At 41.4% G+C, this 72,089-nt stretch overlaps 3 protein-coding genes across 3 annotated transcripts; all 3 read right to left on the bottom strand.

The window, feature by feature from the left end:
- Positions 1 to 13,523: 13,523 nt before the first annotated feature.
- On the bottom strand, positions 13,524 to 15,145 carry LOC147898434 (protein EXORDIUM-like 2). The gene is made up of 2 exons (XM_087379164.1): positions 15,098 to 15,145; positions 13,524 to 14,600 (listed from the first exon to the last, which is right to left on the bottom strand). The coding sequence occupies exons 1-2, from the start codon at positions 15,143 to 15,145 to the stop codon at positions 13,524 to 13,526; spliced, it is 1,125 nt and encodes a 374-aa protein (XP_087235290.1).
- Positions 15,146 to 20,467: 5,322 nt separating this feature from the next.
- LOC147898433 (protein EXORDIUM-like 2) lies at positions 20,468 to 50,217 on the bottom strand. The gene is made up of 4 exons (XM_087379163.1): positions 50,170 to 50,217; positions 49,076 to 49,672; positions 24,160 to 24,163; positions 20,468 to 21,070 (listed from the first exon to the last, which is right to left on the bottom strand). Exons 1-4 carry the CDS (start codon positions 50,215 to 50,217, stop codon positions 20,763 to 20,765), a joined length of 957 nt encoding a protein of 318 aa, XP_087235289.1. The 3' UTR covers positions 20,468 to 20,762.
- A 5,331-nt stretch (positions 50,218 to 55,548) lies between these two features.
- Positions 55,549 to 56,773, bottom strand: LOC147898432 (protein EXORDIUM-like 2). The gene has a single exon (XM_087379843.1). The coding sequence runs from the start codon at positions 56,726 to 56,728 to the stop codon at positions 55,844 to 55,846; it is 885 nt and encodes a 294-aa protein (XP_087235969.1). The 5' UTR covers positions 56,729 to 56,773; the 3' UTR covers positions 55,549 to 55,843.
- Between the last annotated feature and the right edge of the window lie 15,316 nt (positions 56,774 to 72,089).

The raw sequence follows: 72,089 nt of genomic DNA, 5'->3' as shown, positions 1-72,089 counted from the left end.
AAATAGATCAATGAGCTGATTAATTAGGAGTTGTGGTTTTTGATAAGGATTTATTATCTCCCCATTCTTATCCATGGTCACATGCCTGAGCTTCTTCGTCACAGTTGGAATAATGAAATGATCTTCAAGAGTAAATGGAGCAGATGGGGGAAAATTGATGTGACCAATATTTTTTTTTCCATCCATAGGCCAATACCCAACTGAAATGTTTTATGTAGCAGATGTGAATCGATGTCCTTTCATTTGTCTCACATTGGGTTTCATCCTAACATGCAACAAAAATAAGTTTTAAATTTATAATCAAAAGAATCCACAATTATAACAATAATAATTGACCCCAAAAAAAAAAATTCATTTCACTGTTGCACTCACCAATAAAGGTGATCACGTCCAGCACATTTATCATTGATGATACTCATCATGTCTACCTCAAACTGTAAGTCTAAATGAAAAATTATGACACGCCAAAGCGTTGCCGATGTAAGTGAAATGAACTGGTCAAGAAGACTCATAAGTTCCTTTTCTTTGTAAGGGACCTCATCAAAGGTGGATCCAGCGGGAACATTAAGTACATATGGTATGTCTACAATGACCAATGTGTACTCATTCTTTGGAAGTCTTTTCGGCAATTCATTGCGATCTCTATTGAGCACACAATAAAAGTTTGGTAGATGGTTTTCCCCCCTGTCAAACTCTAACATGTCATCACTAAGAGTGATAGATTGTTGTCGAGTTCTTGGGGTGGTCACTCATCATATGTAACCCTATCACGTGAGTTCAACAGAAGGATTTTTTTTATTTCTAAAATTTACAGAAATAAATATACATAAGGGACTATTTAAAATAGTTTTGGAAAAAATTTACAGATTTGTATAGAAAAGGGACTTTAAATATAGGCCTTGAACGCATGTGATATAGAGGGTTCTCCCATATGTTCCATAACTAGAGTTTACTCAATTCTCCCATATGTGTCATCTACCTCATCTTCGTCCCCCTCCCCAGTCTAGGTTTCCTGTATGGGTTTCTCAATCACTTTCTCTTTCACAACTCCTTCTCCCATGTATTAGCTAGCTCGCCTGCCTCCGTAAAACTGGTTTTCAATATCTCAGGAGGTTGGGGTTTGTGTGACGAGGCTACCACTAAATCTGCATCGAACTTCCCACCTTTCAAACCAGGCTCCTGATGCTCATTAAGCAAGTGATGAATAGCAGTCACTCTCTTCTTTATGTAATCACATTAAATAGGATCTTTTTCAACTGCAATTACATTTCGACCCTTTTTTAAGGGACATGTTGTGACTTTGCCTGAACCAGCAAATAGATCGAGTACCCACTCATCCTCATTTCAAAATAGATCAATGAGCTGATTTATTAGGAGTTGTGGTTTTTGATAAGGATTTATTATCTCCCCATTCTTATCCATGGTCACATGCCTGAGCTTCTTCGTCACAGTTGGAATAATGAAATGATCTTCAAGAGTAAATGGAGCAGATGGGGGAAAATTGATGTGACCAATATTTTTTTTTCCATCCATAGGCCAATACCCAACTGAAATGTTTTATGTAGCAGATGTGAATCGATGTCCTTTCATTTGTCTCACATTGGGTTTCATCCTAACATGCAACAAAAATAAGTTTTAAATTTATAATCAAAAGAATCCACAATTATAACAATAATAATTGACCCCAAAAAAAAAAATTCATTTCACTGTTGCACTCACCAATAAAGGTGATCACGTCCAGCACATTTATCATTGATGATACTCATCATGTCTACCTCAAACTGTAAGTCTAAATGAAAAATTATGACACGCCAAAGCGTTGCCGATGTAAGTGAAATGAACTGGTCAAGAAGACTCATAAGTTCCTTTTCTTTGTAAGGGACCTCATCAAAGGTGGATCCAGCGGGAACATTAAGTACATATGGTATGTCTACAATGACCAATGTGTACTCATTCTTTGGAAGTCTTTTCGGCAATTCATTGCGATCTCTATTGAGCACACAATAAAAGTTTGGTAGATGGTTTTCCCCCCTGTCAAACTCTAACATGTCATCACTAAGAGTGATAGATTGTTGTCGAGTTCTTGGGGTGGTCACTCATCATATGTAACCCTATCACGTGAGTTCAACAGAAGGATTTTTTTTATTTCTAAAATTTACAGAAATAAATATACATAAGGGACTATTTAAAATAGTTTTGGAAAAAATTTACAGATTTGTACAGAAAAGGGGTACATTTTATTCATGAAATTTTGTACACATAAGGGACTTTAAATATAGGCTTGAACGGATGTGATATAGAGGGTTTATACATAGTGACCCCCCTGAGGTCGAGTTCGACGCTCTTTTTCTTTTGCAGCCCAGTCAATCAATTGCTTAAAGCTTGTAGGCATCATACTACTCTTAGATCCCTTCTTGCCTCTTTTCTGAAGGTTGTCAAAATGATAGTTCCATATTTTAAACATTCAAATCTACAATTCAAAAGAAAAATTCCATTAGAATATGTATACCAAATTTGTAAGAAAACAATACAACGCCTGTGCTCAACAGATAACAGGATCTCGTATGCAAGAGAGAAAACAGATACTATGGAGAATCAAAAAATTGATTACTGTAGAACTGACACAATAGATGGTGCTCCCTCCCAACCGTGCACTCCCATGAAAGAAGCTTCGATGGCAAGCTGGAAACAGTAGAGGACGGAGGCTGGATGCTAAGGAATCAGGGTCGTTGCAGCCAGTGATGATGAAATGGGATTTACGGGCTTGCTCTTATAGAGCCACTAGTCATAGTCGGTTAGACCCAATTCGGTGACCGACCCAGTCTGCCCAAAACGGTCGACTAGGGGTTAGTCTCGAAATAGGCCACCGACCAGATGATAGAACCATGGCATAAAATAGAGCAACCAACCTACAATTACTGTTTGGCCGACAGCCACCCGGGATCATCTGGGCTCCAAACAAGCCCCGCAACTCGAGGGCTGCCTTGGGAAAAGCTCCATCTACCCTTAGTGTGGTCAGTCATGGGATGCCTTCTCGCACTTGCATGTAGCCTAGTTGGCAGTGTGCCAACTCCGTCCAGCCATCAGGCCACACATGGCCCCCATCTAGTGTCCAAACCAAGACCTACCGGATAACCGAGCTACTCAAATGCCTTCTCCTCATATGGGGGGCTTACAAGTAGAGTTAGCTGGTTCCCGCGTAGTTACACGAGAGTGGAGCATTTACATCTAACACCCCCCCTCAATGTCCACTTGCAAGTGAACTTACTTTTTTGGACCAATGCCAAGTCGATGAAGATGCCTCTCCAGCAAGTCTCTTCCAAGAGCCTTCATGAAGATGTTCGTAGCATTCTCTGTAGTTGGATAGTACACCAAGTTGACCACTTCATCCATGATGAGCTCACGTACAAAGTGATATTGAATCTCAATGTGTTTTGTGCGAGCATGGAACATAGGGTTCTTTGCAATCGCCATGCAACTCTGATTGTCACATGATAATTGCGTAGGCTTATTTTGTACTACACCCATGTCCTCCAAAATCCTCCTCAACCACACTGCCTCGCAAGAAGCAAAGCATGCTAATTTTTTGTACTCAACCTCGGTAGAAGAAAGAGCAATTGTGGGTTGCTTCTTGCTGACCCATGACACAGCTCCAAATCCAAGTGAGAAATAGTAACCTGTCATTGACCTCCTGTTGTCCACGTCTCCTACGCAATCTGAGTCATAGAATCTGGTCAAGATGTTGCCCTTAGTATAGGTGATTCCATAATCAAGTGTGCCTTTAATGTATTTCAGCACCCGCATCCCTGCCCTCCAATGATTCTCCCGGGGCTTATTGGAAAACCTACTCGGTACACCAGTCACAAAGCTGATGTTTGCCCACGTGTTGCACAAGTAAATCAAGCTGCCCACAAGCCTTTTGTACTTTGCTTCATCCACTAGTGGTGAGGAATCCTCATTTGAGAGCTTCGCGTCAACCTCCATAGGGGTACCAACTATCTTGCACTCAGCCATGCGAAATGCCTTCAGTATCTCTCTAGCATATTTCAGCTGTGAAATGAAGATATGACGCACATCTTGCCTTCTGCAACTCCATTTTGCTGTGATGTATGTGGCGGGGGTTTCTCCCTCTTGATCCCGTGACTTTTGCAATAACTTTCGAATTCAGTTGATGTGAACTCTCCACCTCTATCTGATCTCAACTTCTTCACCTTCCACCCTGATTCTTTCTCGACCATTACATGCCATTCCTTGAACCTACTAAAAGCCTCATCTTTAGTCTTTAGGAAGTATATCCATATTCTTCTACTATAGTAATCAATCAGCGTCATGAAGTAGTAGGAACCACCCAAAGCTTTTGTCTCCATCTTTCCGCAGAGGTCCATGTGAGCGAGCTCTAGAGGAGCCTTTGCCCTGCTGGCCTCTTTAGCAAAGGGCTGCCGATGTTGCTTGCCCATCATGCAAGCTTCACATACATTGGGCAGATCTATAATTTTTGGTAGGTCTGCAATCATTTCACTTTTATGCATCTCCTTCAAATAACTAAGGTTTAGATGACCAATCCTCTCATGCCACAGCTTAGTGTTCTTCACATCGGCTCGAGCACTGAAAGTTGAGAGTTCGTAGATGTTGCACCGTGTACCTTTACCAACGACCTTCCCTTGAAGATCCACAATCTATGCACCATTCTTATTGAAGTGAACTTTGAGGTCCCGATCCATGATCGCAGAAATGGACAACAAGTTCCTCTTGATGTGTGGCACATAAAGAACATCGGACAACTGTTTTACAACTCCATATAACTTGAGAGCAATCGTACCCTTTCCTTTTGCTGGACATTTTGCATCATTGCCGACTACTACCAGGATGTCATTCCCCACTGGCTGTAGAGAGGTATACCAAACCTTCCGACTGGTCATGTGGTGCAATGCACCACTGTCAATAATCCAAGGTTCATCCACAAGTACATGAACTGCCTCCGTGCAAATCTCCTCAATTGCTATGGAGAATTGTACTGGTACTGCCTGAGCACTGTTGCTGGGCTCTTTCTTTACTCCGTTCTTCTCATTTGCAATCTTCTTTTGGCACTCATTCTGCTTGTGCCCTACCTTGTTGCAATAGAAGCACTTGATGAACTTCTCTGCCGCTTCAAATTTCGACAGTTTCTTGTTCGCGAATTGAGTCTCTAGATTCTGAATCCGCGTCTATCTGATTCGTGGTCTTGTACTGATTTTTCAAGACCATCCATGCCTCCTCCGCTATGGTGACATGTTGAATTAACGCCATGACGGAATCACTTACACTGTAGACAATAGAACATAGCACATCTGCATTTCTTCTTGTCCACGTGAGAATCTCATCCGTAGTTGGTACTATCTGTTGTCCTGCATTGGCTGGATCCGGTCTCGCAACCGGCCTCATGTCCACCCCAGTACTAGTGTCCCAAAGCTCATATGCGCTTAGAATGGTCTTCATCTTGAACTTACAAAGAGGATAGTTAAAGCCGTCCAACTTTCCGCTTTCATCGAACGGCGGGATTCACAGTCTTGCGGGCTGGGCCATCTCTCACAATCTGCTCGCAAACAGAAACACACTACCAAATCTTCTTGCTAGAGTCTAGGCTCTGATACCATGTAAGAAAACAATACAACGTCTGTGCTCAATAGATAACAGGATCTCGTACGCAAGAGAGAAAACAGATAGTAAAGAGAATAAAAAATTTGATTACTATAGAACCGATACAATAGATGGCGCTGCCTCCCAACCATGTGCTCCTGTGTAAGAAGTTTCGATGGCAAGCTGGAAACAGTAAAGGACAGAGGTTGGATGCTAAGGAATTAGGGTTGTTGTAGCTAGTGATGATGAAATGAACTTCATGGGCTTGCTCTTATATAGCCACTAGTCGTAGTCGGTTAGACCCAATTTGGTGACCGACCCAGTCTGCCCAAAATGGTCGACTGGGGGTCGGTCTCGAAATAGGCCACCGAGCACACGATAGAACCATGGCATAAAATAGAGCAACTGACCTACGGTCATCGTTCAGCCCACAACCATCTAGGATCATCTGGGCTCCAAACAGGCCCTACAACCCGAGAGTGGGCTACCCCAAGAAAAGCTCCATCTACCCTCAGTGCGGTCAGTCATGGGATTCCTTCCCGCACTTGCATGTAACCTAGTTGGTAGTGTGCCAACTCTGTCTAGCCATCAGGCCACACATGGCCCCCATCTGGTGTCCAAACCAGGACCTACTGGACAACCGCGCTACTCAAATGCCTTCTCCTCATATGGAGGGCTTACGAGTAGAGTTAGTTGGTTCCCGCGTAGTTACATGAGAGTGGAGCATTGATATCTAACAAAATTTGAGATACCATGCTTTTGAATACATTGAAATATAGAGCCAAGCTCTCCATCCTGCTACTCTCTGGATACTCCTCCCAAATAGCATCCCAATCCGACATGTTCAATTGCTGAATCATTGCTTCTTGCATTCTCATGTATATTTTATGCCTGCATTGAAAACACATGTAAAATTCTTCTCACTTTTACAGGTGAAACAAAGTCTATTGAAACATTATTTATAAAGAGATTAATGTAAAATCAAGGAGAGACATGATGCAAAGGATAGAAGTTTACTTTCTCATCAAATTCATTGCCCATTTCATCCAAAGAGAGATCCCCAGACACCACTCTACCAAGCACAGACTTAATTAGAATCTCATCTTTAATTCCGTGCATACTCTTCCATGCTGTGGCTTGAATTGCTTCAGGTAATTCCTTCAAGGTCTGGGTTTCTTTCTTGACTTCTTTAGGTATGAGTTTTTTCTGCCCTTTGATTTCAAAATTCTCCCACTTTGAAAAAATTGCATTTACCAAATCCCAAACTTCTCCACTAGGAAATGCAATTTGAAACATCCATTCCCATGATCTAAAGCTATCACTTGGCCTTAACAGATCTTTAATTGTTACGGAAATCCCAGTCTCATTCAACAAAGACAAGCGAAACTCTAGAGTGATCAAAGAACGATCCTCATTGAGTTTCGTAAAACGAACTCATTGTGATAGAAATGAACCCGTTCTATTTAAGACATGGACTTCCTATACTCATCGTCATTATTGTCATCAAAAGCCAGTAAGTTTGCCTCCGAATCAATCAAACCAGCATAAAGTGTACAATTACATGTCTTGTAATGAGAGTTGCATGGAAACTCAATATTCAGCTGCCTTTTTGCCTCTGCTAAATGGGAGCCTCCAAGAACAAAGTAGTTATCATCATTTGCTTTCCAACGATCAAAAGATGCCTTGTCAGGACAATCTTTTGGATCCACAAGCACAATATAGTTTACAACTTGTGCATGCAGATTGTCCTTCATTCATTCCTTTGATCCCGGTTTACTCTATTTTTTCCCTTGTGCAATAGATGGAGTCTTCTCGACAACATCCTTATAAGACTCAAGAGGAAACGCACTTGCAGCCAATAGAGGTCATTTTTTCGAGAGCAGTGCGCTCAAACCATGCCCACTTGGGGGTGCACTCAATCCATGATGGCCTAAAAGAGAAGGTGCTCTCAATCCATGTGAACCCATGGGAGTTCTTAATCCTTGTGTATTAGTGCTAAATTTTTCAGCTTCAACAAAAGAAGATCCCTTTCCTTTTGACCTTTTGACCCACCATAAGGAGAGACATCAGAACAAATATGATTTGCCTCGATGCGTATGGGCATCTTGTTGTTGAGAAGCATATGCTTGAGTACATTCACGATTATAATGCCTCTTGTAACACCGAAAGGATGGATGATTTCTGCCACAATATTCGCAAGCTGGAGAATTATTGGATAAGCAGGGTTGCTTAGTGATAACACCATGTTCCTCATCATATTTCCAAGCCCAACAATCAGAGATAACATGACCATGCTTATCACAGTAAGGACAATGTTTCTCAGGATATTTGAGCCGAGAAGAATTGCCACCTCTATATGAATGAACACCACGTCCATAACCACCACGTCCATATTTGGAGAAAGGATGCTTGCGAGCAACACAAGCTGTCTCTAAATCTGCATCATCCATTGTTATCTCATGATAGACTCATGAGGGTCTTTACGATGCTCGAGTCGTTGAGCATACTCAATCAAAGAAATACATGTTTGATCAAAATCAATCTCGTTTTTGTTGGAAAGGATGGTAACAATATTATCTTATAATGGATCCTGGACTGTGTCGAGAAGATAGTTCACCAATTGATTTCATGGAACAGGTGCACCAACAATAGCAAGTTGATTGACGATATTCTTGAATGAGTCAATATGAGTTGTCATAGGAGCTCCAACTTTGTATGGAGTGCTCAAAAGATTTGGAAGATAAAGAATCTCTATGATAGATTTCTTCTCAAAAGTAGCAATGAGATATTCCCATATTGCATGAGAAGAAGGAAGGGCAAATACATCCAGCATAAGAGAATCATGTAGGCAGATGAAATATACTGACGAGCTGCTTTATCACAAGAATGCCAATCAGCAGAGTCAAATCTCCATTGCTCAAAGAGAGGGCCTTGAGTCACAAGAGCATGATTCAAAGTTGCATCAACAGGTTGGGATGGACAAACGAGATCACCAAGAACAAGATTTAAAAGGTTATCACCTTTGAGTATCAATAGCATATTCACTTTCCAACCAAGAAAACCTTGTCCTTGAAACAAAGGAATACATCATTGGCAAACTGAAGAAGGCACTTTATGGGCTGAAACAGGCCCCACGAGCATGGTACTAGCGAATTGATGCCTAATTTCTACAAAATGGGTTCAGGAGAAGCCCATCTGATGCAAATTTGTATATCTTCAAAGAAGGAGGCAAGTGTATGATTGTGGTCCTTTATGTGGACGACCTTGTCATAATAGGGAACCATGAAGAGAAGATCTCACAGACAAAGCATTTCCTAGGAAGAGAGTTTGAAATGACAGACCTCAAACTGATGCATTTCTATTTGGGGATTGAAGTTTGGCAAGAGTCGAAACAGAACTTCATTTCACAGCTAAAGTAGCTGGAGAGATACCGAAGGCATTTGGGATGGCTGTGTGCAAGATAGTTGGTACCCCTATGGAGGTTGACGCGAAGCTCTCAAACGAGGATTCCTTACCATTGGTGGATGAAGCGAATTACAGAAGCTTGTGGGTAGCTTGATTTACTTGTGCAACACGCGGCTAGACATCAGCTTTGCGACTAGTGTACTAAGCAGGTTTTCCAATAAGCCCCGAGAGAACCATTGGAGGGCAGGGATGCAGGTGCTAAAATACATTTGATTATGGCATCACCTATACCAAGGGCAACATCTTGACCGGATTCTGTGACTCAGATTGGGCAGGAGACGTGGACAGCAGGAGGTGATCAGTGATAGGTTACTATTTCACTTGGATTTGGAGCTGTGTCATGGGTCAGCAAGAAGCAACCCACAGTTGCTCTTTCTTTTACCGAGGTTGAGTACAAATCAGCATGCTTTGCTTCTTGTGAGGTAGTGTGGTTGAGCAGGATTTAGGGGGACATGGGTACAGTACAGAACAAGCCTACGCAGTTATCATGTGACAATCAGAGTTGCATGGCAATTATAAAGAACCCTATGCTCCACGCTCGCACAAAACACATTGAGATTCAATATCACTTTGTACGTGAGCTCATCATGGATGGAGAGGTTGACTTAGTGTACTATCCAACTACAGAGAATGCTGCGGACATCTTCACAAAGGCTCTTGGAAGAGACTTGCTGGAGAGGCATTTTCATCAACTTGGCATTGGTCTGAAAAAGTAAGTTCACTTGCGGCGGGTGGACATTGAGGGGGGGTGTTAGATATCAATGCTCCACTCTCGTGTAACTACGCAGGAATCAACTAACTCTACTTGTAAGCCCTCGATATGAGGAGAAGGCATTCGATAGCTCAGTTATCTGGTAGGTCCTGGTTTGGACACAAGATGGGGGCCATGTGTGGCCTAATGGCTGGACAGAGTTGGCACACTGCCAACTAGGCTACATGCAAGTGCAGGAAGTCATCCCATGACTGACCGCACTGAGGGTAGATGGAGCTTTTCCTAGGGCAGCCCACTCTCGAGTTGCAGGGCCCCCGTTTGGAGCCCCAAATGATCCCGGATGGCTGTGGGCCGAATGGTAACCGTAGGTTGGTTGCTCTATTTTACGCCACGGTTCTATCGTGTAGTTGGTGGCCTATTTTGGGACTGACCCCCAGTCGATCGTTTTGGGTAGATTGGGTCGGTCACCAAATTGGGTCTAACCGACTACGACTAGTGGCTATATAAGAGCAAGCCTATGAAGCCCATTTCATCATCACTGGCTACAGCAACTCTGATTCCTTAGCATCCAATGTCCGTCCTCTACTGTTTCTAGCTTGCCATCGAAGCTTCTTTCACAAGAGCGTATGGTTGGGAGGCAACACCATCTATTGTATCAGTTCTACAGTAATCAAATTTTTGATTCTCCATACTATCTATTTTCTCTCTTGCATACTAGATCCTGTTATCTATTATTGTTATAATTGTGTTTTCTTTTGATTATAAATTTAAAACTTATTTTTGTTGCATGTCATAGGATGAAACCCAATGTGAGACAAATGAAAGGACATCGATTCACATCTGCTACATAAAACATTTCAGCTGGGTATTGGTCTGTGGATGGAAAAAAAAATATTGGTCACATCAATTTTCCCCCATCTGCTCCATTTACTCCTGAAGATCATTTCATTATTCCAATTGTGACGAAGAAGCTCAGGCATGTGACCATGGATAAGAATGGGGAGATAGTAAATCCTTATAATCAAAAACCCCAACTCCTAATTAATCAGCTCATAGATCTATTTTTAAATGAGCATGATTGGGTACTCGATCTATTTGCTGGTTCAGGCAAAGTCACAACATGTGCCTTAAAAAAGGGTCGAAATGTAATTGTAGTTGAAAAAGATCCTATTTAAGGTGATTACATAAAGAAGAGAGTGAAAGCTATTCATCACTTGCCTAATGAGCATCAGGAGCTTAGTTTGAAAGGTGGGAAGTTTGATGCAAATTCAGTGGTAGCCTCATCACGGGAACCCCAACCTTCTGAGATATTGAAAACCAATTTTACGGAGGCAGGCGAGCCTGAAGTGAGCTAGCTGATACATGGGAGAAGGAGGTTGTGAAAGAGAAAGTGATTGAGAAACCCATACAGGAAACCCAGACTGGGGAGGGTGATGAAGATGAGGTAGATGACACATATGGGAGAATTGAGTAAACTCTAGTTATGGAATTGTATTGCCAATTTTTTGTATTTGAATGGTTTCAATAGACAAGTGTTCTTAAGACATTTTAGATTGTTGGGGATGGTTATGAAGATGATATAGATGACACATATGGGAGAATTGAGTAGACTCCAATTATGGAATTATATTGACAATTTTGTGATTTTGAATTGTTTCAATAGACAAGTGTTCTTAAGACATTTGAGAATCCATATGCGTTGAATGTTTTGAAGAAGGAGGCATTCACTTTTTTCCATTAATTTAATGATATTTTTTTATCTTTTCGTACTTTATGTGATACTACAAAGTTTAACTTAAGAATTTTGATAAGGTTATGTTAGTACACGCAAGATTGAAAGTTGTATCAATATGTAGTTTTTCTATTGAAAATAAAAGGTCAAAGGAAGGAAAAAAATTACAGACTTCTTGATTTTTCTAAATACATTGATATTGTCCTCTGTAGTCAAGGTCCTTCATAATTTGTGGGCATTATGTACCAAAATTGATAGGATTTTAAAAGTTTTGAAAAATTCACTACGCAAAATATGAGTTTTTTTTTAAAAGTTATAATTTTAATGAAATTTTAAGGGAATCTTAAAACGGGCCAGGTACCAATGTTACATACTTGAATTAGATGTTACATTGTTTTATGCTCTTTTGAGGACTACAACTGATTTAGAAGAGTTTCATTTGTTTATACATTGTGACTCCCTCAAGTGGCTAGCCATTCCATGAAGGACCTCAATCCCTAAGATGTGCATGAGGATATGAGGCCTCCTTACAGTTAGGCATCTTATGCCTTCCATCTTGGCCTACACACTTCTATGTGGGATTAAGCCCTTTGTGGCCACATGTCCTCCAAGGGTGAGGGAATTGTAGGCTCAATCAATTTTTAAAAAGAAATAAGAGCCTTGTCCCTTGAGTCTATATGAGCCTCTGCTCCGGACACCCTTTCTCTATTTGCAGTTGTAGCTTTTCCTACAATAGAGTCACATTTCTATTGCAATTATCAAAGAGCATTCTTTGTATCTATGTATTGTTATTTAGCCCCTAGTACTAATCCATGACTGATTCCATTGTTTCGTTTGCAACTTCAACCTCTGGTTCTTGTTTCCTTGTTCGTAAATTTTAATTATCAATTGTTACTGCTTTACTATCAGTTGTTGTAGTGCTATCTTTTCTTTCTCTTGTTCTTCTGATTCATTCATGACTTCCCTTTATTATTCTCTTGCCTAATCTTTCTATGCATGATACTAGTCTTTCTCCAAGTTAAAGTACTATCTTGGAATCCATGTGCTTAGTATCTAGCATTCAAGTTTGATTGCCAAGTTTCTCATTTTCACAAATGTCACTTCCTAGTGTATATTGACTTGCTACTACAATATGGGTTTTTTCTAAAAGTGGGATGAAGCTTTGGCAATGCATCTACTGGTCATGTACTCTAGTTGTGAACTTTGAGGAGATTTCATCCCTGCTCATCCTCTTGAGCAAGGCAACGTTGTGAGAACAAGGTCTTATATGTAAGATTAACATATATGAATCTTAGAAGAGGTAAAGACATTTGACAATTTTATTTATAAAACATATATGAATTTTTAGAAGATGTAGTCCATTAAATGTAACCTAGAAACAATTAGCAGATCGCAGAGTTTGAGTAAAACATCATGGCCCTTCCTTCCTGGAGCCCTTTTAGTTTTTTTTGGCCACCTAGGTTGGCCTTCCTTCATGAGTTCTAAAGTATTCTTCTTTACATATTTACATGGTCGCTGTGTATGCATGCATTGCTCTTCTAATTTTTGAAGAGCAGAGGAATGGTGGTGCATCTTCTTCAGGAGGAACTTCAAAAGAAACTATCTTCTACTCAAATGTTGGAAAAGGTAGAGGCACAGGTAGAGCAAGCCGATCTGGAGGCCGTGGCAAAAATTAGAATATGCAACAAATTCAAGAAAACCAGTCCTAGACATTTAAATCTACTCTACATGTGGGTTTTTTTAAAAGCCACCGCATTATGTTACTCACCATTCCCAAAGATTTGTAAAGATTTGTGTATAAAATAGACATTGCTATAATACTTTGCATATTTTTAAGTGAAACTATGTTTTCTCCCGATCCATTTTTGCCATATTTATACATAGTTGGAAGCTTTTTTTCCCCTTCGCTCAGGCGCTCGGAAGATTTTTCTCAGAAAATGCTCGTCCCCCCCTTGGTTGGGGTCTTGCCCTCAGAAGTCCCTCATCTATGGATCTTCATCATCCATGCATTCCCATTGGGGGTGCCTTGCGAAGGAGGGTGGTCTTGGGTCCACAAGTGGTTTCCATCCGAGTTTGCATTTCGGGAGCTAGATGTTGCTGACCTTCCCTTCCTGCAGACATGCCACCGAAGGGGTCTGTAGCAGGCTGAAGTCTACATAGAGATCGAATATAACGTGCGTGAACCGCGAGAGGCCAAAGATCACACCAACGTCTGGCATGCCACATCGCTGGTAGAAAGAACATGCGATTGTTGATTCCGTTAGCATTGTCCACCAGCAGTTGCCCCGGATACCCAGGGTAGGAGCCCTTCCCAAACATGCCTGCGCAGGCGGTAACAGCTTCTAGAGGATCAGTGGGATCTCCTTGAAAGTTGCCGGTGCTGAAGGGATTGGTGGCTGTGCCAGCCAGAAGTGTGGCGATGACAATGACCACGCCATCCATTCCCACGTCGCCGTTGGGTGAGACAAGAGGTGGGACGCTGGGAGGGCTGAGTTCGGGAGCGACGGCGTAGGGCCAAGCGCAAAAGCCTGGGCATTGGGTGGCTGAGTTGCCCACCCAGATGTAGGGCAAGGACTGATGAGAGCCGACAGGAGACGTAATAGCGCTGTGGAGACCACATGAATTCATACAGAAATCCTCCACGAGGACATCGTCGGCGGTGAGAATCAGGTAGACGGCATTGGAGCGTGCTGGCAGGACTCCAGAAGCGAGCGAATGCTCCAGGAGGCTGGCGAGGTCCATCTTACTCAGATTCTTGCCCATGCTATAGGAGGAGTCGAAGGAGACACGGCCGAGAGAGATGCGAGCTGCGACGGCTGCATTAGAGAGGTTCTTGTAGGCGCGAGCGGTGTTCCACCAGCTGGCGACGGAAGGGGAGGGGGAACGAGGTTTAGGGTGGAGGGAGGAGAGGAAATCGGTGACAAGGGACTGTTGGGAGGGGGAGAAGGAGGCATAGAAGAGGAGGTGAAGGTGGAGCATGCGGCGGGTGAGGAGGGGGCCGTGGTGGTAGGGGAGGATGGTGGGGGGAGGAAGGGACGAGGGAGAGCATGCGAGGGACTGAGAGGAGGGGTCTGGCTATGGAGGGGCGGAGGTGGAAGTGGAGGTGGAGGAGGAGCAAAAGCAGAAAGACGGTGGGTCGACAAGCAGCCATAGCTCAACGGATTTAGGGGTGTGAGCTTTGGTGGGGGGTGTGAGCTTTGGTGGTGAAGGGAAAGTTGGGGCATTGGCAGTTATATACACCACTGCATTCTAAAGTTCCAAGAAACTGCCTTTTTCCTGTCTAACGCGGTTAGCCAGCCAGCCTTATTTTAACCCCTCACCTACACTTGGAGACACACTCCTTGAGGTGTCTCGCATTGTATTCAATCCTTCAAATTTCCCATCATTGTATGGCGTGTTACATGATGAGTTGTCTTTTTGGAACCTCGCTACATTAACTTATTCCTATCGTGCCATAATCTTAGATCTTCTCGAAAGAATAGTAGGTATGTTGGGAGGCTTGAAACAATGCCACATCACCACTCACATTGAGCTGGCCTCAATGTAAACATGTTTTTGAAAAGTATAATTACCTTCACAACATCTTGAATCTTGACCAATTCCAAAGGCCCTGCGTACATGTATCCAATGCCTTAATCTTTAATCCCCTTTATTTTTTGCTCGTGTGCCCTCAATTCCCTCAAGGCTCATAAAATAGGCCTTGTGATAACTATGGGAGACCAATCCCTAGCATTGGGGTCACAAAACATGGCATGGGCAACAACCCCTAGCATTGGGTCACGAGAACGTGCCATGTTCCCTGCTATATGTGCAATTAACACCTTTTTTATACAGTAACATCCTAAAACAACTCCTCAATTCTTAAATACGTTCAATATTCCATTATTTCCCTTACCTTTTGGCACTATAGGTTCTCTTCTTTACCATCTAGAACCCATTTAGTTAACACGAGGACCATTGTAATATCGATTGTAATTTTCCCCTTTAATCACATGCTAACTATTTTGGCTAAACAATCCCATGTTGCTGAGCTGTTGGTGTTAGTTGCTCAGGCAACATTCAACCAATACTACAAATATATTTCACCTCTCTTGTTTAAAAAGTATATAGATGTTATCTATAGCATCTATAATGTTTGGAGCAATGTCCTTTATCATGACCTAGACCCTTGATCTCTCCAGGGAAACTATATTTTCTAAGTGGTCCTTGAGCATGAACCTTAAGGTGGTCATGTTATTATGATATTAGATCATTAGACTTGAGTTTTGTGAGGAATGGCTAGGATAAGATTTTCATGTGTGATATTTCTTCCCTTTAAAGGATTCAACATGCATGAATGATTGCAAAAAGATTCCTCACCTCCTTAACCTTTTTTTTCCAATTTTAATTGGACATGCACTTGTTCTTTGCCATCGCAAAGCTCTTGTGATGTCTTTTAGGAGACCATCCCCTAGCAGGATGATTCCAAACTAGGCCATGTCCCCTACTGCACATGCACAGATTTTTACATATTTTCTCTCTCTTTCTGTTTTGGTTCTTCTAAGAGGAGATATACTACATTATGTTTCCATCATCTTGCATTCTCTTCTTTAGTGTTCAAAGCCTATTAATTTAAGACCTCCATCATTCTACCAGCATTTGGACCTACAATATGGTAGGTGGTGAAATCCATCTATTGGGTCATTTGCATTTATCGTTTGATTTATTTTGAGTTATCGTGGATCCCTTCGTCAAACCATGGAGGTTGTTAAAGAATATGGAATTTAAATAATGTAATGTCCAAAATTCATATTGTAGCTTATTCTAAACCGCTCTACCATATTGACAAAGTAAAATGCTATTTTAAAATATATTTCTTACAAAGATTGACAAAAAATATGTAGATCCAATAAAGTTAAAAGTTTCAAACCCATTTCAAACCTTGCAAATATTACTTCATGTATTTTGAGTGTTAGGGCATACAAACTCCAACTACGAGTATAGTACTTTCCTCCATGAAGCCAATATCAATAGCTATTATGGATTGAAAGTACGAATTGAAGGATTGTTCAAACAACCTCCAATTTTCTTTAATTAACCATGGTAAATCAAGTATTGGATTTATATAAAGGGTTATGGTGGTAATCCAGCACATTATATATTTGGTATTAGTAATTTAGGTGTAGATGCCGTTGAAGTTAAGGTAAAGGTTCTCCTACAATCAAGTTGATTCGCACTGTGAAGGCTCTATTGTGTGTGAACAATGATCTAATTGATAGCATGAGATGTATAGACACTAAAGGGACTAGAAAGTATGTTTTGGGTTCAAGGTTGGAAGTTTACCAACAGTTGTCCTTCACTAGATGACCACTAGCACCTTCAAGCATACAAACTATCCTACTTCAACGGTTGCTTAGAGTGAAAGATTATTAGAGAAATAGAAATAAATATCTTATGATGATCATCTCTTTCACGACAATTGTGGAGCAATTTTGATCATTGGATTCCTTCTTAGGAAAAATGGCACACTTGTATGGAAGGGGAATAGCAATGCAATGCCATAACTTCAAATTACTCAAATGATTCATACGTGATTCATTGTGCAGTGAGGGGAATAATTACACGTTGAAGGGGAATATAGCACAACGTTGTGAAGTTCAAGTTATTCAAAGGATTGATCTACATGATTCACATGCTAAGAGCTAGACAACTTAATGTAAAGAGAAATCACCCTTTCATTATATTGAAAGATTTTAATCCGATAGTTTCTGAGGCTTCATCACAATACTTAAAAAAATCCAACGCTCACCACTCCCAACTCCCCAACTATTACTCCTCCTAGGCCCATCTAGCTGTTCTCATCTTCATTCCTATGGAAATGTTGATTCTTAAATGATTATAGTTTTCCTTTATTTATGTCTAGACTTTAGTATTCATTCCTTTGGAAATGGTGTTTAAACGATCATCCTTTATTCATATATGAACGTTAGTTTTGGTCTACCTGGAAGGTCTTTGGATTTCCCATGGCCCAATATTTTGTCCATTGAAACTTAACCCAAACCATGCTCCTATAATTTCTAGCTCTTGGGTGGTATACTACTAAGCCTACACTAGGTATCAAGTGCTTTCAAGGGGTATTACCCAATTCCCCCCAATAAAGACACCCCTCCTTACTTAAAAAACAACAGGTTTTTTTCTAAAGTTGAATTAAAAAATCCCTTCTATTATTGTAATCTTGTAAAATATCTCTAAAAGCTAAAATAAAGTACCCTTCCTTTTGAATGAATGTGGTACATCACAACAAGACAAAGCAACTATAGATGCACCTGATAGATGCGAAAAATAGCGAGTACGTCTATAGGCACAGATAGAATTAGTGAAAATACAAGTGTGTCTATTAGCATGGTTATTAACGCAACTAATAGTGCATCTACACTCTGTTTTAGATTCGTATTTAGATGCGTTTATAAACACATAGCAATAAATGTGCATCACCCCTTTCCAAACATTGCCCATGATTACCAAAGCACATAATTTAAAAAAAATATCAATGCTATGCACGTGTCACACGATAATATGCTTTTTGCCAAACCCACATATACAAAAATTAAGTGAGGTGAGGAGAATGAGACAATATATAAAATAGTTTTGCCAATATTAATGATGGGCTATGGTTCGATCTCATCCTCAATGAGATCGACCCTTGCTAAAATATCTACTTCAATATCCAAACCAATGTGGAGATCTACAAATACTTTCACCCGACTACTACTTGTGCTACTATGCTCATCAAAATAAGCATCACCAATGGTAGGCTCATCCTCATGGGTAATGGCCTGATTATCTGTATCTCCTATCTCATGATCATCCTCCTCTCTTGTATCAAGATCATCATCACCTCCATGGCCAGGCTCATCATCCATACACTCCATATTAGTAAATGTACTATACATCACTTTGGAACATGGCGTAATAGGTATGACGTGCCACCACCTATTATTATCTACCATTGGTTGATAGACAACCTAATTCAAACACATACAAACATGTTATTTTCCTTGCATTGAAGGTATCAATTATTGAAAAGTGAGTATTTTTATATATGTATACAGTACCTGTTCACATTGTTGCAGTAGTACTAGTGTGTCCTTGCTTTGCCAAAACTTTGTGGAGTCAATAGTTAAGTAAAAAAATAATTCTCTCCCTCTTTGTCCAAACTCTCTGATCAAGCAAAAATGAGATTATGTTCCCAGTCTTTGGTTCTGTAGAGCTCTTGTGGATCATCCAACTGGTTGGCTTTCTCTCAGGTTTAGATATTTTAAAGCTTTCTTATAAGGCCGACAAACCCATTTCGGTTGTGCTTGTTCTCAAATGAATTGAGAGTGTTATTTCAGTGTCTAATTAATATTGTTGATTATATTGCATGCACTTCAGGTTGTGTAATATTTGGAGTGAGAGAGTGATATCATGTACTCAATTCGATGTTTGGCTTGATGTTGTGATGTGATAAATACGAGTTTACATTTCTCGAGTTTCCAACAAGTGACATGATCGGTTCCATAAGCCAACTAACCAAAAGTTTGCAAGGTAGAAAGTAAATGCCCGAGGTAGCGGTGGGGATCACAAGAGGGAGGCAAGTGGGAGCCTAGTGGGGACTAATGGACTAGGTCTCTCTACCAACGAGAGGCTAATTTGGAGTTTTCCATTCTTTTAATGTCCAAGCCTTCACATTGGCTGGTTTGCTAATCACAATCTAGAGGGCTTAATCCAAGAGGCCCATTTCGAGTCCAAAATTCCCATAATGCAAGACAAGTTTATTATGGGGTGTTTAGTCCTACTGACAAGAGGACCTTAGCTGTTTAATATTGAATTGCCATGTGTGACATGACTAACGGGCATCTGCCATGGAGGCTTTGTAGCTCCTTTTGGAGAGCCACGTTCAAGGATCCCACACATGAATACCTAGCCACTCCATGAAGGACGTTAATCCCTAACACTTGCATGGGGATATGATGGCTTCTTACATTTAGGCGTTATATGCATTCCATTTTGGCTTCCCACTTGTGTGTGGATTTAGCCCTTTGTGGCCATTGCAACATGTACTCTAAGGGTGAGGAGCATTTTGTCCCTCCCCCTATAATATTCTTGTGAAGATGAGGTAAAGATTAAACTTTTTTTAAAAATAAAGAGGAGCCTTGTTCCTAGAGTCTTTGAGCCTATCCTCCAAATACCTTTATCTGTTTGCCATTGTAACTTTTCCTACAGTAGGGAGGTCATAGTTCTATTACAATTGCTAAAGAGCATTCTTCATATCTATGTATTGCTATTTGTGCCACTAAAAATTCCATTGTTACCCCTATGATTCTTGTTTTTAAAATCTTAATATTTCATTCCCAACTCTTAGCTCCTTTATTATCAATTGTTACTAGTTAGATCCTTTACTATCAATTGCAGTGCTACCTTTTCTTGTTCTTGTTCTTCTGATTCATTCACTACTTCCCCTTCTTTTTCTCTTTCCTAAAACTTTCCATGCATGCCAACTCGTCTTTCTCCAAGTTAAAGTACTATATTGGATTCCATTTGCTTAGTGTCTAGCATCCAAGTTTGATTGCGCTTCTCATTTTTCCAAATGTCATTCCCTAGTGTTTATGGACATGCTAGTACAATGTGGGTTTCTCTACAAGGGGATGAAGCTTTGGCAACCCAAGATCTAATGGTCATCTACTCTAGTTGTGAACAATTCAGTCCTCTATTCACAATTCAGTCCTCTAATTTGCCTCGTCTTGTCGAGTACGGGAAGATGATGAGAACAATCTTATACGTACAATAAACAGATATGAACCTTAGAAGATGTAGGAGCTTCCAATTTTTATTTATAAAACTCATTACATGTAAGTTAGGAACCTCAACATATATGAGGAATGAGAAACAATTTGCATATCACACAGTTCGTGTAACCACATTGTAACCTGCTGGCCCTTCCTTCTTGAGGCCGTTTAATTTCTTTTGGCCGCCCAGCTTAGTCTTCCCTTATGAATCCTTCTTTAGATATTTACGTGGCCTCTCCATTTTGCTGCTGCTCTTGGTCATTTTGCTTGGACTCGTGCTCTGTATGTTTTCGGGCACTGTGCTACCGGATTGCAGCACTCTTGCAGGCTGACGTCGACAGAGAGATCAAATAAATGATCCAGCTCAATTTCGAACTTCAACGTGAATGGCTCCTGTAATCAACAAACGTGAACCGCGAGAGAAGAAAGATCACACTAACGTCTGGCATGCCAGCGTAGACGGACTCCACATCGCAGGTAGCAAAAACATGCGATTGTTGATTCCGTTGGCATTGTAGCGGGCATCCGTAGCATTGTCCACCAGCAGTTCCCCCGGATACCCAGGGTAGGAGCCCCTCCCAAACATGCCCGCGCAGGCGGTAACGGCTTCTAGTGGATCAGTGGGATCTCCTTGAAAGTAGCCGGTGCTGAACGGATTGGTGGCTGTGCCAGCCAAAAGCGTGGCGATGACAATGACCACGCCATCCATTCCCACGTCGCCGTTGGGGGAAACAAGAGCTGGGACGTCGAATGAGCGACGTGATCCCATGTCTAACATAGACACAAACACGAAAACAAAAAGCAAAAAAACAAACATAAGCATAGGCATAGGCATAGGCATAGGCAAAGAGGGAAAGAAGAGGAAGAAGAGGAAGAGGAATCTAAAGAAGAGGGAGAGAAGAGGAAAAAGAGAAGGGGGAGGAGAAGAGGAAGAAGAGGGAAAGGAAAGAGGGAAAGAAGAGGAGAGAAGAGGGAAAGGAAGAGGAAGAAGAGGAAGAAGAGGAAGAAGAGGGAGAGAAGAGGAAGAAGAGAGAAAGAAGAGAGAAAGAAGAGGGAACACTACTATACACGGATCCTATTGCGACATTTACAGACCGACGTTTAGCGCCCGCTTAGTGTTAATCATCGGTATGAAAAGCGGGTTTCGTAAATCATCGCTATATAGCGACTATTGCTAAAAGTCGCTATATAGTGACTTTCAAAAGTCACTATATAGCGACACTGATACAAAATATTATAGCGACGTTTTTATAGAGAGGTTTTTTTTTTTTTTTAGGCCTTAAAAGTTAGTTTTTTCCAATGACAAATTTTTTAATTTTTCATACATGTTTGAGCTCATAGAGAATGAAAAAATGAGAGCATGTACATCAAGCCTTTGAAGCTCATATATTCATGTCCAAGTTTGAGATGAGAAAAATCAAATAAGAGCATTTACATCAACTGTTTCATCTTGAGCCAAGTCTAAGGTACCAAGCAAGTCTATCTCCAACTCTATACCGAGTTCATCTCCTATATCATCATCGCACTCTAGCATCGTACATTCACCTAAAAGTATTTGATCATCTTCTTCAATAAAGCTTAAGTGTGGTGATTGATCTTGATGATTGTTGTCTTCTTCATCAATATCATGATCTCCATCCTCCTCCCGTGCGATGTCATTATGCATATCTTCCTCTTGGCTCATATGGTGATCTACATCTTCTTCGCTAGATTTATCAATTGGATCCGGCATTGGTAGTGGCATCTCCATATCCACATCTCGATCTTCAAAAATTTGCTTACTTCATAGTGCAACTTGGATCACGTACCACCATCTTGGATCAGAACGATCCGGATGAAAAACCAGCTATATTGAAGATGGGTGCCAAATGTCGTCAATTATATATATATCAATGGACTTTAAAAACGAAAGCTTCGACTAATTAAATCATAAGTATGCACCTGCTCACAGTGCTCGGGAAGAACAAAAGTATCACTTTCATCGGTCCAATGTTTGGTGGAGTCTATTGCAAAGAGACTGCTACTATCTTTTCTCACTCTCGCATGGGGACCGTTGTAAGTACTTCTAAACCATTTTACATCAAGAATGAAAATAGTAAATCGTCTGAAATCAATTTCATAGATTTCGCTTATGGTTCCACACAATAATCCAACTGTGAGGAGAGAAGATTGGTATCCGAAGCACTTGCTCGGCTTTCTTGTGTGAAGTTAGCCATGACTCCACAATCATACGTGACTCTCTTTGAATCGATGCGTTCCACATGAAAATGTCATCCATATGACCATAATGCACTGTACTTTTTGTACTATAAAAGAGCATCATTAAAACAATGAAGATGCACCTATTTTATAGCATATATTGCCACAAATAATTACTTAATTACGTCAAGAGATAAGAAACTTACATGCACCATACATCTGGATGATAACTCTCGCTCGCGCTCGTTTATTGTCTCTCCATCACGTTAGGCTTTACGTAGAGCCAGTTGTAGCCAATCAAGTGACATGTGAGTAGGGAGAAGAGCCAGATCTCGTGGATATGGTTGTGATCGCCTATACATTACTCTGAATCTCGTCCTTGCATTTATTCTTTCTGCTTTGGCCACTTCATATCTCTCAATCCACTTTTGCATCTCAGGGCTATTGAGGATACAAAACTTATTGAATTTCTCCATTTGCTCTTCGCTCATCTTTCTTTCAATCCCTTTTCCTTGGGGAACCTCGCCAATGATGTGATCATCATCCTTGTTGTGCCAAGCTTGCGGCATATCAGGATCCGTGGATGCAAGAAACTCTGTGATATATACTAATGACTCTTGCACAAGCCATCCCTCTACCATGCTTGCTTCCGGTCTTTCTCTTTGTCTTACAAACCCCTTTAAAGTTTTCATAAACCGCTCGAGAAAAAACATCCATCGATTATGAACGGTACCTGCTATAGCCACCTCATCAACTATGTGCACAAGCAAGTGGACTTGAGTTGTCATAATGCTTGAGGGAAAGTGCTTCTCAAGCAAGCATACGGCTTCGATGGATTCCACCCTAGCCTTCTCAATGCTCGATACAGAGTATCTTTTTGAGATATCCACCTATTTCACATGTCCATGCATATGTAAGATATTTGAGATATCACCTATTTCACATGTCCATTAAGAAAATACATAATGCGATTTAATAGTAAGCATACCTCACAATACCACAGATCTTGAATATAGCATTTCTAACATCTTCTTGTAAGCACCCTTTTATTGTAATTGGGAGGATGAACTATCAAAGCAACAATGAAGTCATGTCAACAATATAACATAATAATAAGTCATGTCAACAATATAACATAATAATAATTACGCTAATGCATCACTATTATCGGTACACTAATTCTACTTAGAATACCTGTAAGACCTTGTGCCAATCATGGGACTTGAGGCCACTAAGCTTATTGTCCTTTGAAAATGCTCCTTTCAAGCAACGCATGCACCCTGTCAGTGTTTGAAAAGAGGCAATGTCTGCCTTGACCGCTGCCTCCTCCCTCGTAGAGAGGATCCACGTTGCTTTCGAGAGGACAACTTTTCCCGAAGCATGCACTTGGGGCCACAAACGAGACATCCTATTCATAGCACGCAAATCTTCTCGCACTCCTCTCAAGTCCTTGGAACCAACCAAGTGTGCCCAAATAGTAGCCCCCACATTCTTGAAGATATGCATGGGATCCAAGAGATGATTGATTTGTAACTGACCCCAATAAGGAAGCTCGTGAAAGATCGATAGCCTCTTCATACCACGAGGAGGTTCCTCTCCATTCACCCTCCAAGCTTGAATCCAGTCACGTGCCTTCAAATATGATGGTGGTGGATCAAGCTGACCTCCACGTACGAGATGGTCGAGCGGAAGGTATCAAGCATGACCTTCATAAACATTTTTCCTCATATGTTTGGAGTAGCATGCACGCGATTGCAGAGCTGGTCCACAAACAAGACAAGCATGGTACCCACTTGTAACAAGTCCTGCACGCGTGCATGAATGTGTTAGTACAAGACATGCATGGAAAAGAGAGTAAAAAAAGCATAATCCCTCATTGTACATGTAAAGACACAACCATGTACCTACGCACTCTCCATATCCTGGGTAGTCATGCATGGTCCACATCAAGATACCCCTGACCAAAATATCATTGGTATGTCTAGGAGCTCTGGAAATATCAAAGACCTGCACTCCTCTCCATAATATCTGTAACTTCTCTATCAAAGGTGCCATGTACATGTCCATGTTTTTTGCCTTGTACTTTCCTGGCACAAGTAGTGCAAGCATGAGGTGTCCCTTTTTTATTGTTAGCCATGGTGGGATATTGTAATTCACCACGACTACGGGCCATGTCGACCAAGATGTCGAGCGTAACCCGAAAGGATTCACGCCGTCCATGGCTAGCCCAAGATGTAAGTTGCGTGGCTCCCTCGCAAAGTCCAGCCACTGATTATCTATGTGCTTCCAAGCTGCACAATCTGCGGGAATCCTCAATGTGTGATCAATGGACCGATGAGATGCATGCCATGTCATCAACTCCGCTATGGATTTGCATCGAAACATGTGTTGTATTCTTGCAATGATGGGAAAGTGTCTTAAGACCTTTACCGGTATCCGCTCACCCTGCAAGTCATCTCTATATCGTTGTTCCCCACACTTTGGACAACTAGCCAAATCTCCATGCTCACGATGAAAGAGAATACAATCATTACGGCAAGCATGGATGGTATTATAATCCATACCCACCGTTGTTAGCATCTTTTTCGCTTCATCTCTTGATGCGGGCATGGTATTTGATGCAGGCAACATCTTCTGGAGAAACCTATGACAAAGACACTATCCAAATGATGATTCTCAAAACAAACAATATCCAAATAATGAGTCCAATTAATGCAAGGGCTAACCTCATTAAGGCCGAGACACTTGTATCCGACCACCCATACTGTACTTGTAGATTCAAGATTGAGAGACAAGCACGTACTTTAGACATCCTAGCACCCTCGTACAATTGTGTTGATTGCAACTCTCTCATTTTGACCTCAGACTCTGACATCACGTGTACGTGGGATGTAGTGCCCCTAAAAATGGAATCCATCATGTCGACCATACCCTCGTCGTCATCCGGGAGACTATAGTCTTGTTGAAAGTGAGAAGATATATGTGTACCCTCGTCGCCCTCCTCATCCTGTTTTAAGATTTCGTGTAAATATAAGATCTTCTATTTCCCGGTATACAATAAGATTACGAACTTAAATAGCTTTGACTTACCGATGATCCATCAATATGTGCAACACCAATGGGGGGTACTGGTTCCGGCTCCTCCCCATACATTTGCAAGTGGCGCATGATAATATGACGTTGATGTCGTACTCCTCACTTGTAATGAGTGCAATGACAGTATAACCTCTCCGTAAGCCACTTCGTGCTCCCGGGTATTGGTGCATCATCGAACGAGCTTCCACTCGTCCCTTCCATCTACACTTATAAAATCACAACATAAGCATGAAGAGGAGATATTGACAATTATAAAATAGCATGTTTGAGCTTCTCTTGAGGCCACATCAAAAAAGTGACAGTAAGCATCGCTATATAGTGACGCTCTATTTTGTCACTATATAGCGATGAATAAGCGTCGCTATATAGCGATGCTATGGGTTAAAACCTGAGATGCTAAACACGTGGCGTTTTCTTCATACTATTCCCTAATCTCTCAAGTAAGCAACCCAAAATCTCCTCCCACCTATTTTCGACGACCTCCCACCTATTCCAAGCAACCTCCCAGTCTATTTTCCACTCCTCACCCTTCTCCTACCTCTTGTACTCCCTCTCTATCCTTTTCCCTCTTTGGTTTCTTGAAAGGAAGTCCTTCAAGAGGTGAGTTTGTTTCAACAGTGTAGGTTGTTTGTTTCTTAGCTTTAGTTTTGTGAGTGTTTCTTCTTGTATTGCTAAACCTATAAACTAGTTTTTATGCTTGTTTTGAAAGGATTGAAACAAAAAACGAGATTTCAAGAAAGAAAGAAAACTCACCTCTTTTTTCTATATTTCTCTTCCTTCTCTTTCTCCTTGTCTCCTCAATCTCCTCCCTTCAAGAAGTTGCTTTTGTAATCTCCTCCTTCCACTAACATCTTATTTGAAAAAATGGGTTGTTTTCTCTCTTTTGTAGGGCCAATCCACTACACCAAGCGGGACATACTATTTCAGGTAAGTGCTTCCTCTTTTTTCCATTTATTATTTTTGTAATTTGCATTGGCTTGCAGCTAGCGCCTTAAGCGCTAGCTGCAGTGATGGGCGTAGGAACCCTCTCTTCCCCTCCCACTCTTTCCTTCTTCCCCCTTCTCTTATTCTCCTTTTTCCCCCTTCTCTTTTTTCCCTCTTCTGTTATTCTCTCTTTCCCCCTTCTCTCTTTCCCCCTCGTCTCTTTTCCCTTCTCTCTTTCCTTTTCCTCTTATTCTCTATTTCCTTCCCCTCTTATTCTCTTATGCTTATGCTTCTCTCATTCCCCCTTCTCTCTTTCCCCCTTCTCTATTTCCCCCTTCTCTCTTTCGCATAAGCTCATGCTCATGCATGAGCATAAGCATGAGCTTATGCTTATGCTAATGCTTAAACATAAGCATAAGCATAAGCTCATGCTTATGCTCATGCATGAGCATGAGCTTATGCTTAAGTTTCCCCCTTCTTTATGCTTCTATTTCCACATGAGCATAAGCATGAGCTTATGCTTATGCTTAAGCATAATCTTATGCTTATGCTCATGCATGAGAATGAGCTTATGCTTAAGTTTCCGCATAAGCTCATGCTTATGCATGAGCTTATGCAGAAATAGAGAATGAGAGAAGCATAAGCTCATTCTCTATTTCTGCATAAGCTCCTTCTCTTTTTCCGCATGAGCATAAGCATGAGCTTATGCTTATGCTCATGCGAAAATAGAAGCATAAAGAAGGGGGAAACTTAAGCCTAAGCTCATGCTCATGCACGAGCATAAGCATGAGCTTATGCTTCTGCTTAAGCATAAGCATAAGCTTAAGCTTATGCACATGCATAAGCATGAGCTTATGCTTATGCTTAAGCATAAGCATAAGCTTAAGCTTATGCACATGCATGAGCATGAGCTTATGCTTAAATTTTCGCATAAGCTCATGCTTATGCATGAGCTTATGCGGAAATAGAGAATGAGAGAAGCATAAGCTCATTCTCTATTTCCGCATAAGCTCATTCTCTTTTTCCGCATGAGCATAAGCATGAGCTTATGCTTATGCTTATGCTAAGCATGAGCTTTAAGCATAAGCATAAGCATGAGATCATGCTTATGCTCATGCATGAGCATGAGCTTATGCTTAAGTTTCCGCATAAGCTCATGCTTATGCGTGAGCTTATGCGGAAATAGAGAATGAGAGAAGCTTATGTGGAAACTCATTCTCTATTTCCGCATAAGCTCCTTCTCTTTTTCCGCATGAGCATAAGCTCATGCTTATGCTCATGCAGGAGCATGAGCTTATGCTTATGTTTCCCCCTTCTCTCTTTCCCCCTTCTCTATTTCCCCCTTCTCTCATTCCCCCTTCTCTCATTCGCATAAGCTCATGCTCATGCATGAGCATAAGCTTATGCATAAGCATAAGCATAAGCATAAGCTCATGCTTATGCTCATGCATGAGCATGAGCTTATGCTTAAGTTTCCCCCTTCTTTATGCTTCTATTTCCGCATAAGCTTATGCTTATGCATGAGCATAAGCATGAGCTTATGCTTATGCTTATGTCTAAGCATAAGCATAAGCATAAGCTCATGCTTATGCTCATGCATGAGCATGAGCTTATGCTTAAATTAAGCATAAGATCATGCTTATGCGTGAGCTTATGCGGAAATAGAGAATGAGAGAAGCTTATGCGGAAACTCATTCTCTATTTCCTCATAAGCTCCTTGTCTTTTTCCGCATGAGCATAAGCATGAGCTTATGCTTATGCTTATGCTTATGCATAAGCATAAGCATCAGCTCATGCTTATGCATAAGCATAAGCATCAGCTCATGCTTATGCTCATGCATGAGCATGAGCTTACGCTTAAGTTTCCCACTTCTCTCTTTCCCCCTTCTCCATTTTTGCCTTCTCTCATTCCCCTTTCTCTATTTCCCCCTTCTCTCATTCGCATAAGCTCATGCTCATGCATGAGCATAAGAATAAGCTCATGCATGAGCATGAGCTTATGCTTAAGTTTCCCCCTTCTTTATGCTTCTATTTCCGCATAAGCTTATGCTTATGCATGAGCTTATGCGCAAATAGAGAATGAGAGAAGCATAAGCTCATGCTTATGCTTCTCTCATTCTCTATTTCTGCATAACCTCCTTCTCTTTTTCCGCATGAGCATAAGCATAAGCTCATGCTTGTGCTCATGCATGAGCATGAGCTTATGCTTAAGTTTCCGCATAAGCTTATGCTTATGCATGAGCTTATGCAGAAATAGAGAATGAGAGAAGCTTATGCGGAAACTCATTCTCTATTTCCGCATAAGCTCCTTCTCTATTTTCGCATGACCATAAGCATGAGCTTATGCTTATGCTTCTGCTTATGCATAAGCATAAGCATGAGCTTATGCTTAAGTTTCCGCATAAGCTCATGCTTATGCATGAGCTTATGCGGACATAGAGAATGAGAGATGCTTATGTGGAAACTCATTCTCTATTTCTGCATAAGCTCCTTCTCTTTTTCCGCATGAGCATAAGCTTGACCTTATGCTTATGCTCATGCATGAGCATGAGCTTACGCTTAAGTTTCCGCATAAGCTCATGCTTATGTATGCATAAGCATAAGCATAAGCTCATGCTTATGCTCATGCATGAGCATGAGCTTATGCGGAAATAGAGAATGAGAGAAGCTTATGCGGAAACGCATTCTCTATTTCTGCATAAGCTCCTTCTCTTTTTACGCATAAGCATAAGCATGAGCTCCTTCTCTTTTTCCGCATAAGCATAAGCATGAGCTTATGCTTATGCTCATGCATGAGCATGAGCTTACGCTTAAGTTTCCGCATAAGCTCATGCTTATGCATGAGCTTATGCGAAACTAGACAATGAGAGAAGCTTATGCGGAAACTCATTCTCTATTTCCGCATAAGCTCCTTCTCTTTTTCTGCATGAGCATAAGCATGAGCTTATGCTTATGCTTATAGCATAAGCATAAGCTCATGCTTATCCTCATGCATGAGCATGAGCTTATGCTTAAGTTTCCCCCTTCTTTATGCTTCTATTTTCCCATAAGCTTATGCTTATGCATGAGCTTATGCGCAAATAGAGAATGAGAGAAGCATAAGCGCATGCTTATGCTTCTCTCATTCTCTATTTCCACATAAGTCCTTCTCTTATGCTCATGCATGAGCATGAGCTTATGCTTAAGTTTCCGCATAAGCTCATGCTTATGCATGAGCTTATGCAGAAATAGAGAATGAGAGAAGGATAAGCTCATTCTCTATTTCCGCATAAGCTCCTTCTCTTTTTCCGCATGGGCATAAGCATGAGCTTATGCTTATGCTTATGCTTAAGCATAAGCTTATGCTTATGCTCATGCTCATGCATGAGCATGAGCTTATGCTTAAGTTTCCGCATAAGCTCATGCTTATGCATGAGCTTATGCGGAAATAGAGAATGAGAGAAGCTTATGCTGAAACTCATTCTCTATTTCCGCATAAGCTTCTCTTTTTCCACATGAGCATAAGCATGAGCTTATGCTCATGCATGAGCATGAGCTTATGCTTAAGTTTCCGCATAAGCTCATGCTTATGCATGAGCTTATGCGGAAATAGAGAATGAGAGAAGCATAAGCTCATTCTCTATTTCCGCATAAGCTTCTTCTCTTTTTCCGCATGAGCATAAGCATGAGCTTATGCTTATGCTTATGCTTAAGCATAAGCATAAGCATGAGCTTTAAGCATAAGCATAAGCATGAGCTCATGCTTATGCTCATCCATGAGCATGATCTTATGCTTAGGTTTTCGCATAAGCTCATGCTTATGCGGAAATAGAGAATGAGAGAAGCTTATGCAGAAACTCATTCTCTATTTCCGCATAAGCTCCTTCTCTTTTTCTGCATGAGCATAAGCTCATGCTTATGCTCATGCGGGAGCATGATCTTATGTTTAAGTTTCCCCCTTCTCTCTTTCCCCCTTCTCTATTTCCTCATTCTCTCATTCCCCCTTCTCTCATTCGCATAAGCTCATGCTCATGCATGAGCATGAGCTTATGCATAAGCATAAGCATAAGCTCATGCATGAGCATGAGCTTATGCTTAAGTTTCCCCCTTCTTTATGCTTCTATTTCTGCATAAGCTTATGCTTATGCATGAGCATAAGCATGAGCTTATGCTGATGCTTATGTCTAAGCATAAGCATAAGCATAAGCTCATGCTTATGCATGAGCTTATGCGGAAATAGAGAATGAGAGAAGCTTATGCGGAAACTCATTCTCTATTTCCTCATAAGCTCCTTCTCTTTTTCTGCATGAGCATGAGCTTATGCTTAAGTTTCCCCCTTCTCTCTTTCCCCCTTCTCTATTTTCGCCTTCTCTCATTCCCCCTTCTCTCATTCCCCCTTCTCTATTTCCCCCTTCTCTCATTCGCATAAGCTCATGCTCATGCATGAGCATAAGCATAAGCTCATCCATGAGCATGAGCTTATGCTTAAGTTTCCCCCTTCTTTATGCTTCTATTTCCGCATAAGCTTATGCTTATGCATGAGCTTATGCGGAAATAGAGAATGAGAGAAGCATAAGCTCATGCTTTTGCTTCTCTCATTCTCTATTTCCGCATAAGATCCTTCTCTTTTTCCGCATGAGCATAAGCATAAGCATAAGCATAAGCTCATGCTTGTGCTCATGCATGAGCATGAGCTTATGCTTAAGTTTCCGCATAAGCTTATGCTTATGCATGAGCTTATGCGGAAATAGAGATTGAGAGAAGCTTATGCGGAAACTCATTCTCTATTTCCGCATAAGCTCCTTCTCTATTTCCGAATGAGCATAAGCATGAGCTTATGCTTATGCTCATGCATGAGCATGAGCTTATGCTTAAGTTTCCGCATAAGCTCATGCTTATGCATGAGCTTATGCGGAAATAGAGAATGAGAGATGCTTATGAGGAAACTAATTCTCTATTTCCGCATAAGGTCCTTCTCTTTTTTCGCATGAGCATAAGCATGAGCTTATGCTTATGCTCATGCATGAGCATGAGCTTACGCTTAAGTTTCCGCATAAGCTCATGCTTATGTATGCATAAGCATAAGCATAAGCTCATGCTGATGCTCATGCATGAGCATGAGCTTATGCTTAAGTTTCCGCATAAGCTCATGCTTATGCATGAGCTTATGCGGAAATAGAGAATGAGAGAAGCTTATGTGGAAACTCATTCTCTATTTCTGCATAAGCTCCTTCTCTTTTTCCACATGAGCATAAGCATGAGCTTATGCTTATGCTCATGCATGAGGATGAGCTTACGCTTAAGTTTCCGCATAAGCTCATGCTTATGCATGAGCTTATGCGGAACTAGACAATGAGAGAAGCTTATGCGGAAACTCATTCTCTATTTCCGCATAAGCTCCTTCTCTTTTTCCGCATGAGCATAAGCATGAGCTTATGCTTATGCTTACCCAGTTGAAGCTTCGGATTCATGAATATGCTGAGAGCATATGTGTCATTTCTATTTTGTCAAAAGCAGATTAGGCTTTGGTGGTTGTAGTAGTGTTTGCAGTTTATGATGCTATAGCAGGGATAGATTATGCCTGTTCATATGCCTGTGTGCTTCAGTCGGAGTTAGTTTGCAGGGAAGTCCCAGAGCGGAAGAGATGCAGATTCAGCTAGCGGGATCTTCTCAGAGGTTAGTACCTTGTTTGTTCTGTTGTTGACGATGCTCAGTAATACTTTTACTGAATCTGCATCTCTTCCGCTCTGGGACTTCCCTGCAAACTAACTCCGACTGAAGCACACAGGCATATGCACAGGCATAATCTGTCCCTGCTATAGCATCATAAACTGCAAACACTGCTACAACCACCAAAGCCTAATCTGCTTTTGACAAAACAGGAATGATACATATGCTCTCAGCATATTCCTGAATCCGAAGCTCCAACTGGGTAAGCATAAGCATAAGCTCATGCTTATGCTCATGCGGAAAAAGAGAAGGAGCTTATGCGGAAATAGAGAATGAGTTTCCGCATAAGCTTCTCTCATTGTCTAGTTCCGCATAAGCTCATGCATAAGCATGAGCATAAGCATAAGCTCATGCTTATGCTCATGCATGAGCATGAGCTTATGCTTAAGTTTCCCCCTTCTTTATGCTTCTATTTTCACATAAGCTTATGCTTATGCATGAGCTTATGTGGAAATAGAGGAATGAGAGAAGCATAAGCGCATGCTTATGCTTCTCTCATTCTCTATTTCCGCATAAGCTCCTTCTTGTTTTCTGCATGAGCATAAGCATGAGCTTATGCTTACGCTTAAGCATAAGCATAAGCATGAGCTTATGCTTACGCTTAAGCATAAGCATAAGCATAAGCTTATGCTTATGCTCATGCATGAGCATGAGCTTATGCTTAAGTTTCCGCATAAGCTCATGCTTATGCATGAGCTTATGCGGAAATAGAGAATGAGAGAAGCATAAGCTCATTCTCTTTTTCCGCATAAGCTCCTTCTCTTTTTCCGCATGGGCATAAGCATAAGCATGGGCATAAGCATGAGCTTATGCTTATGCTTAGGCTTAAGCATAAGCATAAGCATAAGCTTATGCTTATGCTCATGCATGAGCATGAGCTTATGCTTAAGTTTCCGCATAAGCTCATGCTTATGCATGAGCTTATGCGGAAATAGAGAATGAGAGAAGCTTATGCGGAAACTCATTCTCTATTTCCGCATAAGCTCCTCTTTTTCCACATGAGCATAAGCATGAGCTTATGCTCATGCATGAGCATGAGCTTATGCTTAAGTTTCCGCATAAGCTCATGCTTATGCATGAGCTTATGTGGAAATAGAGAATGAGAGAAGCATAAGCTCATTCTCTATTTCCGCATAAGCTCCTTCTCTTTTTCTGCATGAGCATAAGCATGAGCTTATGCTGCTTAAGCATAAGCATAAGCATGAGCTTTAACCATAAGCATAAGCATGAGCTCATGCTTATGCTCATGCATGAGCATGATCTTATGCTTAAGTTTCCGCATGAGCTTATGCAGAAATAGAGAATGAGAGAAACTTATGTGGAAACTCATTCTCTATTTCCGCATAAGCTCCTTCTCTTTTTCCGCATGAGCATAAGCTCATGCTTAAGCTCATGCGGGAGCATGAGCTTATGCTTAAGTTTCCCCCTTCACTCTTTCCCCCTTCTCCAGTTCCCCCTTCTCTCATTCCCCCTTCTCTCATTCGCATAAGCTCATGCTCATGCATGAGCATAAGCATAAGCATAAGCTCATGCTTATGCTCATGCATGAGCATGAGCTTATGCTTAAGTTTCCCCCTTCTTTATGCTTCTATTTCTGCATAAGCTTATTCTTATGCATGAGCATAAGCATGAGCTTATGCTTATGCTTATGTCTAAGCATAAGCATAAGCATAAGCTAATGCTTATGCTCATGCATGAGCATGAGCTTATGCTTAAGTTTCCGCATAAGCTCATGCTTATGCGTGAGCTTCTACTGAAATACAGAATGAGAGAAGCTTATGCGGAAACTCATTCTCTATTTCCTCATAAGCTCCTTCTCTTTTTTCGCATGAGCATAAGCATGAGCTTATGCTTATGCTTATGCTTATGCATAAGCATAAGCATAAGCTCATGCTTATGCTCATGCATGAGCATGAGCTTATGCTTAAGTTTCCCCCTTCTCTCTTTCCCGCTTCTCTATTTCCGCCTTCTCTCATTTCCCCTTCTCTCATTCCCCCTTCTCTATTTCCCCCTTCTCTCATTTGCATAAGCTCATGCTCGTGCATGAGCATAAGCATAAGCTCATGCATGAGCATGAGCTTATGCTTAAGTTTCCCCCTTCTTTATGCTTCTATTTCCGCATAAGCTTATGTTTATGCATGAGCTTATGCGGAAATAGAGAATGAGAGAAGCATAAGCTCATGCTTATGCTTCTCTCATTCTCTATTTCCGCATAAGCTCCTTCTCTTTTTCCGCATGAGCATAAGCATAAGCATAAGCATAAGCTCATGCTAGTGCTCATGCATGAGCATGAGCTTATGCTTAAGTTTCCACATAAGCTTATGCTTATGCATTGGCTTATGCAGAAATAGAGAATGAGAGAAGCTTATGCGGAAACTCATTCTCTATTTTCGCATAAGCTCCTTCTCTATTTCCGCATGAGCATAAGCTCATGCTTATGCTCATAAGCTCATGCTTATGCTCATGCATGAGCATGAGCTTATGCTTAAGTTTCCGCATAAGCTCATGCTTATGCATGAGCTTATGCGGACATAGAGAATGAGAGAAGCCTATGCGGAAACTTATTCTCTATTTTCGCATAAGCTCCTTCTCTTTTTCCGCATGAGCATAAGCATGAGCTTATGCTTATGCTCATGCATGAGCATGAGCTTACGCTTAAGTTTCCACATAAGCTCATGCTTATGCATGAGCTTATGCGGAAATAGACAATGAGAGAAGCTTATGCGGAAACTCATTCTCTATTTCCGCATAAGCTCCTCTTTTTCCACATGAGCATAAGCATGAGCTTATGCTTATGCTTATGCATAAGCATAAGCATAAGCTCATGCTTATGCTCATGCATGAGCATGAGTTTATGCTTAAGTTTCCCCCTTCTTTATGCTTCTATTTCTGCATAAGCTTAAGCTTATGCATGAGCTTATGCGGAAATAGAGAATGAGAGAAGCATAAGCTCATGCTTATGCTTCTCTCATTCTCTATTTCTGCATAAGCTCCTTCTCTTTTTCTGCATGAGCATAAGCATGAGCTTATGCTTAGGCTTAAGCATAAGCATAAGCATAACCTTATGCTTACGCTCATGCATGAGGATGAGGTTATGCTTAAGTTTCCGCATAAGCTCATGCTTATGCATGAGCTTATGCGGAAATAGAGAATGAGAGAAGCATAAGCTCATTCTCTATTTCCGCATAAGCTCATTCTCTATTTCCGCATGAGCATAAGCATGAGCTTATGCATATGCTTATGCTTAAGCATAAGCATAAGCATAAGCTTATGCTTATGCTCATGCATGAGCATGAGCTTATGCTTAAGTTTTCGCATAAGCTCATGCTTATGCATGAGCTTATGCGGAAACAGGGAATGAGAGAAGCTTATACGGAAACTCATTCTCTATTTTCGCATAATCTCCTTCTCTTTTTCCACATGAGCATAAGCATGAGCTTATGCTTAAGTTTCCGCATAAGCTCATGCTTATTCATGAGCTTATGCAGAAATAGAGAATGAGAGAAGCTTATGCGGAAACTCATTCTCTATTTCTGCATAAGCTCAAGCTTATGCTTATGTGGAAATAGAGAAGGAGAGAAGCATAATAGAGAATGAGAGAAAGCATAAGCTTATGCTTCTCTCCTTCTCTCTCTCCGCATAAGCTTATTCTCTATTTCCGCATAAGCTTATGCTTATGCTTCTCTCATTCCCCCTCATCTCTTTCCCCTTCTTTATTTCCCCCTTCTCTCATTCTCTATTTCCTCATTCTCATTCTTTTCTTTCCTTTCCATCTGCTTTCCCTCTTCTTTCTTCTTGCCTATGCCTATGCCTATGCCTATGCTTATGTTTGTTTTTTTGTTTTCTGTTTTCGTGTTTGTGTCTATGTTAGACATGGGATCACGTCGCTTATCCGACGAGTTCGGACAGCCTCGCAGGAGGAGAGCTCACGATCTATATGCTCTAGAGGACTTTGATTCCTCTCAGGCGACTACCCCGAGGACTACCCCTGGTCCGACTCCTCTCAGACCTAGCACTATGACTACCCCTAGTCCGACTCCTCTTCCACATAGCACTGCGACTACCCCTCGGGGAACTCCTTTGCTAGCCACGCATGGCTTTGTCGGGAGTCCCGACGAGTTTGTAGCACAGATGAGCGATGAGGAGGCAGCAAGATTCTTCTCTCTGCTCTCTTAGAGGACCTCAGCAATTCCTTCCCCTACACCGACGGGTGGGCGTACTAACTAGCCATCCCCTCGCGCCCCTTCGACCACGGGATCATCACCTACGCATGCCTCTCGCAAGGGAAGGAAGAGTAGGACGGGCGGCTCATGTTGTGCTAACTCGGGAGATGTAGATGAGTCAACACACACACGCTCCTTTAGGTCTCCACTTGGTCCGGAGACACAGTATCAGTCAGGTCCCTTTCCCTCTCCTACTCCCACTACTACTCCTCGCTCCGGAAGCGCTCGCGTAGCTTCCACTCCTTTAGACTCTGCTACCATCAGTCCCCCTTACTCATCAGGGGATCTCTCCTATCAAATCACATCTGTCAGAGAGATAATAGAAGATAAAAAGGGCAAAGCAGTGATGGCCGTCATGAGGAGGTTGATGAGTCATCACTTCAAGAGCGGCATAAATACCGATTGGCGGTATCAAGATGCCCAAAAGAAGCAGGCGGTGATCGATGAGTTAAAACAAAGATACCCTAATCCGCCAAATGTGGAGTTTAATGATGATTATATGCGAGAGCGCATGGGTTTGGTCCTGAAGCATCGTAGATCAACCTTGCGTACTTCCATTACAAAGGGGTTGGCTAAAGCCAGCTGGGCAGACAAAGCTGATTGGAAGTACTTCAAGAAGCAACATAAGGACCATCCGGAAATGTTCGACGGTCAGAGGAGGGCTGCGAAGAGACGACTGGACGTCATAGGTACTTCGTACTTTGGTGCAGGCGGATGGTATGCGTTCGAGGCAACCATGGTAAGTCTACTTCTTCCCATTTAATGTATTGTTCTATTTGTTTTACTTACATATTACATGCACTTTAGCTAACTCTAACTCTCGTAAATTGGATCCACAGCAAGCTGCGATGGGTCATCTTCCTACAGATGCAGAGACGCGACGCGCATTTCGGATAGGAACAAAGCCATGGTTCATTGAGCAAGAGGCAATGGGAGCGACGTTCCATTGGGCTGAGGTGGCTGCTCGCACGGTATAAGTTTACTCCTACTTGTAATCTCACTTTTTAATTTAAGTTCCAATCTAATTTTCGATTTATATGGTTCACTCTTAGGGTCAAAGCTCAAGCATCCCATCATCGGAGGCGAGCGATCAACAGGGCCAAGGATCGGATGTAGGTGGCGAGGATGAGGGAGAAGATGCAGGTGTCGAGGACCAAGGAACAGGACAACAAGACGAAGATAATTCGGATTCGGATGAGTAGTGGTAGTAACATTTTGTATATCCGCTCGTTTGAGCAATTTTGTATCGCCCTTTCGACAGGGTAATTTTGTTACAAACACTGTTGTATATGTCCGACATGTATATGCATTTGTTACTCATCATTTCACAAGAACAATTTTGTATCACCCTGCAAGCAAGGGAAATTTTGTTATAAAACATTTTCTTTTGTAATTACAAAAAAAAAAAGGATTAGTGGGGCTAAACATGGCCAAAAGGAAGCCCTGTTTAGCCCCACTAACCCTTTTTTTTTACTTCTGTTAATTGTCGCTATATAGCAACGTTTACCAGTGTCGCTGTATAGCGACGATTAACAGTGTCGCTATATAGCGACGTTTGCATCGTCGCTATATAGCGACGTTTGCTAGTGTCGCTATATAGTGATGCTTTATAGCGATGCTCCTTTTTCGACGCCTTTAGCGACACTTATAGCGACGTTTGCGCCCGTGAAAAAAAAAAATTTTAATGTAGAAAGCGTCGGTATTTCCGTTGGAAAATGGCCTATGCCTTGTAGTGGAAAGGAGAGGGAAAGAGAGGAGAAGAGAGAAGAGCATAAGAGAAGAGGAATCTCTTATGCTCATGCATAAGCATAAGAATTCTTATGCTCATGCTTATGTTTATGCATGAGCATAAGAAAAGGGGGAAAGAGAGAATAAGAGGAAGAGAAGAAGAGGAAGAGAGAAGGGGGAAATAGAGAAGAGCATAAGAGAAGAGGAATCTCTTATGCTCATGCATAAGCATAAGCATTCTTATGCTCATGCTTATGTTTATGCACGAGCATAAGAGAAGGGGGAAAGAGAGAAGAAGAGGAAGAGAAGAGGAATCTGAAGAAGAGGGAATAGAAGAGGGAAATGAGAGAAGAGCATAAGAGAAGAGGAATGTCTTATGCTCATGCATAAGCATAAGCATTCTTATGCTCATGCTTATGTTTATGCATGAGCATAAGAGAAGGGGGAAAGAGAGAAGAAGAGGAAGAGAGCATAAGAGTAGAGGGAAATGAGAGAAGAGCATAAGAGGAAGAGAAGGGGGAAAAAAGAGCATAAGAGAAGAGCATAAGAGAAGAGGGAAATGAGAGAAGAGCATAAGAGAAGGGGGAAATAGAGAATAAGATGGAAAGGAAAGAGGGAAAGGAAAGAGAGAAGGGGGAAAGAGAGAATAAGAGAAGGGGGAAAAAAGAGACATATGCTCATGCTTATGCATGAGCATATGTCTACTTCGCTTATGCTCATGCATAAGCATAAGCATGAGTATATGTCTCATTTTCTTATGCTCATGCTTATGCTTAAGCATAAGCATAAGCATAAGCTCATGCTTATGCTTATGCATGAGCATAAGAGAAGGGAAAAATAGAGAATAAGAGGGAAAGGAAAGAGGGAAAGGAAAGAGAGAAGGGGGAAAGAGAGAATAAGAGAAGGGGGAAAAAAGAGACATATGCTCATGCTTATGCATGAGCATATGTCTACTTCGCTTATGCTCATGCATAAGCATAAGCATGAGCATATGTCTCATTTTCTTATGTTCACACAACACAAAGCAACTATAGATGCACTTGGTAGACGCGCAAAATAGCAGGCGCATCTATAGGCGTTGCTTTAGTAGAGGAATTATGGGTGCATCTAAAAGCATGTCTAACAACTCGTCTATTTGCACGTGTATTAACACGTCTATTTGTACGTGTAAACTGTGAAAATACGGGCCCCTCTAACATCACGTTTATCAGTGCGTCTATTTGCGCATGTATTAGCACGTTTATTTGCGTGTTTACACTGAGACTTACACATGCATTTAGATGCGTAGATAGACACAAACCAGAGAATATAGAAAGTGAGATTTTGGTATACATCATAGCTTTCCAAACATTGCCCATGATTACCAAAGCACATAACTTTTTGCAAGCCCACATATACAAGAATTAAGTGAGGTGAGGAGAATGAGACAATATGTAAAATAGTTTTGCCAATATCAATGATGAGGCTACGGTTCAATCTCATCCTCAATGAGATTAACCCTTGCCAAACTATCTACTTCAAAATCCAAACAAGTGTTTAGATCTACAAATACATTCAACCCACTACTACTTGTGCTACTCATGTGCTCATCGAAATCAACATCTCGAATGGTAGGCTCATTCTCATGAGTAATGGCCTCAATATCTGTATCTCCTGTCTCATGATCATCCTCCTCTCTCGTATCACGGTCATCATCATGTCCATGGCCATGATCATCCTCCATACGTTCCATATTAGTAAATGTACTATACATCACTTTGGAACGTGGCATAATAGGTATGACATGCCACCATCTATTATTATCCACCATTGGTTGATAGACAACCTAATTCAAACACAAATACAATCATGTTATTTTTCTTGCATCAAATATTTAAAAGCGAGTATTTTTATATGTGTGCACAGTACCTGTTCACATTGTTGCGGTAGTACTAGTGTGTCCTTCCTACTTTGCCAAAACTTTGTGGAGTCAATAGTTACAAAGCCACTTGGATGGCGTTTGATTGTTGCATTAGGGCCTCTTTCCACCACGTCCTTAAACCACTTTACATCCAAAACATACACAAAGAAGTGTCGAAAGTCAAGCTTAATAAAATCTTGGATTATGCCACAATAATCATCCATGGCTCCATTGGCTCCCTCAAAGCTAACAATGATGCCGCAATCTTGTGTGTTTCTCTTATCATCAATCCGTTGTGTTCAAAAATGCTTGCCCTCACACCATACAGCATTGAACATAGTGCACTACACCAAGAAAAAATCAATTAAATAAGCAATCTAAATTATTGAAAGCTCCTAACTTATGCATAAGATTCTATATACCGACCTTGCTCATGCATCCCCTAGCATACTCCCATTCTTCCATTGTGATATGCATCCCGTCGTCTTTCTCTGCTTTCTCCATTTCATCAAGTAGCCAATCCACATGAATATCCTTTGGAAGTGCTCTTAGATACGGAGAGTATGGCACATGAGATCCATGGTGTGTACGAAAGAGGGCCCTTTCTTCTTGTCTTCTTGCCTTTGCATCCTCGTATCTTGTCACCCATCTTTTCATCACATCACTATTAAGCACTCAAAAGAGGTTGATACTATTATGCAACTCCGTGTCTATTACTTTGTTGCGTCCTTTCCCTTGAGGCACAATAGAGGTCATCCTTAGGTCTTCATCATCTCTCCATAGTTGTAGGAGAGAGCTATCCACATCAACAAGAAACTCAGAAATATATACAACTGACTCTTGTACCAACCAACCCTCGGCCATGCTACCTTCGCGTCTTGCATTTTGTCTCACGAAGCCCTTCAAGGTCTTCATGAAGCACTCGAGGAAGAACAACCATCGTGCATGTATAGTACCGCATATAGCAATCTCATCCACCAAATGCACTATAAGATGTAGTTGGCTTATAAGAATAGAATGTGGAAATGTCTCCTCCACTAAACAAACCACCTCCACTGACATAACTCGAGCATTCTCAAGCGTGGTGGGTTCTATTTCCTTTGAGCTCACATACCTAGAAATGAAAAAGTACAGCATATTAGCAATATGCATTCAAACTTGTATGCAGCATTGATACGCATCATATTTTGTATCATGTAAAGTACCTCACAAGCTCACCCATCTTGTAAACAAATTCTTTCACATCCTTCAATGCACTATGTGAAATGCTAGTAGGTAGTACGAACTGAACCCACGAGGAGGTGGTTGATTACTTGCTTATAATTGAGTTTCGTAAAACGATCCTCATTGAGTTTCGTAAAACGAACTCATTGTGATAGAAATGAACCCATTCTATTTAAGACATGGACTTCCTATACTCATCATCAATATTGTGATCAAAAGCCAGTAAGTTTGCCTCCGAATCAGTCAAACCAGCATTAAGTGTACAATTACATGTCTTGTAATGAGAGTTGCATGGAAACTCAATATTCAGCTGCCTTTTTGCCTCTGCTGAATGGGAGCCTCCAAGAACAAAGTAGTTATAATCATTTGCTTTCCGACGATCAAAAGATGCCTTGTCAGGACAATCTTTTGGATCCACAAGCACAATATAGTTTACAACTTGTGCATGTAGATTGTCCTTCATTCATGCCTTTGATCCTGGTTTACTCTATTTTTTCCCTTGTGCAATAGATGGAGTCTCCTCGACAACATCCTTATAAGACTCAAGAGGAAATGCACTTGCAGCCAATAGAGGTCATTTTTTCGGGAGCGGTGCACTCAAACCATGCCCACTTGGGGGGGCACTCAAACCATGCCCACTTGGGGGTGCACTCAATCCATGATGGCCTGAAAGAGAAGGTGCTCTCAATCCATGTGAACCCATGGGACTTCTTAATCCTTGTGTATTAGCGCTAAATTTTTCAGCTTCAACAAAAGAAGATCCCTTTCCTTTTGACCTTTTGACCCACCATAAAGAGAGACATCAGAACAAATATGATTTGCCTCAATGCGTATGGGCATCTTGTTGTTGAGAAGCATATGCTTGAGTACATTCACGATTATAATGCCTCTTGTAACACCGAAAGGATGGATGATTTCTGCCACAATATTCGCAAGGAGAATTATTGGATAAGCAGGGTTGCTTAGTGATAACACCATGTTCCTCATCATATTACCAAGCCCAACAATCAGAGATAACATGACCATGCTTATCACAGTAAGGACAATGTTTCTCAGAATATTTGAGCCGAGAAGAATTGCCACCTCTATATGAATGAACACCACGTCCATAACCACCACGTCCATATTTGGAGAAAGGATGCTTGCGAGCAACACAAGCTGTCTCTAAATCTGCATCATCCATTGTTATCTCATGATAGACTCATGAGGGTCTTTACGAGGCTCGAGTCGTTGAGCATACTCAATCAAAGAAATACATGTTTGATCAAAATCAATCTCGTTTTTGTTGGAAAGGATGGTAGCAATATTATCTTATAATGGATCCTGGACTGTGTCGAGAAGATAGTTCACCAATTGATTTCATTGAACAGGTGCACCAACAATAGCAAGTTGATTGACGATATTCTTGAATGAGTCAATATGAGTTGTCATAGGAGCTCCAACTTTGTACGGAGTGCTCAAAAGATTTGGAAGATAAAGAATCTCTATGATAGATTTCTTCTCAAAAGTAGCAATGAGATATTCCCATATTGCATGAGAAGAAGGAAGGGCAAATACATCCAGCATAAGAGAATCATGTAGGCAGATGAAATATACTGACGAGCTACTTTATCACAAGAATGCCAATCAGCAGAGTCAAATCTCCATTGCTCAAAGAGAGGGCCTTGAGTCACAAGAGCATGATTCGAAGTTGCATCAACAGGTTGGGATGGACAAACGAGATCATCAAGAACAAGATTTAAAAGATTATCACCTTTGAGTATCAATAGCATATTCACTTTCCAACCAAGAAAACCTTGTCCTTGAAACAAAGGAATACATCATTGGCAAACTGAAGAAGGCACTTTACGGGCTAAAACAGGCCCCACGAGCGTGGTACCAGTGAATTGATGCCTAATTTCTACAAAATGGGTTCAGGAGAAGCCCATCTGATGCAAATTTGTATATCTTCAAAGAAGGAGGCAAGTGTATGATTGTGGTCCTTTATGTGGATGACCTTGTTATAATAGGAAACCATGAAGAGAAGATCTCACAGACAAAGCATTTCCTAGGAAGAGAGTTTGAAATGACAGACCTCAAACTGATGGATTTCTATTTGGGGATTGAAGTTTGGCAAGAGTCGAAACAGATCTTCATTTCACAGCTAAAGTAGCTGGAGAGATACTGAAGGCATTTGGGATGGCTGAGTGCAAGATAGTTGGTACCCCTATGGAGGTTGACGCGAAGCTCTCAAACGAGGATTCCTTACCATTGGGGTGGACGAAGCGAAGTACAGAAGCTTGTGGGCAGCTTGATTTACTTGTGCAACACGCAGCTAGACATCAGCTTTGCGACTGGTGTACTAAGCAGGTTTTCCAATAAGCCCCAAGAGAACCATTGGAGGGCAGGGATGCAGGTGCTAAAATACATTAAAGGCACACTTGATTATGGCATCACCTATACCAAGGGCAACATCTTGACCGGATTCTGTGACTCAAATTGGGCAGGAGACGTGGATAGCAGGAGGTGATCAATGATAGGTTACTATTTCACTTGGATTTGGAGCTGTGTCATGGGTCAGCAAGAAGCAACCCACAGTTGCTCTTTCTTCTACCGAGGTTGAGTACAAATCAGCATGCTTTGCTTCTTGTGAGGTAGTGTGGTTGAGGAGGATTTAGGGGGACATGGGTGCAGTATAGAACAAGCCTACGCAGTTATCATGTGACAATCAAAGTTGCATGGCAATTGTAAAGAACCCTATGTTCCACGCTCGCACAAAACACATTGAGATTCAATATCACTTTGTACGTGAGCTCATCATGGATGGAGAGGTCGACTTAGTGTACTATCCGACTACAGAGAATGCTGCGGACATCTTCACGAAGGCTCTTGGAAGAGACTTGCTGGAGAGGCATCTTCATCAACTTGGCATTGGTCTGAAAAAAGTAAGTTCACTTGCGGGTGGACATTGAGGGGGGGTGTTAGATATCAATGCTCCACTCTCGTGTAACTATGCAGGAATCAGCTAACTCTACTTGTAAGCCCTCGATATGAGGAGAAGGCATTCGATAGCTCGGTTATCCGGTAGGTCCTGGTTTGGACACGAGATGGGGGCCATGTGTGGCCTAATGGCTGGACAGAGTTGGCACACTGCCAACTAGGCTACATGCAAGTGCAGGAAGGCATCCCATGACTGACCGCACTGAGGGTAGATGGAGCTTTTCCTAGGGCAGCCCACTCTCGAGTTGCAGGGCCCGTTTGGAGCCCCAGATGATCCCAGATGGCTGTGGGCCGAATGGTAACCGTAGGTTGGTTGCTCTATTTTACGCCACGGTTCTATCGTGTGGTTGGTGGCCTATTTTGGGACTGACCCCCAATCGATCGTTTTGGGTAGACTAGGTCGGTCACCAAATTGGGTCTAACCGACTACGACTAGTGGCTATATAAGAGCAAGCCGATGAAGCCTATTTCATCATCACTAGCTACAACGACTCTGATTCCTTAGCATCCAGCATCCGTCCTCTACTGTTTCTAGCTTGCCATCGAAGCTTCTTTCACAAGAGCGTATGGTTGGGAGGCAACACCATCTATTGTATCAGTTCTACAATAATCAAATTTTTTATTCTCCATACTATCTATTTTCTCTCTTGCATACGAGATCCTGTTATCTGTTGAGCACAGACGTTGTATTGTTTTCTTACAAATTTGGTATACATATTCTAATGAAAATTTACTTTCAAATTGTAGATTTGAATGTTTAAAATATTGAACTGTTATTTTGACTACCACCTTCAGAAAAGAGGCAAGAAGGGATTTGAGAGTAGTATGATGCCTGCAAGCTTTAAGCAATTGATTGACCGGGCTGCAAAAGAAAAAGAGCATCAAACTCAACAACAATCTATCACTCTTAGTGATGACATGTTAGAGTTTGACAGGGGGAAAACCATCCACCAAACTTTTATCGTGTGCTCAACGAAGATTGCAATGAATTGTCGAAGAGACTTCCAAAAAATGAGTACACATTGGTCATTGTAGACAAACCATATGGATTTAATGTTCATGCCAGATCCACCTTTGATGAGGTCCCTTACAAAGAAAAGGAACTAATGAGTCTTCTTGACCAGTTCATGTGAATTACGTCGAGAATGCTTTGGTGTGCCATAAATTTTCTTTTAGACTTGCAGTCTGGGGCAATGATGAGTGTCATCAATGATGAATGTGCTAGACGTGACCACCTTTATTGGTGAGTGTAGCAATGAAATGAATTTTTTTTTTGGGGTCAATTATTATTGTTATAATTGTGTTTTCTTTTGATTATAAATTTAAAACTTATTTTTGTTGCATGTCATAGGATGAAACCCAATGTGAGACAAATGAAAGGACATCGATTCACATCTGCTACATAAAACATTTCAGCTGGGTATTGGTCTGTGGATGGAAAAGAAAATATTGGTCACATCAATTTTCCCCCATCTGCTCCATTTACTCCTGAAGATCATTTCATTATTCCAGTTGTGACGAAGAAGCTCAGGCATGTGACCATGGATAAGAATGGGGAGATAGTAAATCCTTATCAAAAACCCCAACTCCTAATTAATCAGCTCATAGATCTACTTTTAAATGAGCATGATTGGGTACTCAATCTATTTGCTGGTTCAGGCAAAGTCACAACATGTGCCTTAAAAAAGGGTCGAAATGTAATTGTAGTAAAAAGATCCTATTTAAGGTGATTACATAAAGAAGAGAGTGAAAGCTATTCATCACTTGCCTAATGAGCATCAGGAGCTTAGTTTGAAAGGTGGGAAGTTTGATGCAAATTCAGTGGTAGCCTCATCACGGGAACCCCAACCTCCTGAGATATTGAAAGCCAATTTTACGGAGGCAGGCGAGCCTCAAGCGAGCTAGCTGATACATGGGAGAAGGAGGTTGTGAAAGAGAAAGTGATTGAGAAACCCATACAGGAAACCCAGACTGGGGAGGGTGATGAAGATGAGGTAGATGACACATATGGGAGAATTGAGTAAACTCTAGTTATGGAATTGTATTGCCAATTTTTTGTATTTGAATGGTTTCAATAGACAAGTGTTCTTAAGACATTTTAGATTGTTGGGGATGGTTATGAAGATGATATAGATGACACATATGGGAGAATTGAGTAGACTCCAATTATGGAATTATATTGACAATTTTGTGATTTTGAATTGTTTCAATAGACAAGTGTTCTTAAGACATTTGAGAATCCATATGCGTTGAATGTTTTGAAGAAGGAGGCATTCACTTTTTACCATTAATTTAATGATATTTTTTTATCTTTTCGTACTTTATGTGATACTACAAAGTTTAACTTAAGAATTTTGATAAGGTTATGTTAGTACACGCAAGATTGAAAGTTGTATCAATATGTAGTTTTTCTACTGAAAATAAAAGGTCAAAGGAAGGAAAAAAATTACAGACTTCTTGATTTTTCTAAATACATTGATATTGTCCTCTGTAGTCAAGGTCCTTCATAATTTGTGGGCATTATGTACCAAAATTGATAGGATTTTAAAAGTTTTGAAAAATTCACTACGCAAAATATGAGCTTTTTTTTAAAAAGTTATAATTTTAATGAAATTTTAAGGGAATCTTAAAACGGGCCGAGTACCAATGTTACATACTTGAATTAGATGTTACATTCTTTTATGCTCTTTTGAGGACTACAACTGATTTAGAAGAGTTTCATTTGTTTATACATTGTGACTCCCTCAAGTGGCTAGCCATTCCATAAAGGACCTCAATCCCTAAGATGTGCATGAGGATATGAGGCCTCCTTACAGTTAGGCATCTTATGCCTTCTATCTTGGCCTACACACTTCTATGTGGGATTAAGCCCTTTGTGGCCACATGTCCTCCAAGGGTGAGGGAATTGTAGGCTCAATCAATTTTTAAAAAGAAATAAGAACCTTGTCCCTTGAGTCTATATGAGCCTCTGCTCCGGACACCCTTTCTCTATTTGCAGTTGTAGCTTTTCCTACAATAGAGTCACATTTCTATTGCAATTATCAAAGAGCATTCTTTGTATCTATGTATTGTTATTTAGCCCCTAGTACTAATCCATGACTGATTCCATTGTTTCGTTTGCAACTTCAACCTCTGATTCTTGTTTCCTTGTTCGTAAATTTTAATTATCAATTGTTACTCCTTTACTATCAGTTGTTGTAGTGCTATCTTTTCTTTCTCTTGTTCTTCTGATTCATTCATGACTTCCCTTTATTATTCTCTTGCCTAATCTTTCTATGCATGATACTAGTCTTTCTCCAAGTTAAAGTACTATCTTGGAATCCATGTGCTTAGTATCTAGCATTCAAGTTTGATTGCCAAGTTTCTCATTTTCACAAATGTCACTTCCTAGTGTATATTGACTTGCTACTACAATATGGGTTTTTTCTAAAAGTGGGATGAAGCTTTGGCAATGCATCTACTGGTCATGTACTCTAGTTGTGAACTTTGAGGAGATTTCATCCCTGCTCATCCTCTTGAGCAAGGCAACGTTGTGAGAACAAGGTCTTATATGTAAGATTAACATATATGAATCTTAGAAGAGGTAAAGACATTTGACAATTTTATTTATAAAACATATATGAATTTTTAGAAGATGTAGTCCATTAAATGTAACCTAGAAACAATTAGCAGATCGCAGAGTTCGAGTAAAACATCATGGCCCTTCGTTCCTGGAGCCCTTTTAGTTTTTTTTGGCCACCTAGGTTGGCCTTCCTTCATGAGTTCTAAAGTATTCTTCTTTACATATTTACATGGTCGCTGTGTATGCATGCATTGCTCTTCTAATTTTTGAAGAGCAGAGGAATGGTGGTGCATCTTCTTCAGGAGGAACTTCAAAAGAAACTATCTTCTACTCAAATGTTGGAAAAGGTAGAGGCACAGGTAGAGCAGGCCGATCTGGAGGCCGTGGCAAAAATTAGAATATGCAACAAATTCAAGAAAACCAGTCCTAGACATTTAAATCTACTCTACATGTGGGTTTTTTTAAAAGCCACCGCATTATGTTACTCACCATTCCCAAAGATTTGTAAAGATTTGTGTATAAAATAGACATTGCTATAATACTTTGCATATTTTTAAGTGAAACTATGTTTTCTCCCGATCCATTTTTGCCATATTTATACATAGTTGGAAGCTTTTTTTCCCCTTCGCTCAGGCGCTCGGAAGATTTTTCTCAGAAAATGCTCGTCCCCCCCTTGGTTGGGGTCTTGCCCTCATAAGTCCCTCATCTACGGATCTTCATCATCCATGCATTCCCATTGGGGGTGCCTTGCGAAGGAGGGTGGTCTTGGGTCCACAAGTGGTTTCCATCCGAGTCTGCATTTCGGGAGCTAGATGTTGCTGACCTTCCCTTCCTGCAGACATGCCACCGAAGGGGTCTGTAGCAGGCTGAAGTCTACATAGAGATCGAATATAACGTGCGTGAACCGCGAGAGGCCAAAGATCACACCAACGTCTGGCATGCCACATCGCTGGTAGAAAGAACATGCGATTGTTGATTCCGTTAGCATTGTCCACCAGCAGTTGCCCCGGATACCCAGGGTAGGAGCCCTTCCCAAACATGCCTGCGCAGGCGGTAACAGCTTCTAGAGGATCAGTGGGATCTCCTTGAAAGTTGCCGGTGCTGAAGGGATTGGTGGCTGTGCCAGCCAGAAGTGTGGCGATGACAATGACCACGCCATCCATTCCCACGTCGCCGTTGGGTGAGACAAGAGGTGGGACGCTGGGAGGGCTGAGTTCGGGAGCGACGGCGTAGGGCCAAGCGCAAAAGCCTGGGCATTGGGTGGCTGAGTTGCCCACCCAGATGTAGGGCAAGGACTGATGAGAGCCGACAGGAGACGTAATAGCGCTGTGGAGACCACATGAATTCATACAGAAATCCTCCACGAGGACATCGTCGGCGGTGAGAATCAGGTAGACGGCATTGGAGCGTGCTGGCAGGACTCCAGAAGCGAGCGAATGCTCCAGGAGGCTGGCGAGGTCCATCTTACTCAGATTCTTGCCCATGCTATAGGAGGAGTCGAAGGAGACACGGCCGAGAGAGATGCGAGCTGCGACGGCTGCATTAGAGAGGTTCTTGTAGGCGCGAGCGGTGTTCCACCAGCTGGCGACGGAAGGGGAGGGGGAACGAGGTTTAGGGTGGAGGGAGGAGAGGAAATCGGTGACAAGGGACTGTTGGGAGGGGGAGAAGGAGGCATAGAAGAGGAGGTGAAGGTGGAGCATGCGGCGGGTGAGGAGGGGGCCGTGGTGGTAGGGGAGGATGGTGGGGGGAGGAAGGGACGAGGGAGAGCATGCGAGGGACTGAGAGGAGGGGTCTGGCTATGGAGGGGCGGAGGTGGAAGTGGAGGTGGAGGAGGAGCAAAAGCAGAAAGACGGTGGGTCGACAAGCAGCCATAGCTCAACGGATTTAGGGGTGTGAGCTTTGGTGGGGGGTGTGAGCTTTGGTGGTGAAGGGAAAGTTGGGGCATTGGCAGTTATATACACCACTGCATTCTAAAGTTCCAAGAAACTGCCTTTTTCCTGTCTAACGCGGTTAGCCAGCCAGCCTTATTTTAACCCCTCACCTACACTTGGAGACACACTCCTTGAGGTGTCTCGCATTGTATTCAATCCTTCAAATTTCCCATCATTGTATGGCGTGTTACATGATGAGTTGTCTTTTTGGAACCTCGCTACATTAACTTATTCCTATCGTGCCATAATCTTAGATCTTCTCGAAAGAATAGTAGGTATGTTGGGAGGCTTGAAACAATGCCACATCACCACTCACATTGAGCTGGCCTCAATGTAAACATGTTTTTGAAAAGTATAATTACCTTCACAACATCTTGAATCTTGACCAATTCCAAAGGCCCTGCGTACATGTATCCAATGCCTTAATCTTTAATCCCCTTTATTTTTTGCTCGTGTGCCCTCAATTCCCTCAAGGCTCATAAAATAGGCCTTGTGATAACTATGGGAGACCAATCCCTAGCATTGGGGTCACAAAACATGGCATGGGCAACAACCCCTAGCATTGGGTCACGAGAACGTGCCATGTTCCCTGCTATATGTGCAATTAACACCTTTTTTATACAGTAATATCCTAAAACAACTCCTCAATTCTTAAATACGTTCAATATTCCATTATTTCCCTTACCTTTTGGCACTATAGGTTCTCTTCTTTACCATCTAGAACCCATTTAGTTAACACGAGGACCATTGTAATATCGATTGTAATTTTCCCCTTTAATCACATGCTAACTATTTTGGCTAAACAATCCCATGTTGCTGAGCTGTTGGTGTTAGTTGCTCAGGCAACATTCAACCAATACTACAAATATATTTCACCTCTCTTGTTTAAAAAGTATATAGATGTTGTCTATAGCATCTATAATGTTTGGAGCAATGTCCTTTATCATGACCTAGACCCTTGATCTCTCCAGGGAAACTATATTTTCTAAGTGGTCCTTGAGCATGAACCTTAAGGTGGTCATGTTATTATGATATTAGATCATTAGACTTGAGTTTTGTGAGGAATGGCTAGGATAAGATTTTCATGTGTGATATTTCTTCCCTTTAAAGGATTCAACATGCATGAATGATTGCAAAAAGATTCCTCACCTCCTTAACCTTTTTTTTCCAATTTTAATTGGACATGCACTTGTTCTTTGCCATCGCAAAGCTCTTGTGATGTCTTTTAGGAGACCATCCCCTAGCAGGATGATTCCAAACTAGGCCATGTCCCCTACTGCACATGCACAGATTTTTACATATTTTCTCTCTCTTTCTGTTTTGGTTCTTCTAAGAGGAGATATACTACATTATGTTTCCATCATCTTGCATTCTCTTCTTTAGTGTTCAAAGCCTATTAATTTAAGACCTCCATCATTCTACCAGCATTTGGACCTACAATATGGTAGGTGGTGAAATCCATCTATTGGGTCATTTGCATTTATCGTTTGATTTATTTTGAGTTATCATGGATCCCTTCGTCAAACCATGGAGGTTGTTAAAGAATATGGAATTTAAATAATGTAATGTCCAAAGTTCATATTGTAGCTTATTCTAAACCGCTCTACCATATTGACAAAGTAAAATGCTATTTTAAAATATATTTCTTACAAAGATTGACAAAAAATATGTAAATCCAATAAATTTACGAAAGTTAAAAGTTTCAAACCCATTTCAAACCTTGCAAATATTACTTCATGTATTTTGAGTGTTAGGGCATACAAACTCCAACTACGAGTATAGTACTTTCCTCCATGAAGCCAATATCAATAGCTATTATGGATTGAAAGTACGAATTGAAGGATTGTTCAAACAAGCCTCCAATTTTCTTTAATTAACCATGGTAAATCAAGTATTGGATTTATATAAAGGGTTATGCTGGTAATCCAACACATTATATATTTGGTATTAGTAATTTAGGTGTAGATGCCGTTGAAGTTAAGGTAAAGGTTCTCCTACAATCAAGTTGATTCGCACTGTGAAGGCTCTATTGTGTGTGAACAATGATCTAATTGATAGCATGAGATGTATAGACACTAAAGGGACTAGAAAGTATGTTTTGGGTTCAAGGTTGGAAGTTTACCAACAGTTGTCCTTCACTAGATGACCACTAGCACGTTCAAGCATACAAACTATCCTACTTCAACGGTTGCTTAGAGTGAAAGATTATTAGAGAAATAGAAATAAATATCTTATGATGATCATCTCTTTCATGACAATTGTGGAGCAATTTTGATCATTGGATTCCTTCTTAGGAAAAATGGCACACTTGTATGGAAGGGGAATAGCGATGCAATGCTGTAACTTCAAATTACTCAAATGATTCATACGTGATTCATTGTGCAGTGAGGGGAATAATTACACGTTGAAGGGGAATATAGCACAACGTTGTGAAGTTCAAGTTATTCAAAGGATTGATCTACATGATTCACATGCTAAGAGCTAGACAACTTAATGTAAAGAGAAATCACCCTTTCATTATATTGAAAGATTTTAATCCGATAGTTTCTGAGGCTTCATCACAATACTTAAAAAAATCCAACGCTCACCACTCCCAACTCCCCAACTATTACTCCTCCCAGGCCCATCTAGCTGTTCTCATCTTCATTCCTATGGAAATGTTGATTCTTAAATGATTATAGTTTTCCTTTATTTATGTCTAGACTTTAGTATTCATTCCTTTGGAAATGGTGTTTAAACGATCATCCTTTATTCATATATGAACTTTAGTTTTGGTCTACCTGGAAGGTCTTTGGATTTCCCATGGCCCAATATTTTGTCCATTGAAACTTAAACCAAACCATGCTCCTATAATTTCTAGCTCTTGGGTGGTATACTACTAAGCCTACACTAGGTATCAAGTGCTTTCAAGGGGTATTACACAATTCCCCCCAATAAAGACACCCCTCCTTACTTAAAAAATAACAGGTTTTTTTCTAAAGTTGAATTAAAAAATCCCTTCTATTATTGTAATCTTGTAAAATATCTCCAAAAGCTAAAATAAAGTACCCTTCCTTTTGAATGAATGTGGTACATCACAACAAGACAAAGCAACTATAGATGCACCTGATAGATGCGAAAAATAGCGAGTACGTCTATAGGCACAGATAGAATTAGTGAAAATACAAGTGTGTCTATTAGCATGGTTATTAACGCAACTAATAGCGCATCTACACTCTGTTTTAGATTCGTATTTAGATGCGTTTATAAACACATAGCGATAAATGTGCATCACCCCTTTCCAAACATTGCCCATGATTACCAAAGCACATAATTAAAAAAAAATATCAATGCTATGCACGTGTCACACGATAATATGCTTTTTGCCAAACCCACATATACAAAAATTAAGTGAGGTGAGGAGAATGAGACAATATATAAAATAGTTTTGCCAATATTAATGATGGGCTATGGTTCGATCTCATCCTCAATGAGATCGACCCTTGCTAAAATATCTACTTCAATATCCAAACCAATGTGGAGATCTACAAATACTTTCACCCGACTACTACTTGTGCTACTATGCTCATCAAAATAAGCATCACCAATGGTAGGCTCATCCTCATGGGTAATGGCCTGATTATCTGTATCTCCTATCTCATGATCATCCTCCTCTCTTGTATCAAGATCATCATCACCTCCATGGCCATGCTCATCATCCATACACTCCATATTAGTAAATGTACTATACATCACTTTGGAACATGGCGTAATAGGTATGACGTGCCACCACCTATTATTATCTACCATTGGTTGATAGACAACCTAATTCAAACACATACAAACATGTTATTTTCCTTGCATTGAAGGTATCAATTATTGAAAAGTGAGTATTTTTATATATGTATACAGTACCTGTTCACATTGTTGCAGTAGTACTAGTGTGTCCTTGCTTTGCCAAAACTTTGTGGAGTCAATAGTTAAGTAAAAAAATAATTCTCTCCCTCTTTGTGCAAACTCTCTGATCAAGCAAAAATGAGATTATGTTCCCAGTCTTTGGTTCTGTAGAGCTCTTGTGGATCATCCAACTGGCTGGCTTTCTCTCAGGTTTAGATATTTTAAAGCTTTCTTATAAGGCCGACAAACCCATTTCGGTTGTGCTTGTTCTCAAATGAATTGAGAGTGTTATTTCAGTGTCTAATTAATATTGTTGATTATATTGCATGCACTTCAGGTCGTGTAATATTTTGAGTGAGAGAGTGATATCATGTACTCAATTCGATGTTTGGCTTGATGTTGTGATGTGATAAATACGAGTTTACATTTCTCGAGTTTCCAACAAGTGACATGATCGGTTCCATAAGCCAACTAACCAAAAGTTTGCAAGGTAGAAAGTAAATGCCTGAGGTAGCGGTGGGGATCACAAGAGGGAGGCAAGTGGGAGCCTAGTGGGAACCAATGGACTAGGTCTCTCTACCAACGAGAGGCTAATTTGGAGTTTTCCATTCTTTTAATGTCCAAGCCTTCACATTGGCTGGTTTGCTAATCACAATCTAGAGGGCTTAATCCAAGAGGCCCATTTCGAGTCCAAAATTCCCATAATGCAAGACAAGTTTATTATGGGGTGTTTAGTCCTACTGACAAGAGGACCTTAGCTATTTAATATTGAATTGCCATGTGTAACATGACTAACGGGCATCTGCCATGGAGGCTTTGTAGCTCTTTTTGGAGAGCCACGTTCAAGGATCCCACACCTGAATACCTAGCCACTCCATGAAGGACGTTAATCCCTAACACTTGCATGGGGATATGATGGCTTCTTACATTTAGGCATTATATGCATTCCATTTTGGCTTCCCACTTGTGTGTGGATTTAGCCCTTTGTGGCCATTGCAACATGTACTCTAAGGGTGAGGAGCATTTTGTCCCTCCCCCTATAATATTCTTGTGAAGATGAGGTAAAGATTAAACTTTTTTTAAAAATAAAGAGGAGCCTTGTTCCTAGAGTCTTTGAGCCTATCCTCCAAATACCTTTATCTGTTTGCCATTGTAACTTTTCCTACAGTAGGGAGTCATAGTTCTATTACAATTGCTAAAGAGCATTCTTCATATCTATGTATTGCTATTTGTGCCACTAAAAATTCCATTGTTACCCCTATGGTTCTTGTTTTTAAAATCTTAATATTTCATTCCCAACTCTTAGCTCCTTTATTATCAACTGTTACTAGTTAGATCCTTTACTATCAATTGCAGTGCTACCTTTTCTTGTTCTTGTTCTTCTGATTCATTCACTACTTCCCCTTCTTTTTCTCTTTCCTAAAACTTTCCATGCATGCCAACTCGTCTTTCTCCAAGTTAAAGTACTATATTGGATTCCATTTGCTTAGTGTCTAGCATCCAAGTTTGATTGCGCTTCTCATTTTTCCAAATGTCATTCCCTAGTGTTTATGGACATGCTAGTACAATGTGGGTTTCTCTACAACGGGATGAAGCTTTGGCAACCCAAGATCTAATGGTCATCTACTCTAGTTGTGAACAATTCAGTCCTCTATTCACAATTCAGTCCTCTAATTTGCCTCGTCTTGTCGAGTACGGGAACATGATGAGAACAATCTTATACGTACAATAAACAGATATGAACCTTTGAAGATGTAGGAGCTTCCAATTTTTATTTATAAAACTCATTACATGTAAGTTAGGAACCTCAACATATATGAGGGATGAGAAACAATTTGCATATCACACAGTTCGTGTAACCACATTGTAACCTGCTGGCCCTTCCTTCTTGAGGCCGTTTAATTTCTTTTGGCCGCCCAGCTTAGTCTTCCCTTATGAATCCTTCTTTAGATATTTACGTGGCCTCTCCATTTTGCTGCTGCTCTTGGTCATTTTGCTTGGACTCGTGCTCTGTATGTTTTCGGGCACTGTGCTACCGGATTGCAGCACTCTTGCAGGCTGACGTCGACAGAGAGATCAAATAAATGATCCAGCTCAATTTCGAACTTCAACGTGAATGGCTCCTGTAATCAACAAACGTGAACCGCGAGAGAAGAAAGATCACACTAACGTCTGGCATGCCAGCGTAGACGGACTCCACATCGCAGGTAGCAAAAACATGCGATTGTTGATTCCGTTGGCATTGTAGCGGGCATCCGTAGCATTGTCCACCAGCAGTTCCCCCGGATACCCAGGGTAGGAGCCCCTCCCAAACATGCCCGCGCAGGCGGTAACGGCTTCTAGCGGATCAGTGGGATCTCCTTGAAAGTAGCCGGTGCTGAAGGGATTGGTGGCTGTGCCAGCCAGAAGCGTGGCGATGACAATGACCACGCCATCCATTCCCACGTCGCCGTTGGGGGAAACAAGAGCTGGGACGTTAGGAGGGCTGAGTTCGGGAGCGACGGCGTAGGGCCAGGCGCAAAAGCCTGGGCATTGGGTGGCTGAGTTGCCCACCCAGATGTAGGGCAAGGACTGATGAGAGCCTACAGGAGACGTAATAGCGCTATGGAGACCACAGGAATTCATACAGAAGTCCTCCACGAGGACATCGTCGGCGGTGAGAATAAGGTAGACGGCATTGGAGCCGGTGGGCAGGACACCAGAAGCGAGGGAATGCTCCAGGAGGCTGGCGATGTCCATCTTAGTCAGAGTCTTGCCCATGCTATAGGAGGAGTCGGAGAAGACACGGCCGAGAGAGATGCGACCGGAGACGGCGGCACTAGAGAGGTCCTTGTAGGCACGAGCGATTTTCCACCAGGTGGCGACGGAGGGAGAGGGGGAGCGAGCTTTGGGGTGGAGGGAGGAAATGAAATCGGTGACGACGGAAAGTTGGGAAGGGGAGAAGGAGCCGTAGAAGAGGCAATGGAGGTGGAGTTTGTTGTGGGTGAGGAGGGGGCCATGGTGGTAGGGGAGGGAGAGGGGGGAGGAAGGGACGAGGGAGAGCATACGAGGGACTGAGAGGAGGGGTCTAGCTATGGAGGAGTGGAGGTGGAAGTGGAGGAGGAGGAGCAGCAGAAGCTGCAAGAGATTGGTTTGCCTAGACATATAATTCAACTGAAAGCTTGTATATGAGAGCAATTAAGTTGTGAGCTTTGTGGTGAAGGGAAAGTCAGAGCTTTGGCAGTTATATATACCACTGCATTCTAACTTTCCAAGAAGTTGCCTCCCTCCTGTCTAACGCGTTTAGCCAGCCGCTCTTATTTTAACGCGTTAGACCAGCCACCCTTATTTTAACCCCCCTCTCCAACTCATCTCTTGCACCAGATCCAAAGCTTCCTTACCTGTCTTTCCTCGAGTCTCCCTTTGACAGTTCCACTCCTTTACTTTTTCCTCTCCATCCCCCCTTTCCCTTTAGGAGACCAACCCTTCCCCTTGGTGGACACTCATACGTGAGCTGTCTCCTATTGTATTCACTCTATCTTCTTGGACTTCCCTAGCACACCATAACATGATCCATCACACTTCTTCTTCGAATTTCCCATCACATTGCGTGCTATATGATGAGTTGTTTTTTGGATCCATGCTAGGATCATCTGAGATTGTCTCAATATGTTGGGAAGCTTGAAACAATGTCACATCAACAGTCATATTGAGCTGGCCTCAACATAAATATGTTATTAAAAAGTATAATTATCTTCACATCATCTTGCATCGTGACCAATTCGAAAGGCCCTTCCTGCATTTATTGTTTGACTGTGTGCCCTCACCCCCTCAAGGCTCATTAAAAATGCCTTGTGATTACTATGAGAGATCGACCCCTAGCAATGGCTTTATAAAAACATGGCATGGGCGACAACACCTAGCATTGGGGCTACAAAAACATGCCATGTTCCCTACGATATATGTAGTCAACACATTTTTTATGTAACTTCCTACAACAACTCATCAATCCTTGTAAATATTTAATGTTGCATTATTTTTCCTTAATTTTGGGCATGGTAGGTTCTCTTCTTTACCATCCAAAACCTATTCAGCTAACACATGAGGGCCATTGTAATATTGATTGTAGTTAAATATGTTGTCTTGTAAATCCCATATTGTTGAGCTATTGGTGTTAGTTGCTAAGGCAACATTCCCCATAAAACCACAAAGATATTGCAACTCTCATGTTTCAAATAGTTGTCTACAATGTTTGCAGCAATGTCACTTATCATGACTTGCTCTTGATCCCTCAAGGGAAATTATAGGATTTGCCCTTAAATGTCGACCTTAATGTGGTCATGTTAGTATGGTGTTGAATCTTTAGTGATGTTTGTAAGGAATGATTAGGATAGAATTTTCATGTGTGATATGTCTTCCATGTAAATGATTTAATAATGACGACAGATTGCAAAAAGCTTTCCTCACCTCCTTGATTATTTTTTTCCATTTTTAAGTGGACATGCCCGGGCCTTCATCACAGGAAAGCTCTTGTGATGTCTTTTAGGAGACCATCTACTAGCATTGGTGGTTCCAAAATAGGCCATGTCCCCTAGTACACATGCAAAGATTTTCACATGTTTTGTGACTCTTTCCTCCATAATTCTACTAGCATTTCCATGTTTAAGGGCCTACTATATTGTAGGTGGTGAAATCCATCTATTGGGCTGTTTACATTTATTCTTGACATGAATTCTCTCATCACTAATCTCAAACATAGTTATTAAATTGCCTATATTTATTTTGAGTTATCATTGATCCCTCCAATGAGTTCAAGGCATGTATGATTGTAAATAATGTAGACTAATAAATAATGCAACATATAGAGGGTATATAGCTTACTTTTAAAAGTTTCCCAATATTGACAAAGTAAAATACTATTTAAAAATATAGTTCTTACCTATCTTGAACAAAAATAGTAAATCCACTAATTGAAGCAAATTTTTAACATTTTTAGAATATGAATTTCAAATCTTGCAAATTTTACTTCACTTCTTTTTTGTGTTGGGGCCTAGCAAACTTTGCTACCACTAATTGACTACCTATATAAAACTTTCTCTCCATGAAACGTATATAAATAGCTATTACGGATTGATAGGGACAATTGAATGATTGTGTAACTAAGCCTTGAATTTGCTCTAAACCACCCTAAAGTCAAGCATTGGCTTTGTATAAAGGGTTATACTCATAGTCTAACACATTATATATTTGGTATCACTAACATCAACATGCCATTGAAGTTAAGTTAAAGGTCCTACTACAATCAAGATGGTTGCCAGTGTGAAGGGTCTACCATGGTGAACAGTGATCTAAGTAGGTGAAGTAGGACAACTAAAGGAACTAGAAGGTATATGATTTTCCTAATTAGTAGAGTACCTTGCAGAGTCAACATCAACCCTTCACTAACACTCATCTCAGGATTTCAGGTTCAAGGTTGAAAGTATACCAATAGTTATGCTTCAAATTCAACGTTTGCTTGGGTGTAGCCTAGGGAGGGCCACTATGTCAAAAGCCCATATAGCACGTGCGTTCAAGCGGAAAAAAAATCCCCTACCTATGGATTTTTATAACCTATATACACCCCTTCTCTAAATTTTGAGATGATTTAAGTATCCCTTATGTATGAAAATTTTTACTTTTTGAATTAAAAAACCCCTTATATATGTTTTTTATTTGTAAATTCATAAAAACTTTCGTTGATCGCACCTGCCATATTACATATTTCTTACTGGCCCCCTCAGGGGGTATCTAGTCACACAACTATTTTTGGGGCCATTTTCGGGTCACAACGCGACGCCTCTTGGCAAGACTTTTTCTAAAGAATGAACTATGCATATTAGCTTTGGAACCTATTGCTTATCGCACCTGCCATATTACATATTTCTTATTGGCCCCCTCAGGGGTGTATCTAGTCGTGTAACTATTTTCAGGGCCATCTTTGGGTCACAACGCGATGCGCTCTTGGCAAGAATTTTTCTAAAGAATGAACTATGCATATTAGGTTTGGAACCTATTGTTTGCTTAAATGGAATTAGGCTTATCAAATGAATAGTAGAAGGAAATAAACATGCGCTCACACACAAAATCATTCACATACAATTTCAACAAAGGAAAGTAACTTAAAGATTAAAGAGATTCACAATACAATCTCATTAAATGGCACATTACACTTTCAAGAAAATTATGATACACATATGAAAGTAGCTAAAATATTAAAGATATTCATAAAAAATTTCTTTAGTAATTCAATTTATATTCTTTAGTAAATGCAATTATTTCCGGTCCACTATCAATAATACAGAGGATGAGGGATCATCGAGTTTCTATCCTACTTCATTTTGCCCTATCCTAGCTTTGAGCTTCAAATCCTATATGGATTCAAAGCCCTATGAGTATCTAATTACGCAATGTGTGTTTTAATATATGAACAGTATCTAGTTATTTATGTGTGTGTTAATCTATGAGTATAGACTCTACTTATCTAAACTCACCCCACATATAGACAATGTTTCAAAACTTTTGCACTAAAACACTCTCCATAGGCTTTTCACTAATGGCATTTAATCTCTCCCTCACCCGTGGAGGACATGTGGCCACAAACACTACAAGGCATAGGCCATTTTTCGACGAAAATACCGACGCTTTTTACATTAAATTTTTTTTTTCACGGGTGCAAACGTCGCTATAAGAGTCGCTAAAAGCGTCAAAAAAGAACCGTCGCTATATAGCGACGATGATAAATGTTGCTATATACTGACACTGTTAATCGTCACTATATAGTGACATTGGTAAACGTCACTATATAGCGACGATTAACAGAACTAGAAAAGAAGGGTTAGTGGGGCTAAACAGGGCTTGCTATGGCCCTGTTTAGCCCCACTAATCCTTTTTTTTTAAACAAAGTTTTTTTATAACAAAATTTTCCTTGCGAAAAGAGTGATACAAAATCGATCAAATGAAATGATCGAGCAACAAAAGCATATACATGTCGGACATATACAAGATTGTTTGTAACAAAATTACCCTTTCGAAAGCGCGATACAAAATTGCTCAAATGAGCTGATATACAAAATGACATACAGGGCGAAGAAAATGCTACTACCACTACTACTACTACTCATCCGAATCCGAATCGTCCTCGTCTTGTTGGCCTGTTCCTTGGTCCTCGTCAGCTGCGTCTTCTCCCTCATCCTCATCACGTGCGTCTGATCCCTGGCCCTGTTGATCACTCGCCTCTGATGATGGGACGCTTGAGATTGACCCTAAGAGTGAACCATATAAATCGAAAATTAGATTGGAATTTAAAGAACAAAACAATTTAAAAAGTGAGATTACAAGTAGGAGTAAACTTATACCATGTAAGCAGCCACCTCAGCCCAATGAATCGTCGCTCCCATGCCTCTTGCTCAATAAACCATGGCTTTGTTCCTATCCTAAATGCGCATCGCGTCTCTGCATTTGTAGGAAGACGACCCCTTGCAGCTTGCTGTGGATCCAATTTACGAGAGTTAGAGTTAGCTAAAGTGCATGTAATATGTAGTAAAACAAATAGAACAATACATTAAATGAGAAGAAGTAGACTTACCACGGTTGCCTCGAATGCCAACCGTCTGCCTGCACCAAAGTGTGAAGCACCTACGACATCTAGTCGTCTCTTTGTAGCCCTCCTTTGACCCTCGAACAATTCGGGATGGTCCCTATTTTGCTTCTTGAAGAGCTTCCAATCAGCTTTATCTGCCCAGCTGGGTTTAACCAACCCCTTTGTGATGGAAGTACGCAAGGTTGATCTACGATGCTTCAAGACCAAACCCATGTGCTCTCGCATATAATCCTCATTAAACTCCCAATTTGGCGGGTTAGGGTATTTTTGTTTTATCTCATCGATGACCGCCTGCTTCTTTTGGCCATCTTGATACCGCCAATCGGTAGCAATGCCGCTCTTGAAGTGATGGCTCATCAACCTCCTCATGGTGGCCATCACTGCTTTGCCCTTTCTATCTTCTATTATCTCTATGGCAGCTGTGATTTGATAGGAGAGATCCCCTGATGAGTAAGGAGGACTGACGGTAGCAGAGTCAGAAGGAGTGGAAGCTGCGTGAGCACTTTCGGAGCGAGGAGTAGCAGTGGGAGTAGGAGAGGAAAAGGGACCTGACTGAAACTGTCTCTCCGGACTAAGTGGAGACCTATAGGAATGTGAGTGTGCTGACTCGTCTACATCTCCCGAGTCAGCACAACATAAGCTGCCCTTCCTACTCTTCCTTCCGTTACGAGAGGCACACGCAAGTGATGACCCCTCGGTCGAAGGGGCATGAGGGGATGACTGGGTAGTACGTCCACCTGTTAGTGTAGGGGAGGGAATTGCTGAGGTCCTCTCAGATAGCAGAGAGAAGAATCTCGTTGCCTCCTCATCGCTCATCTACGCTACAAACTCATCGGGACTCCTAACAAAGCCATGCACGACTAGCAAAGGAGTTCCCCGAGGGGTAGTCGCAGTGCTACGTGGAAGAGGAGTCAGACCAAGGGTAGTCGTAGTGCTAGGTTCGAGAGGATTCGGACTAGGGGTAGTCCTCGGGGTAGTCGCTTGAGAGGAATCAAAGTCCTTTGGAGCATAAAGATCATGAGCTCTTCTCCTGTGAGGCTGTCCGTACCCATCGAATGAGCGACGTGATCCCATGTCTAACATAGACACAAACACGAAAACAAAAAGCAAAAAAACAAACATAAGCATAGGCCTAGGCATAGGCATAGGCAAAGAGGGAAAGAAGAGGAAGAAGAGGAAGAGAAAGAGGAAGAAGAGGAAGAGGAATCTAAAGAAGAGGGAGAGAAGAGGAAAAAGAGAAGGGGGAGGAGAAGAGGAAGAAGAGGGAAAGGAAAGAGGGAAAGAAGAGGAGAGAAGAGGGAAAGGAAGAGGAAGAAGAGGAAGAAGAGGAAGAAGAGGGAGAGAAGAGGAAGAAGACAGAAAGAAGAGAGAAAGAAGAGGGAACACTACTATACACGGATCCTATTGCGACGTTTATGGACCGACGTTTAGCGCCCGCTTAGCGTTAATCATCGGTATGAAAAGCGGGTTTCGTAAATCGTCGCTATATAGCAACTATTGCTAAAAGTCGCTATATAGCGACTTTTAAAAGTCGCTATATAGCAACACTGATACAAAATATTATAGCGATGGTTTTATAGAGAGGTTTTTTTTTTTTAATAGGCCTTAAAAGTTAGTTTTTTCCAATGACAAATTTTTTTAAATTTTCATACATGTTTGAGCTCATAGAGAATGAAAAAATGAGAGCATGTACATCAAGCCTTTGAAGCTCATATATTCATGTCCAAGTTTGAGATGAAAAAAATCAAATAAGAGCATTTACATCAACTGTTTCATCTTGAGCCAAGTCTAAGGCACCAAGCAAGTCTATCTCCAACTCTATACCGAGTTGATCTCCTATATCATCATCGTACTCTAGCATCGTATGTTCACCTAAAAGTATTTGATCATCTTCTTCAATAAAGCTTAAGTGTGGTGATTGATCTTGATGATTGTTGTCTTCTTCATCAATATCATGATCTCCATCCTCCTCCCGTGCGATGTCATTATGCGCATCTTCCTCTTGGCTCATATGGTGATCTACATCTTCTTCGCTAGATTTATCAATTGGATCCGGCATTGGTAGTGGCATCTCCATATCCACATCTCAATCTTCAAAAATTTGCTTACTTCGTAGTGCAACTTGGATCACGTACCACCATCTTGGATCAGAACGATCCGAATGAAAAACCACCTATATTGAAGATGGGTGCCAAATGTCATCAATTATATATATATCAATGGACTTTAAAAACGAAAGCTTCGAATAATTAAATCATTAGTATGCACCTGCTCACAGTGCTCGGGAAGAACAAAAGTATCACTTTCATCGGTCCAACGTTTGGTGGAGTCTATTGCAAAGAGACCGCTACTATCTTTTCTCACTGTCGCATGGGGACCGTTGTAAGTAGTTCTAAACCATTTTACATCAAGAATGAAAATAGTAAATTGTCTAAAATCAATTTCATAGATGTCGCGTATGGTTCCACAATAATCCAATTGTGAGGAGAGAAGATTGGTATCCGAAGCACTTGCTCGGCTATCTTGTGTGAAGTTAGCCATGACTCCACAATCATACATGACTCTCTTTGAATCGATGCGTTCCACGCGAAAATGTCGTCCATATGACCATAATGCACTGTACTTTTTGTACTGTAAAATAGCATCATTAAAACAATGAAGATGCACCTATTTTATAGCATATATTGCCACAAATAATTACTTAATTACGTCAAGAGATAAGAAACTTACATGCACCATACATCCAGATGATAACTCTCGCTCGCGCTCGTTTATTGTCTCTCCATCACGTTCGGCTTTATGCAGAGCCAGTTGTAGCCAATCAAGTGACATGTAAGTAGGGAGAAGATCCAGATCTCGTGGATATGGTTGTGATCGCCTGTACATTACTCTAAATCTTGTCCTTGCATTTATTCTTTCTGCTTTGGCCACTTCATATCTCTCAATCCACTTCTGCATCTCAGGGCTATTGAGGATACAAAACTTCTTGAATTTCTCCATTTGCTCTTCGCTCATCTTTCTTTCAATCCCTTTTCCTTGGGGAACCTCGCCAATGATGTGATCATCATCCTTGTTGTGCCAAGCTTGCGGCATATCAGGATCCGTGGATGCAAGAAACTCTGTGATATATACTAATGACTCTTGCACAAGCCATCCCTCTGCCATGCTTGCTTCCGGTCTTGCTCTTTGTCTTACAAACCCCTTTAAAGTTTTCATAAATTGCTCAAGAAAAAACATCCATCGATTATGAACGGTACCTGCTATAGCCACCTCATCAACTATGTGCACAGGCAAGTGGACTTGAGTTGTCATAATGCTTGAGGGAAAGTGCTTCTCAAGCAAGCATACGGCTTCGATGGATTCCACCCTAGCCTTCTCGATGCTCGATATAGAGATCTCTTTTTGAGATATCCACCTATTTCACATGTCCATGCATATGTAAGATATTTGAGATATCACCTATTTCACATGTTCATTAAGAAAATACATAATGCGATTTAATAGTAAGCATACCTCACAATACCACAGATCTTGAATATAGCATTTCTAACATCTTCTTGTAAGCACCCTTTTATTTTAATTGGGAGGATGAACTATCAAAGCAACAATGAAGTCATGTCAACAATATAACATAATAATAATTACGCTAACGCATCACTATTATCGGTACACTAATTCTACTTAGAATACCTGTAAGACCTTGTGCCAATCATGGGACTTGAGGCCACTAAGCTTATTGTCCTTTGAAAATGCTCCTTTCAAGCAACGCATGTACCCTGTCAGTGTTTGAAAAGAGGCAATGTCTGCCTTGACCGCTGCCTCCTCCCTCGTAGAGAGGATCCACGTTGCTTTCGGGAGGTCAACTTTTCCTAAAGCATGCACTTGGGGCCACAAACGAGACATCCTATTCATAGCACGCAAATCTTCTCGCACTCCTCTCGAGTCCTTGGAACCAACCAAGTGTGCCCAAATAGTAGCCTCCACATTCTTGAGGATATGCATGGGATCCAAGAGATGATTGATTTGTAACTGACCCCAATAAGGAAGCTCGTGAAAGATCGATAGCCTCTTCATACCAAGAGGAGGTTCCTCTCCATTAGCCCTCCAAGCTTGAATTCAGTCACGTGCCTTCAAATATGATGGTGGTGGATCAAGCTGACCTCCACGTGCGAGATGGTCGAGCGGAAGGTATCGAGCATGACCTTCATAAACATTTTTCCTCATATGTTTGGAGTAGCGTGCATGTGATTTCAGAGCTGGTCCACAAACAGGACAAGCATGGTACCCACTTGTAACAAGTCCTGCACACGTGCATGAATGTGTTAGTACTAGACATGCATGCAAAAGAGAGTAAAAAAAGCATAATCCCTCATTGTACATGTAAAGACACAACCACGTACCTGTGCACTCTCCATATCCTGGGTAGTCATGCATGGTCCACATCAAGATACCCCTGACCAAAATATCATTGGTATGTCTAGGAGCTCTGGAAATATCCAAGACCTGCACTCCTCTCCATAGTAACTCCTCTATCAAAGGTGCCATGTACACGTCCATGTTTTTTGCCTTGTACTTTCCTGGCACAAGTAGTGCAAGCATGAGGTGTCCCTTTTTTATTGTTAGCCATGTGGAATATTGTAATTCACCACGACTATGGGCCATGTCGACCAAGATGTCGAGCGTAACCCGAAAGGATTCGTGCCGTCCATGGCTAGCCCAAGATGTAAGTTGTGTGGCTCCCTCGCAAAGTCCAGCCACTGATTATCTATGTGCTTCCAAGCTGCACAATCTGCGGGAATCCTCAATGTGTGATCAATGGACCGATGAGATGCATGCCATGTCATCAACTCCGCTATGGATTTGCATCGAAACATGTGTTGTATTCTTGCAATGATGGAAAAGTGTCTTAAGACCTTTACCGGTATCTGCTCACCCTGCAAGTCATCTCTATATCGTTGTTCCCCACACTTTGGACAACTAGCCAAATCTCCATGCTCACGATGAAAGAGAATACAATCATTATGGCAAGCATGGATGGTATCATAATCCATACCCACCGTTGTTAGCATCTTTTTCGCTTCATCTTTTGATGCGGGCATGGTATTTGGTGCAGGCAACATCTTCTGGAGCAACCTATAATAAAGACACTATCCAAATGATGATTCTCAAAACAAACAATATCCAAATAATGAGTCAAATTAATGCAAGGACTAACCTCATTAAGGCCGAGACACTTGTATCTGACCACCCATACTGTACTTGTAGATTCAAGATTGAGAGACAAGCACGTAGTTTAGACATCCTAGCACCCTCGTACAATTGTGTTGATTGCAACTCTCACATTTTGACCTCAGACTCTGACATCATGTGTACGTGGGATGTAGTGCTCCTAAAAATGGAATCCATCATGTTGACCATACCCTCGTCGTCATCCGGGAGACTATAGTCTTGTTTAAAGTGAGAAGGTATATGTGTACCCTCGTCACCCTCCTCATCCTGTTTTAAGATTTCGTGTAAATATAAGATCTGCTATTTCCCAGTATACAATAAGATTGCGAACTTAAATAGCTTTGACTTACCGATGATCCATCAACATGTGCAACACCAATGGGGGGTACTAGTTCCGGCTCCTCCCCATACATCCGCAAGTGGCGCATGATAATACGACGTTGATGTCGTACTTCTCACTTGCAATGAGTGCAATGATAGTATAACCTCTCCGTAAGCCACTTCGTGCTCCCGGGCATTGGCGCATCATCGGACGAGCTTCCACTCATCCCTTCTATCTACACTTATAAAATCACAACATAAGCATGAAGAGGAGATATTGACAATTATAAAATAGCATGTTTGAGCTTCTCTTGAGGCCACATCAAAAAAGTGACAGTAAGCATCGCTATATAGTGACGCTCTATTCCATCGCTATATAGCGATGAATAAGCATCGCTATATAGCGACGTTGTGGGTTAAAACCTGAAACACTAAACACGTGGCGTTTTCTTCATACTATTCCCTAATCTCTCAAGTAAGCAACCCAAAATCTCCTCCCACCTATTTTTGATGACCTCCCACCTATTCCAAGCAACCTCCGACTCTATTTTCCACTCCTCACCCTTCTCCTACCTCTTGTACTCCCTCTCTATCCTTTTCCCTCTTTGGTTTCTTGAAAGGAAGTTCTTCAAGAGGTGAGTTTGTTTCAACAATGTAGGTTCTTTGTTTGTTAGCTTTAGTTTTGTGAGTGTTTCTTCTTGTATTGCTAAACCTGTAAACTAGTTTTTATGCTTGTTTTGAAAGGATTGAAAAAAAAAACGAGATTTCAAGAAAGAAAGAAAACTCACCTCTTTTTTCTGTATTTCTCTTCCTTCTCTTTCTCCTTGTCTCCTCAATCTCCTCCCTTCAAGAAGTTGCTTTTGTAATCTCCTCCTTCCACTAACATCTTATTTGAAAAAATGGGTTGTTTTCTCTCTTTTGTAGGGCCAGTCCACTACACCGAGCGGGACATACTATTTCAAGTAAGTACTTCCTCTTTTTTCCATTTATTATTTTTGTTATTTGCATTGGCCTGTAGTTAAGCGCTAGTTGCAGTGATGGGCATAGGAACCCTCTCTTCCCCTCCCACTCTTTTCTTCTTCCCCCTTATCTTATTCTCCTTTTTCCCCCTTCTCTTTTTTCCCTCTTATCTTATTCTCTCTTTCCCCCTTCTCCCTTTCCCCCGCATCTCTTTTCCCTTCTCTCTTTCCTTTCCCTCTTATTCTCTATTTCCTTCCCCTCTTATTCTCTTATGCTTATGCTTCTCTCATTCCCCCTTCTCTCTTTCCCCCTTCTCTATTTTCCCCTTCTCTCATTCGCATAAGCTCGTGCTCATGAATGAGCATAAGCATGAGCTTATGCTTATGCTAATGCTTAAGCATAAGCATAAGCATAAGCTTATGCTTATGCTCATGCATGAGCATGAGCTTATGCTTAAGTTTCCCCCTTCTTTATGTTTCTATTTCCGCATGAGCATAAGCATGAGCTTATGCTTATGCTCATGCATGAGCATAGGCTTATGCTTAAGTTTCCGCATAATCTTATGCTTATGCTCATGCATGAGCATGAGCTTATGCTTATGCTTAAGCATGAGCATAAGCATAAGCATAAGAGAATGAGAGAAGCATAAGCTCATTCTCTATTTCCGCATAAGCTCCTTCTCTATTTCCTACAGTGAGTGATTGTGGGAGGACTTCATTCCAAGGGGCAACATATCTAGGATGATCAGGTGGGAGAAATCGATGGTGATTCTCATAGATGACCTTATTTAATGCGTCTGCCTGTGAGGCAACTAGCGAAGGACCACAAACAGGACATGCATGGTAACCCGATGTAGTGAGACCTGAACAATAGATGCAATTAAGAGTTGAAGGTGGGTTTAGGGTGCCACATCCTTTGCCTATTCATAATTAGAAGTGCAATGCTTACCTGAACACTCGCCATAGCCTGGGAAGTCATGCATCATCCACATCAAGACTGCTTTGCAGTTGAAGTCTCATGACGAGGGAGGCCTGCTCACATCATGCACCTCGATACCTTTCCAAAGTATCTCTAGATCGTCAATCAAAGGCTCCAAATAAACATTAGGGTTTTGGACTTTATGTTTCCTTGGAATTAGAAGGGACAGCATAACATGTCCTTTGTTAATAGCCATAGAGGGTGGAAGATTGTAATTCACCAATATCACTGGCCATACACTGTAAGACATGCTTTGGAGACCAAATGGGTTCACACCGTCCATACCCAATCCATGTCTCAAGCTCCTAGGTTCTTCCTTGAAGCTTGGCCATGTGTCTTCAATATGCTTCCACGCATATGCTTCCATGCAAGAGAGTCCGCGGGAGTTCTCCACTTGCCATGGGTTGATCAATGGGAGGAATGCCATGACATGGGCTCTGCAAAAGATTTACACTTGAACATATGTTGGATGCGAGGGATTATGGGAAAATGTCGCAAAACCTTACGAGGCACGTCCAAAGTTTTGAGATCTGCTCTATATCTTTCCTCTCCACAAGTAGGACACTCTCTTGCATCCTTATGTAGTCCACGAAACAAAACAAAATCGTTGACACATGCATGGATGCGCTTGTAATCTAATCCTCCAAGAGAGGTCACATGTTGCCTTGCCATATCTCTTGAGGTCGGTAATTTATTATCCCTTGGAAGCATTTTACACAATAGCCTACACGTGAAGACCATAAATGAGGAAAAGCATTTGAGTAATTGACCCACTAGCATAATTCACCATGTTTGCAAAATCGACTTGAAAGCTTACTTGAGTAATGCATTCAAACTGGCATTGCTCCATCCATAGATGGTTTACAAGTTTAGTAACTCAAGGGAGGCATGTAGAACAGAGAATGTGCACCCCTCAAACAAAGGAGTCGATGCTGCAATAAAAAGATCATCCTGCTCCATGCTATCATCCCTCCCTTGATGGACATATAAATCCTGCACCATATCATCAAACACCTCCTCCTCCACGGCTTCATGAGGTCATGGCGGAGGGCTACTATCACCATCACTCCATGCATCCGTAACGGTCCCTCCTGAAGATCCCACCTCATATCACCAACGCTTCGCCTCCTCACGGTGAGCATAGGGAAACATATGCGGGTGTGGCACTGCATCCTATATCAAATTAAAACGGGATCATAACTCAAACATATGAACACCCATATGTATCTCAATCAACCTTAACTTACAAACCCTTACCCTGTTTACGGTCACATCCCATTCTCGATACTTTGAGATGTGATTGAGTGTAATCCTGCATGCACGATACATGTTTCCTCGACATCGATCACACAGACATTTGATTTTTTGCTCCAACCACATTTTGCGATGGTGGATACAGAGGGATTCATCCTCATTGGAGCTACTTGTTGAAGATGAAGACATCCTACAAGCAAACAACCCACCAAATTTGCTCTTCTTCAAATATTTAATTTTAAACTCTGTGGCACGTCTAAAGGCATGTCTAAAAGCGCATCTAAAAGTGCATCTACTCTGTGTATTTAGACGCACCTATAGACACGCTATTAGACGCGCCTATAGATGCGGCTTTTAAACCTGCTTTTAGCGTGCTCGCTTTGCTTTTTTTCACATTACTTATACTTCGCACGGCTTGCTTGCTTCCTTATTAGCAGATCCACAGTTTCGACGCTTAAGAGGAAGGCTCCCATACTTACTTCCAAGCTTATACTTAAGAGGAAGGCACCCATACTTACTTCCAAGCTTAAAGGAGAGGAGGACGAACAAGGAGGAGAAGCAACTTTGAAAAAGAAGAAGAACCTTCCATACCTCTATCCAAGGTAAGTCTTTTTACAGTTGATCTTTTTTGGAAGTTTGCTCTCTTTGGATTTGTACTTTCTCGTATCCAAAAAATGCATGATCTGGGTATCAGTGTCACGTTTGTGTGTCGGGTGCAATGTCCTTTTCTACTTTTTCGAAAAGTCTGTCTGTCGGAGCGCATCTATAGGCGCGTCTCAGAGCGTGTCTAAAACCACGTCTACAAGCACGTCTCAACGCGCGTCTAGCCTATTTGCAGACACAGATAGCCGCGTCTATAGACGCATTGTTATACGCAAAAATAGATGTGCTAATCAGACGTGTCTATAGACGCGCTCCGATAGTAATCCTCTCTTCCCTTCCCCTTTCTTCTCAGCTCATCAGTAATAGATTAGTCCAGAGGGAGTTGGGGTGTCGCAAGGGCTTCTAAATATCACCCATTTCATGTCAATCGGGTTATGGGAGCTCAAGTTATGAAATGAATTGTGCTTGTGCAAAGTCACATTCCCATCGAGGGAGGTCGAATGGTTAAGGTTAAGAAATTTAGGTTTGTTGTAAATGAGATAGGGTTTGTTGTAAATGAGATACACACCAGTTGAGATCACCCCAGCAGAGTCAGCACAGCTCAGTCGACTGCACAGCACAGGCCCATCTCCCATGCCATCTTATGCCCCTTCCCCCATGCCGTCTTATGCCCCTTCTGCCATGCCATCTTATGCCCCTTCCCCCATGCCGTCGGAGGTCCTTCTGTCTCGCAGAGCCATCGAGGTACTCCTATGTAGTCGAGACTCGGTTCTCTAGCTACGAGTGGTCAGCATAGTCCCGTGCAGTCTCCAGCTAGGAGTGGCCAGAGTACAAGCTCGACATGACACGGTAGTAGGCGTAGTAGTAGGGAGAGCCATGGGGGATGCATGGCACAATGCTTTGGGAGGGGTGGTGGTGGGGACGATGATGATTTAGATGATTTAAATGTGCCTCCGGGTGATGGTATGATATTCTATGACATCACTCAGACAGGAGGCATCTTGATGGATGCGCGAGGGAAGGACATCATGGCCTTCATGCGCTCTGTAATTGCTAACAATTACAGAGATTGCTTTATCCACTTCAAAGACCAACCAAAGAGGTTGGCTGATGAGACCCTCGCTGCTGTTCACTCTAGGTATCCTAACCCCCCCAATCGCTAGTTCACAGATAAATGGGCCAAGTCAAATATTGTTATGATAGTTGGCAATAAAAGATCTTCGCTTAAGAGGCAGGCACTAGCGGAGCTTGCCAGGCTCGAGGGAAGTCAACCACCAAGGGGCACGCCCCACACCGCTCACAAGCGTGAGTGGAAGAAAGCAATGAAGTCAACAAGGAAGGACCCCAGTCTGTAGCACGTGGAGGCACGAAGGATCTAGATGGAGAAATATGGAAGCGCGCATTTTGGATCAGGGGGCGTTAAATCATGGGAGGCCTAATTTG

The sequence above is a fragment of the Dipteris shenzhenensis genome, chromosome 9, assembly GCF_047967505.1.
Source record: "Dipteris shenzhenensis isolate YYH24624 ecotype China chromosome 9, Dip_SZ_1.0, whole genome shotgun sequence".
Taxonomy (NCBI): Eukaryota; Viridiplantae; Streptophyta; class Polypodiopsida; order Gleicheniales; family Dipteridaceae; genus Dipteris; species Dipteris shenzhenensis.
The sequence above is the reverse complement of the archived record's forward strand: the minus strand, read 5'-3'. Positions and strand labels throughout refer to the sequence as shown.

Bases quoted from the DNA above. Each gene is read 5' to 3' on its own strand.
- LOC147898432 (XM_087379843.1), bottom strand. From the start codon at position 56,728: ATGCTCTCCCTCGTCCCTTCCTCCCCCCTCTCCCTCCCCTACCACCAT.
- LOC147898433 (XM_087379163.1), bottom strand. From the start codon at position 50,217: ATGTACGCAGGGCCTTTGGAATTGGTCAAGATTCAAGATGTTGTGAAG. The intron at 49,673-50,169 runs GTAATTATACTT...GCCCCTCCATAG, and splicing joins AGATTCAAGATGTTGTGAAG to CCAGACCCCTCCTCTCAGTC.
- LOC147898434 (XM_087379164.1), bottom strand. From the start codon at position 15,145: ATGTACGCAGGGCCTTTGGAATTGGTCAAGATTCAAGATGTTGTGAAG. The intron at 14,601-15,097 runs GTAATTATACTT...GCCCCTCCATAG, and splicing joins AGATTCAAGATGTTGTGAAG to CCAGACCCCTCCTCTCAGTC.